Source organism: Arachis hypogaea, chromosome 18, assembly GCF_003086295.3.
Source record: "Arachis hypogaea cultivar Tifrunner chromosome 18, arahy.Tifrunner.gnm2.J5K5, whole genome shotgun sequence".
NCBI lineage: Eukaryota > Viridiplantae > Streptophyta > Magnoliopsida > Fabales > Fabaceae > Arachis > Arachis hypogaea.
The window spans coordinates 14,584,778-14,656,866 of NC_092053.1; the positions used below are offsets into that span (position 1 = coordinate 14,584,778).

At 33.3% G+C, this 72,089-nt stretch overlaps 5 protein-coding genes and 1 long non-coding RNA gene across 8 annotated transcripts in view; 3 read left to right on the forward strand and 3 right to left on the reverse strand.

The window, feature by feature from the left end:
- Window positions 1-809: 809 nt before the first annotated feature.
- LOC140181251 (uncharacterized) lies at window positions 810-1,829 on the reverse strand. The gene has a single exon (XM_072224777.1). It carries the CDS (start codon window positions 1,827-1,829, stop codon window positions 810-812), a length of 1,020 nt encoding a protein of 339 aa, XP_072080878.1.
- A 9,525-nt stretch (window positions 1,830-11,354) lies between these two features.
- On the forward strand, window positions 11,355-19,428 carry LOC112769617 (disease resistance protein RPV1). Its single transcript, XM_072224778.1, is given in 10 exon segments — window positions 11,355-11,387; window positions 11,483-11,699; window positions 11,702-12,095; window positions 12,414-13,518; window positions 14,554-14,835; window positions 15,360-16,241; window positions 16,335-17,232; window positions 17,322-17,817; window positions 18,410-18,676; window positions 18,857-19,428. Coding segments are annotated over 7 exon segments (3,174 nt in total). The 3' UTR covers window positions 16,596-17,232; window positions 17,322-17,817; window positions 18,410-18,676; window positions 18,857-19,428.
- Window positions 19,429-30,700: 11,272 nt separating this feature from the next.
- Window positions 30,701-31,923, reverse strand: LOC140181634 (uncharacterized). Its single transcript, XR_011876618.1, has 2 exons — window positions 31,711-31,923; window positions 30,701-31,087 (listed from the first exon to the last, which is right to left on the reverse strand). It is a non-coding gene; the product is annotated as an uncharacterized lncRNA (long non-coding RNA).
- Window positions 31,924-43,900: 11,977 nt separating this feature from the next.
- On the reverse strand, window positions 43,901-49,678 carry LOC112770957 (disease resistance protein Roq1). Of its 2 annotated transcripts, XM_025815471.3 has the most exons (6): window positions 49,343-49,638; window positions 48,321-49,168; window positions 47,646-48,224; window positions 46,359-47,448; window positions 45,945-46,226; window positions 43,901-44,784 (listed from the first exon to the last, which is right to left on the reverse strand). In XM_025815471.3, the coding sequence occupies exons 2-6, from the start codon at window positions 49,136-49,138 to the stop codon at window positions 44,290-44,292; spliced, it is 3,264 nt and encodes a 1,087-aa protein (XP_025671256.1). In that variant the 5' UTR covers window positions 49,139-49,168; window positions 49,343-49,638; the 3' UTR covers window positions 43,901-44,289. The 2 variants fall into 2 exon arrangements, with proteins under 2 accessions (XP_025671256.1, XP_025671255.1); XM_025815470.3 differs by having other exon boundaries at window positions 48,321-49,678.
- Window positions 49,679-53,295: 3,617 nt separating this feature from the next.
- LOC112769620 (uncharacterized) lies at window positions 53,296-54,838 on the forward strand. Its single transcript, XM_025814111.1, has 5 exons — window positions 53,296-53,595; window positions 53,709-53,893; window positions 53,969-54,282; window positions 54,420-54,577; window positions 54,686-54,838. The coding sequence occupies exons 1-5, from the start codon at window positions 53,296-53,298 to the stop codon at window positions 54,836-54,838; spliced, it is 1,110 nt and encodes a 369-aa protein (XP_025669896.1).
- Window positions 54,839-72,026: 17,188 nt separating this feature from the next.
- Window positions 72,027-72,089, forward strand: part of LOC112771514 (disease resistance protein Roq1) — a 4,995-nt gene continuing 4,932 nt past the window's right edge. For both annotated transcript variants that reach the window (XM_025816281.3, XM_025816280.3), the window contains exon 1: window positions 72,027-72,089. This exon is cut by the window's right edge and continues 1,142 nt beyond it. The gene's annotated coding sequence lies outside the window, so the exon portion shown is untranslated.

Consider the following 72,089-nt stretch of genomic DNA (forward strand, 5'->3'; position numbering starts at 1 on the left):
AAACTTGGAGAGAATGAAAGTTTCTTTTGCTTGGAAAAATGACAAACATCACAAGGCTCACCATGAGGCATAGAAATAAAGGGAAATTGTCTATGTAAAAATTTTAATCTTTGTCCAGAAAGATGTCCTAAACGAAAATGCCATAAATTGAAAGGTGTAATGGGTGTTGAATGAGTGGTGTTTATTGTATGAGTAGGAAATGGATTATTTGTTGTGATGGAGGTTTCAAGAACATACAACCCTTCTCTCATGCTATCCAAACCAATCATCTTCAAATTGTTGTCCTGTAAGAAACAAGAGGAGTGTGAAAAAGTAAGTTGACAATTGATCATTGAAGTTATTTTTGAAATAGAAATAATATTAAAATTGAAGTGAGGTAGATAGAAAACATCATGAAGAGCTAATGAAGTTGAAAATTTAACAACACCTTTATAAAAAGATGTAACTTTAGAACCATTAGGCATATGAACAGTAACTGGATTAATTTTAGAAAAAAGATATGAACCAAGATAAATTGGAAGCAATATGATCCGTGGCACCAGAATCAATGATCCAAGTGCCTGTAAATTTATTTTGTGCAGAAAAATTATTTAAAATAGAATAAGTGTGAAATGAACACAAATAATGAGTACCCAAAGTTGGGTCAGGAAGAAACCCAATTTGGTTGGAGGATGAGAGGCTTTTATCTTTGCTGTCTGAAGATTGAGATTCAGCCTTTTTCAGAAATGCTAGAAGGATGTTGTGTTGGGCTGGAGTGAGACCCAAAACCTGCTCTGTGTGTGTTCTCTGAGGAGTCATTTCTTCATGAACTAGGGCATGAGAGGAAACTGGCGGCGTGGGAGAGTCAGGAGGCGGTGTCCGCACAACGCTGGCATTAACTGAGGCAGAGGCACGATCAAGGAATCGTGGTCTCCTTGGATGACGCGGGTGGCCAGGAGGGTAGCCATGTTTGTTGTAACAAACATCCACGGTGTGCCCCCTTTACCACAGTAAGAGCAAATCTTCGAGGAACCGCTGTTGCCGCGTCTTGGGTTTGAAGAGGCATACCCACGACCACAGCCAAGAGGAGGACGACGAGTTTCTACGGCAGCAGCAATGGTTCGTTGATCGTCCAAAATTCCAGATGCGTTATGAAGTTGACGTTCGTGTTGAACGACAAGAGCGAAGACCCTGGTGACAGGCGGAAGAGGATCAAGAAGAAGAACTTGTGATCGAACTACAGAAAAACGCTCATCAAGACCTTTAAGGAATCGAATGATAAAATCTTGTGAGCGATGTGTTTTGGCTGGGCAATTACAGACGGAAAGAAGACGTGAGTTATCAAGCTCTTCCCACAATGTCTTCAAAGAGGTATAAAATTCTGTTACTGACTGATTTCCTTGTCTAAGAGCATAAATTTCTTCTTGTAATTCTGCAATACGAAGAATATCACTTTGGAAAAAACGCTCTTTAAGGTCAGTCCATACAGAAGAGGCAGTAGAAAAATAAACAACACTTTGGGTAATAGAGGGAGAGAGAGAATGAAATAGCCAAGACAACAGATTATTGCAATGCTCCCATATTGGAAACAGAGGATCATCAGTTAGAGGAGAAGGAATAGAGAGAAAGCCATATTTGTTTTTGGAGATGATGGCCATAGAAAAAGATCGACACCAAGAATGATAGTTATTGCCAGTAAGGACAGGAGTAACAAGGACAGAGGTTAGATTTTCACTAGGATGAATATAGAAAGGGTTAATGGGATCTTGTGCTACGTTAGAAGATGATTCTGCCATTAGAGGAGAAGAAGACAATGGAGACTGATTATTTGGGTTTGAAGTTTTCACCATGGATACCAACAGAGCTCTTTCTCTTTTTGAGCTCTGATACCATAACAAGAAAATAAAGATAAGAAAATAAAAGATATGTATTAAAGTTGTTGTTTACATTATAAAGAGTCGTGCTATTTATAAGCATTTTTCAAACTAACCTCATAAATATTTAGCTACCAACTACTAACTCTCAATTATTTATTATTACTCTAACACAACTATTTATTATTGTTCTAATACAAGGGTTAGGACTATATATGTTTTGTTGTCGCATATTTGACAATTGTCGCTGTCTAAATTGGGTATTTGTCTGGCTAACAAGATTGATTGAGGTGCGAAATTATCTTCTATGCCTAAATTTCTCGTCTTTCACACAATTTCTGTCTGATTGATACTTTCTTTTTTGAAGAAGAGAAAAGAAAAAATCCTTTGCTGAGAGATCTTACTGATATATCTTTGTGTGTTTCCTCTTGTACCAGCAACCTTGTCATTTCAGGTGTGGCTTTGACATTGTTATCCCCGGGAATGAAATTCCATCGTGGTATTTCAATCATCAATTTAAGGGCGGATCAGCAATAAGGATAGTGGACGCAGATGTGGATGACAATTGCATTGGCTTTACCTTTTGTGTAGCATTTTGTGTAACCAATCCTTCGGCAGTTTCTAGTTCTTCACATAATCGGCTGTCCACATCGTTGCCAAGTCCATTATATCTTTCCTTTGAAAGTGAACAAGCAGTAGAAATCTTCTGTATGCCATGCCATTTAGACTGCAACCCTCAGTTTAAAACTGCGAGGAAGCAAAATTTTGACCATGTCTGGATTATCTATATTTCTAGGCCACACTGCCATTTTGTCAGGAGCCAATATCACATTTAAAGCCTGCCCAGGGATTGAAATGAAGAACTGGGGGCTGCGAATGGTATTCAAGCAACATATAGAGGCAATTAAAAGAAACTTGAAACGCCAAAGTAAGATTGACCCTTTTTATTATCTTATGGATGACCCTGAAATCCAACTTCATGATCATGGGTTGGTTATTGAGGATGTGCGTGAAAGCTACAACAGTAGCATCGGGCCAAAAATCCAGCTTCCCTACAATTGGTATGTAACTGATGAAGAGGAAAAGGAAAATATGGAAGTCAAAAGCAAAGAAATTAATCTCGCAAATATTGGCCTTTAAGTGAGGCCAATCTTCCTTGAGTTAATTATCCTTCTTTTACTCATTTTTCATATGTTTGTTATTTTTTATTCTTTAATAGAAAGAGGATTCTTTAACAATCACTTATTCTTTTGCTTTGCCACTCTCCAAGCACACATGAAGATTGAAGAAGCAAAACATAGCGGGAACAATGGAAATTCTGTTGTTTTATTGTAGATTTGGTGAGTCATATATTGTGTTACTGTTAGGTTTGTGGCACCTAGCTAGCTCATTCATGTGAAAAAAGCTGTAATGAGAACTTGAGTGTTCTTTTTTTTTTTTTTATCGTGAAATTATCCGTTTGTTATTGAATTGTATCCCAGTGCACCACGACTCTCGTCATATTCATCCTGCTCTCTATATAATGATGGTTGGATCAAACATCGAGCAACATTAATCTCATTTATCCGTTTGATCTTAATGCTCTGTTTTCGTTATTTCATAGCTACTGGAAGATTCCACATTTCAAGAGAAGTTGCAAAAGTGATTTCTTTGGTGTCATTTTTGTATCAAATATTTGCTCCCCTCAGTTTTTTACACAAAGTTTGTACTCTCTAATTTATAAAAATGTTAAAAAAAAAAATTGTAAATCCCTTTTAATTAAGTAATATCGTTTTTAAATTCATTTTAATTTTAATTTTTAAATAATTTTATATTTAGCTAAAGTGAGACTTCTATTGTATATTAATTACTATCTCAGAATAAAAATCATACTAATAAATTAATAATAGCAAATTACAAAAATTAGATATAATTATAATTATTTTCATACGGCTAATGCTGTTAAAATTATTACTATTAATACAATTAATACTATTATTGTTATGTTTCCTTAAATTTAGAGACAAAAATTAAAAGAAAGTAATACAGTAATACTACTTGAATAGGATCCATCTAGTGTGCAGGTGTGTTTTCGTACAGATTTACAGGTGTGTTTTCGTACAGATTTACAGATTTTTGTTTTTGTGGTTGAAAAAGCGTATCACTAAAAGTGTTGCTTAAAGAGAAAGTGTTACCCTTAATCGTTAACTTGGCTCTGATACCAATTTTTTTAATCGTTATTTCTTTTAATTTTTTTTTCGAAATTTCTATTAAATAATTTGCCAATTCAAAAGTATTGACCATATTACTAGTATTTATAATTCTGATTTTTATAGTTTTTCAATCTTGTTTTAGTTTATAATATTCTTTTTTGTATATAAAATATTTTATCTGTTTGTCTTTTTCTTTAATATAATTTCTTAAATCCTCAAAAACCTCTTCTATTTCTACAATTTCTATTGTTTCTAAATATTTTTTTAATTTTTCAATTTCATTCTCCATTTTTTCTTTTAACAGCTTTAACTCTTTTAAGTCATAATATGGTTTTCCAGATATTTATAAATTTTTTAAGTTTAACTCTAACTTGTTTATATTTATTCTTATTTCTATCCTCTTTATTATAAGGTCATTAATTTCGATCTGAAGATTATTTAATTTCCTTTTATACTCCTTTATTTTACTTTTTAATTTTTTCGCCCTTTTTCTTTTTATTTTATTTTCTGGTCTTTCAATCTTTGTATGCTTCATTGTTTAGAATTTCTGCAAATTCTATCATCAATTCATCACTATTTTCTAGAGATTCTATCATTTTTTCTAGCTCTTCAACTTCTTTTTTCAACTTGTCATAGATTATTTTTAGAGCTTCAAATGCTCTTTGATTTATTTCAGAAAACTGTAAATAATTCAACCGATTTTCTCTTTCAAAAAGCTCTTGTTTCTTATCTTGATAAGTTACATATATTTTTTCTTTATTTATTGTCATAATTTAGTGTTTAGGGTTTCATTTAATTTTTCGACCTTTTTTGTTAATTCTTTTATTTCAGAATTTTCTTCTTTAATCTTTAATTTAGATAAACTTAAAGGGCTATTAATTTTAGATTCTCTTATTTGAAAATTCGATGAAACTAATTTTCCTAATGGTTCTTTTAATAATAGAACTGGGTTTTCAATAGCTTTATATTTTGGTATTTCTGTTTTTACAATTTTCTGAAATAATTCATCGACATAAATTCTTTCTCTGTTTTTAAATATTATACTATGATGGCTATTTGTTAAAGCATAATTTATTGCATATGTAATTGAAAATGGTTCATCGTCTTGTTCCATTAGATTCTTTCTATGAAATTTATAAGCCAAACTTATAGATCTTCCAAGATTTTCAGTTGATAAAGGTATAGCATATCCAAGATGGGCATTGAATTTAACATTTACGTTTGCCAAGTTTCCATGAACAATTCCAATTATTTGATCTATTGGGTCATCAATAATTCTTTTGTCACAGATTGCTAAGCTTATTGGTGAATTAATTTCTTTCATATATGTAGATTTTATTAAGACTTGTATAGTACTAATATGAATCCATCCAATTTTAGATCTTTTTTGTTGATCCTTAATTTTTTCAATCTGTTTACTCAATTCTTCATCATTTATCAAAGCTATTTCAAGTTCTCCATTGGCGGATTTTATCTTTATAGGGGCTTCAAGTTGAATTTTTCCATAGTATATTATATTTTTTCTATTAAAAACTTCTTTTAAAAGATTTTGTTTATTAAAATTTTCATTGGATTTGAGATTTAATTCTGTTTTTAGAACAACCTGTTTTTCATTATCTAATAAAGCAGCTAATCTATAATAATCAGATTCTTCTGTTAATTCTAAACTTTCTAAATAATTCATAATTGAAAGACTAGGATGAAGATGTACCTTTCTGGAGAAAAACTTCCTTTATTTAGTATATTTTACATAAGGTGTTTTTATCTCCAGAGGGGAGATTGTAGATACTAACTCCAGAAGGGAGTTTAGAATTATTTTTTCCTAAGGGAATTCTTCCTCAGACTATAGAATCGCCTTGGCAGCTTCCTCCTTGCTCTCCTAGCATATGAGTACTCTTAGCCTCCTGCTTTCTATTGTCTGATGCCCTTACAATTGCCTAAGGCAACCTATTTATAATAGTTGGGTTTGATGGACAATTTCCATCCTTACCCTTCTTATGACGTCATTGCTTACGTCATTGTTTGTTCTCTTGCACCAGCTACATTGTTGGTGCTCTATGACCTAAGTGCTTACGTCACTACGCAATAATGTTAAGAGATGCTTCTGATGCACTGTCCTCCTCTTTTATCATGTGACCCTCAGATGCATTGTCCTTTTCTTTCATCATGTGAGTTGATTCCGTTTCATTATTGCTTTCTTCAGATATTTCTGAGGCACATAGCTGGCACTTGTGGTCTTCTCTGTTTTTTATCAAGTAGCAGAGATTCCTCTTTATCCCTTCGGGGAGCTTTTCTAAAAGTCCAGATAAGTTGTAGAATGCTGATTCAAATTCCACCAAGAGTCTCATCTCTCTTTCTTCAATTTCATTTCTTTTACTGGACACAAGCAAAGTATTTCTACTTTTATAATTAATCTTTGTGTGAGATTCCTTCGTTATTTTTTGAGTTCTTTCAAAGACCCTTGCTAGTGTGCTAGCTAGCCTTCCTACATGACTGTAAATCGTTAAATCTTGAATCTGATCAATTGGTTGAAAATTTTCTGGGAAGACAGACATGAATATTACTTGGTGTGCTGGAACCAAGCATTCTTCTTCTTCATTAAAAATAGGTTGACTGTTTGTAAATTTTAGGGATATATCCCTTGGATTTACATTGTCAATCATATTTTTAAATCTTTTTACTGCATCAATGAATCCTGCAGGAAACTCACTAATAATTTTTAGATCATTAAAAATTAAAATTGTATCAATTAATCCATACTGGAAATATAACCAGCTTTGTTAGCTGTTCTTTGGCAATAGGATAATATCCCAAAATTGCCCTTTTTTCTTCAGTCCAATTCAGGACTATGTTAAGAGTTTCTCTGAAATTTGATCTACAGACCTTTTCTTTTCCTTGATTTCAGCCCTTGTAGGAATGTTTCTTATTATCCCTGTTCTCTAGGTTTGAATTGGAGCTTTATCTGCTTTTTTTAGGGTTTGCTCCGGATGGAGAGCTTCATATTCCCTGAAGGATTTCTTTGCCTCTTCCAGTGTTAGAAACCCTCCTTTATGAATTATCCTTGATTGATGTGTGAATGGTGCTGCTTTTTCCCAAGCATTATATACTCCTTTCATGGGGCCATTATAAATTACATAATATTTTTTATCTTGGGTGGATTTTTTAATGATTTCAGCAATTGTTTTATTTTCTGAAATTTTTTCTTCACCTGATTTGTCCACCACACTTAGCTGGCTGAACTCTGATGGTTTTGCTTGTTGTGTTGATTTCATTGCTTCAATGGCCTTCTTGAGAGATTGGATCTGTGTTCTTATTTGCTGACAATGCTTGCATTTTTCGAGTTCTTGCTCATATTTTTGAATTTCTTGATCTAATGCGTTGTAGACGAACTCCATTCTCTTGTTAATGTATCTGCAATAACATTTTTGTCACCCTTAATATATTCAATTTTTATTGGATATTGTAACAAAAATAATTGCCATCTTACCAATCGTCCATGATTATAATCAACTTTTAAATTATATCGTATGAAACCTGTTAGGTAACTTGAATCTGTCCTTAATGTAAATTCTCTGGGTAGTAAATCAATTTTCCATTTCTTAAGAGATTTAATTGCTGCTAGAGTTTCCTTTTCATGGGTGGTATATCTCTGTTCTGTTGGAGTAAAAGTCCCTGAAATATACCTGCAAAGTAATTCCTTTGGGGAATATTTAGAATCTAGTGATTCTTTTTCTTGTTTCAAACTTTTTATACCTTTCTTAGCTTTTAGACATCCTGACCAGGTTATGTCTGAAGCATCTGTTTCTACTATTAGGTAGTCATTTTCTTCTGGAATATAAAGTTCTGAAAATTTTTCACATAATTTTTTAATTCTTTGAATTTGTATACTGTCTTTTTCATTCCATTTCCATTCTTTTTTAGTACTTATTTTTGGAAATAAGCTTTTAGTGTATTCTGTTATATTCTTTAAAAATCCTTGATCAGAAATATAATTTATACACCCTAAAAATCTTTGTAATTGTTTTCTATCTTCTATTTTATTAGGAAATAAGTTTACCTTTTCTAAGACATTTGGCTGAAGTTTTAGCTTTCCTTGAGTGGATAGAATTAATCCAAGAAACTCTATTTCTTGTTTTGCTATTCTTGCTTTCTTTTTGCTAAGAACTAATCCCTTTTTTTTACATCTTTCTAAAACTATTAGTAATTTTTGAAGATGATCTTCTTTATCCTGTTTCGTAAAAATTAGTATATCATCAATGTATACTAAAACAAATTCATTTAACTCTTTTAGATTTTCTTCCATAAATCTTTGATAAATACCTGGGGCTTGTTTTAATCCGAATGGTAATACATTCTATTCATAGAGCAACACACTTGTTGATTCTTTTGTTGGGCAAGTAAAAGCAGTTAATTTCTTTGTTTCTTCGTCTAAACGAAGTTGCCAATATCCTGATTTCGCATCAAGAGATGAAAACCAGGTTGCTCCTTTGATTTTTTCTAAAATAGAATCTTTTCTTGGAAGTTTATGAGCATCACCAATAGTTGCTTCATTCATCTTCTTATAGTTAATTACCATTCTTCGTTTTCCCCTTTTAATTTCATTATTGTTTTCGACATAAAAGGCTGGAGCCGCATGAGGACTTTTACTTAATCTTATAATTCCTTTTTCTAAAAGATCTCTACATTCTAATGAGAACTCTTCTCTATCTCTTGCGGAATAAGGAATTTTATTTGGAACATTTATTTCTTTTGTAGGATCTTTTAGTTTAATGCTTACTAACTCATTATTTGTATTTTTAATATCTAAAGGATTTTCAGCACAAATTTCATCCAAAAGTTCTTCTATCTTTATTTCAAGATTATTTTTTGGAATATTTATCTGAAAGTATAAATTTAAATAACATGTCTCTAATATAGAAAATATTTTAAATTTTAAGATCTTATCTACAGTAGTAGTTGGTATTTTTTTATACGTTTTGATTTTTGATTTATTGAAGAATCGTGTAGAGCTTTTAAAACTATATATGTTAATTCTTGAATGAATGGATGATATAGCTTTAAAAAGTTATTTCCTATGATAAAATCCATTCCAGAATCTAACATATATATAGATGGAACAATGAACCTATAATTTTGAATAAAAATTTCAGTCATCTCTGCTTTTTGGTCAATTTTATGTATTGATTTGTCAGCTATTCTAACTCTTAATGGTTTCTTTAATTTTTTCCAATCAAGTTTTATATTTGAACTAGCAAAGCATTGTGTTGCTCCGAAATCTATAAAAGCATTTATAAACTTTTCTGCTATTTTTATAGTAATAAATGTGGCATTATTACTCAGTCTCTGAGTCTGTTTTTGAGACATATTCAAAAATATAGTCTAAGTTATCATCAGATTCCTCTAAAGGTTCCATAAAACAAGACTTAGCAATTTCTATTTGTTTAGTAAGATCCTTTTTATCCTTCTTTTTCAGACACTCATTTGCATAGTGTCCTTCTTCTTGGCAATACCAACACTTACAGTTTTCTTTTTTATTCGGGCAATAGTCACTTTTTTGTCTTTTGTTTTTATTGTTATTTCTTTTTCTAAAATACCTCTTTTTTCTCCAGTTTGGATAGTATTTTCTTTTTCTTTGAAAATTTTTATTAAGCCCATATTTTTGGGGTATCTCTTCATTATCCTGACAGCAAATTCTAATTATATTTGCAAATCTTTTTTGAGTTGCTTCTTACATACAACGTTCTTTTATTTCCTCTCTTATTGCAGAGGTTGCACCACCAAAATTATTTTCAATTGTCCCTCTATTTATTTCTCTTATAAATCTTCCCATTATAAATTCATTAGCAGGATATGGAAGTTTTGTTATATACATACTAAGATAATGATTTTTATCTTCTTCTTTTAATTTGTAATAATGTATTCTATATTCACATATATAAGACTCCACATTACATAGATCATATATCTGAATATTAGCTAAATGATTTGTTGCTTCTTGATATTCTTTATTATAGACTTCTTGTCTATGATCTATAATATTTTTTCCAAAAAATTCTTTATATAGAATCATCATTATATATAATATCTTATCATAAGCTGTTGTTTTTGTTGCTAAATCTTCTATTATTTGGTTTTCTATTGATGTCATATAATCTCTTATAGTTCCTTTAGTATGAAACCCTATGTAATTCCAAATATCTCTTCCAGACAATTCACTAAGCTTTGGATTAGTAAAAGCTTCTAATAAAAAGGAATTCAACCAATTTTCGAAAATTTCCTTTTCATTCTTTTTACAGTCTAAGTCAAGCATTCTTTCTCCTTCCATTTCCTGGATTTTAGGAATGTATTTTGATGGTATTTTTGTATATTTTGAATCTTTATTTATAAACCCTTTTTTAAAAGCATAATTATCAAAACCTGTTTCCCATTTAAATTGAGATTGATTATCCTTAGATGTTCCAGCTTCATTTTTTACTTGTATTGGAATTGCTGGTTCTTCGTCACTTGAATAATCTAGGATGTGTTCTTCATTTTCTATATTTTCAGAATTTACTAATTCTTCTTCTATTTGAAATCCATGTTCCATAATATTATTTTCTTGAGCCATTTTTAATTGTTTAAAAAGCATTGTAACTTCTTCTAATTTTTCTTCAATATTCATAATTTTAGTGGTGGTTTTACTTTTAAATCTGTTATGTTGATTATATTTTGAAATTTTTCTTCCTTGGGATTCTCTTTTTCCTTATTTCTTTGAAATTTTATGGATGTTAATATTTCTTCAAGCATATCTACTATAGAATTTAATTGTGGGTTAAAAGTATGATATAGATGTGGGGAATCATTTCCATGGTAACATTTTTTAGAAATTCCGTGTGAAAAATAAGTTTTTTCAGGTTTTTGAAGTCCTTCAATAAAACTTATAGTAAAATAAAGATTTTGAGAAAAGTCATTTTGTATTGATTTTAAGAATTTGGTGTCATTACAGTTAACATTAGTTAAAATCATTAATTTTTGATCTATTAATTTTGATAACTTAATTATTTCTTCTCTTAAATCTTCTAATTTACTTTTTTTCCATTAGGTGACGCTTTTCCTCATGAAGAGTTATGGTTTTAAATGAAAAGTGTAACTTTAGAATGTGTAGTTCAGATTTTGCCACGTAATCATATCTTTAAATCTGTACAGATTTAGATCCGTACCATATAATTTTCCTAAGTTTATAAAGTAAGAAAGAGACAAATATCCTGTCAGAATTCTTTGCGGTTGTATTTATCCCTACGAAAATATTAGAAGATATAAAGAAGACACGATGACAGTTATTGCGCCTACCAAGTTCGTTGACGTATGAGTCAATTAGTGTGGGTTTCAATTTCGATCGTTCTTCCCCTATGCTCTGAACTATTTTCTCTGGAGCAGTGGAGCTGAGCAAGAGAGTAAAGAATAGGATCAAAAGATCCAAGCGAGAAGGCGCGGGTTTGGAGATCCAAGTTTAAGTTTAAGGCCCTACTCTGTTGCCCAAGAAGTTCATCAGCTACAGCAACACCTCCTCCTCCTCCGCAAGATTCAGCTTGCAGTTCCACTCATCAGTCAAACAGGCGAGTATACAAGCATGATGTGTTTCTGAGTTTCAGGGGCACCGACACCGGCAACAATTTCACCATCATCTCTATCATAATCTCATCAGGAAAGGAGTTTTCGCCTTCAAGGACAACGAGAGGCTTCAGAAAGGGGAACCTATCTCTGCTCAGCTTCTGCAAGCCATCAGAGATTCCCGTGTTTCTATCATTGTCTTCTCACGTGATTATGCTGCCTCCACATGGTGCCTCGATGAAATGGCTACCATAGCTCAATGCAAGAAAGAGTTCGGACAGACGGTTTTCTCCGTTTTCTATGACGTGGATCCTTCCGATGTTCGAAAGCAGCGCGGGGTGTATGAGGATGCTTTTGCTTTGCATACGGAGCGGTTTCAACAAGATCTTGGCAAGGTTGAACGCTGGAAGAGAGCTATGACGGATTTGGCCAATTCTGCTGGATGGGATGTTAGAGATAAGTATGTGTTATGCTTTAATTCATTATAGATGTTTTAGATACTAAATTGGTAAATTTGACTGCATGCCGAGAACAAGTAATTTGACCAAATCATGAATTGAAAATTAATTGGGAATCTTTTTGGTAGTGGTTCAGAATTGATTTGAGTGAGCGTTTTTTATATTTTATTTTTTAAGTTGAATTAGTTTGAAAATCATACATATTTTGTTCTGATTTCTCATAAAAGAATTGAAGTCCTGATTCTTGAATGAATTACATACCATAGTACATGTGATGATTTAGGGGTTTTTTTTTTTTTTTCTTTTTTCCCCTTTTTCAGGCCAGAATTCACAGAGATTGATAAAATCATTCAAAAAGTAATAAAAAAATTGGATCATAGATTTTCCGGGTCTGCTGATGATCTTGTAGGGATACAACCATGTGTAAAAGAATTAGAACAAGTTCTAAAGATAAACCCAAAGGATGAAGATGTTAGAGTTCTTGGAATCTGGGGAATGGGCGGAATAGGAAAGACAAGTCTTGCCAGTGTCTTGTATGACAAAATCTCTTATATGTTTGACGCACATTGCTTTATCGAGGATGTGCACAGAAGTTATAGAGATGGCAGTGCTATTGCCGTTCAAAGACAGATTCTTCGTCGAACTCTAGATGAACAAGATCTGGAAAAATATAGTCCTTCTGAAATAGCTGGCATAATCAGAAATAGGCTATCTTCCAAAGAGGTCCTTATAGTTCTTGATAATGTTGATGAAATGGAACAATTAGAACAATTGGCTATTAATCCTAAATTACTTGGAAGAGGAAGCAGAATGATCATAACCACTAGGGATGAACATATTCTTAAAAGTTATGGAGTAGATGCAATTCACGAGGTTTCGTTATTGAATTCCCGTGATGCGTCGGATCTTTTTTTAAGAAAGACCTTCAAAAGTGACCGTCCTAGTAGCAGCACTTGCATGGAGTTGACTCCTAGTATATTGGAATATGCTCAAGGTCTTCCATTAGCAATCAAAGTAGTGGGTTCTTTCTTGTACAATCGGAATGCTTCCCAATGGAGAGATTATTTTGAAAGACTGAAGAAACATCCAAACAAAAAAGTTACTGATGTGCTTCAAATAAGTTTTGACACACTGCAAAAAGAAGACAAAGAAATATTTTTGCACATTGCTTGCTTTTTCATAGGGCAGAGGGAAGAGTATGTAAAGCGAATTCTAGATGTTAGTGGACTACACCCTCACATTGGAATTCAAGTTCTAAAGGAGAGATCACTCATAACTATTAAGAACCAAGAGTTTCATATGCATGACATGTTTCAAGAATTGGGGAAGAAACTTGTTCGAGAAAGATATCCTGAAGAGCCAGCATTATGGAGCAGAGTATGGCTCTATAGCGATTTTGAAAGTGCTTTGATGTCAGCTGAGACGGTAATCTTCTCAAACTAAATATTCTGATTTTTCTTATTTTCAATTAGAGCATTTTATAATAAATCATTAAATCCTTTCTTTATTCATCTCCATCCTTAATTCCTTCTTTATTCATCTCCGTCCTGAAGCTGATGTTTTAGGATGGGTCAATTGCTATGCAAACCACAAAAAACAGCGTTATTTCCTCCTCCTATTACACCCCCATAAGTGTTTAGGGAGGAGGTCTAGGACACTAGCGGAGGATAACTGTCATATTATCAACTTAATAGTCCATGGATTGTTTTCATCTCACCTTTGAGGACTAAAACGTTAAATAAAAATTATTTTGGGACCAGCTTGAAATATTACTCAAAATTTTAGTATTTTAAATATTAAATATTTAACTACCAAGTCTAGCAATTCAAACACTTACATTGGATATGTTTATTTGTGCTTCTTAGGAAAAAAAAAAATAAAAAAAGAAGTAAAAAACAGCAGCAGTTTTTCAACTTTTTTTAAGATACAAATTTAGTCATTAATATATAAAATCATAAGTTCATAACCACTATACAAATCCTTATGAGATTTTTTATTCCACTATCCTAAAAATGAGATTAAATTATATTGTGGACTTGTGGTTATTATTTTTTAGATCTAAAAATTTAATTGCTTTTTAAAATAAAAAAATGTACTAGTATGTAAACACTATATGTGTATATATAAAACATTTGTATTATATATATTATTAAAATGAAAAATTTTTAATGAAAATATCATTAAAAAGATATCATAAGTAGTATATTCTTTTCAAAATTTATGTAGTTATCTCATTTTATACCAATAAATAAATATATAATAAAGCAATTATATCTTCTAATGTTTCAAAAAATACTGTTATTTAAATGGTTTTTTTTCTTCATTTATAAAAAAGTATTTATATACTTGTAGTTGTCATATCTAAATAACTAAGTACTTCTAAAAATATATCTAAAACACACAATATTTTTCTTATGCTTTTGCTTTTTCTTCATAATACTTTCCTTCATATCTTTTCAGGGAACAAACAATGTTAAAGCCATAGTCTTGGATCAGAAAAAGGAGATGCCCGAGTCCAGGCAGTTGAGGATAGAAGGATTGTCAAAATTGAGGGATCTTAAATTGCTTATATTATACCAAAAGAACTTTTTAGGAAGCCTCGATTCTCTTTCCCCTAATCTACAGTATCTTGCTTGGCATGGCTATCCTTTCGCTTCTTTGCCATCGTTTCAACCTTATAGTAGGCTTGTTGAACTGAACCTACCTTATAGCAACGTCAAACGACTCTGGAAAGGCAACAGGGTAGTTATGACTTTTTCATCTGATTTAGTGTTTGGTTTAAGTAAACAATTTGATTATTAATGATCCCAATTCTTTCTCCTAAAATATTGTCCTGCAAAAAATCAAACCTCCATTTATAAGTTTTATTTTGTTTTTTTTTTAAAAAAAAAAAAGAAAAGGTAGTAAAGTACCTTATTGAATATGTTTAAAAAATGTGGGTCTGCTTTTGAAGTTTTTGGAATTTAGAAGAATCTTTTTTTAGTCTTATGATATTATTGTAGGAAACATAAATATTAAAATCAAATCAATCTATACTAGAAAAGATCTTATTATGCTTAAAATGTTTTAAAAAGTCAAAAAATTTAATACAAATATTTGTTCTTTTAAATAATCATTTGCATGGTAGGTGTGGAAAATAATTAATTTTACTTATATATGTTTATGTAAAATATGTTTACAATGATCACGTGTGAAAATTATATGCAAAACTTTTTTGTTATAGCAAGCTAACATGTATTGATATTGATATATATTATCCTTCTCAGAATATCCCACACTTGGAAAAGATGGACTTGAGCTACTCAAAGGATCTCATAGAGACACCAAATTTTGAATGGAACCCAAACCTTAAGCGACTAGATTTTACAGGATGCACAAACTTGACGCATGTCCATCCCTCAATTGGACTTCTTAAGCAGCTTGGATACTTGAGTTTGCAAAACTGTAGCAGTTTGTTGAACCTCAATCTTGGCGATGATTGTAATTTAAGTTCTCTGAGAGTTCTACGCCTTTCTGGCTGCACGAACCTTGGGAAGACCCCAGATTTCACAGGGCTTTCAAATCTTGAGTACCTTGATTTTGGACATTGTACAAATTTAACTACAGTTCATGAATCTATTGGTGCTCTTGCAATGTTGAAGTTCTTGAGTTTGAGGAGCTGCAGAAATATTGTTGATATCCCCAATGAAGTGAACAATATGATATCTCTTCAGACTCTAGATTTAAGAGAGTGTAAACTACTGATGTCTCCCCTTGGACAGATTTCTATGTCTTCCTCTTATCTAGGATGTTTGATATCTCTGGACCTTGGCTCATGCAATTTAATAGAAACTATTCCTGATTCTATTGGTGATTTGAGTTGCTTAGAAAGATTAAACTTGGAGGGAACTGTCCTAAGACGTCTACCTGGTACCATCAAGAAGCTTTCGAGGCTGGCATACTTGAATTTGGCATGTTGCGATTATCTTCAAGGATTACATGAGCTCCCATTTGATAGTGCACCATCAGGGGGAAGGTATTTTCAAACGGTATCTGCATCTCGTAACCATAGGTCAGGATTGTATGTTGTAAACAAATACAATATGCTTAGGATGAAATTATTTGATTGCATGCTGGCTGCTCTCTCATGGTTTGCAAGACTTGTTGAGGTGCGTACTCTACATGCATGCTTTCCATATCACTCTCCCTGTTCGCATTTTCTCTTACACATCTAAGTTTCCTTCTGTTTTATTTGGAAGCAGCAACCTTGTCATTTCCGATGTGGGTTTGACATCATTATTCCTGGAAATAAGAGTGGTGGAATTCCAGGATGGTATTTCAATCATCAGTTTAAAGCTGGGTCAGCTGTAAGGGTAGTGGATTACGATGATCCAGATGACAACTGGCTTGGCGTTTCATTTTATGTTACATCTCAGCGTGTTCTAGATAATTGTACTCCACCTGGACAGCTATGGCGTCATTTTTATCTTTCTTTTGAAAGTGAGCACAGAAGAATATTTTGATATGCCTTCTATAGTCGAATACCATCTGGATTCTGTACCTGGGGTAACACATCCTTGGATAATCTATGTCTCTCGGGTGCATTGCCATTTTGTGAAAACTGGAGCCCGTATAAGATGTAAAGCCTGCAAGGGATTGAAGTTGCAGAAATGGGGGTTTCGCATGGTGTTCAAACAAGATATAGAGGAACTGAAGAGGAGGTTAAAAAGTAAGGATATTAAAAAGCACAGTCCTATCTTTGATTCTTCCAGATTGGTCATTGAGACTGAGTATGTTGATGAAGACCCAAGTAGCAGTTCAGAGTCGAAGATCATGCTTCCTTATAATTGGTTGGTTACCGACGAAGAAGAAAATGAGAAGATGGAGGCAAAGGTCAAAGAAGATGATCTCTCTAATTTGGGCCTTATATAGATACTACACAGAAGCACTCTTAAAAGAGCAATACTAGGGGGCCAGCAATATTTGTGATTGGTAGCCATCAACTAGCCATTAATGATGATTTGATGGTGTGAGATTGGTGTGAGATATCATCCAATGACTCACATTTCTCTGCTGGTTACATGCTGGCCAAAATGCAATAAAATTGCTGGCCCCCTAGACTTTTCCCTCTTGAAAATATACATCATCTTGTTCCCCAAGGTAATTATTCCTTCAACTATTCAAATTTTGTTCTTTTCCTACCAAAGCTTTGCTCAGATGGAGAGATAAAATAGGATCTGCCATTGCAGATTGCTTAGCTTGCTGCGTCCGTCTTCTGATCTGCCTAATTATCACGAGGAGTTGAGTGCAACCAATGTCCTCATTAAGTTCAATCCTCTAACTACAAATAATGATACAGTAGTTAATAACTGGGAAGGTTACTTGGAGAGATGGAGAAAATATCCAAATGAAGGATATATGAACTCGCTGCAGGAAACAAGTTATACAGATCTGAAGGGAGATGAGAAGATAATATTTCTAGATATAGCTTGTTTCTTTGGGGGGAAAAGGAACAAGTATGTCGAGCACATTCTAGAGAGTAGAATATCATCAGATCCTCATCTTGCAATTCAAGAGATCTGGAGGAATTCACTCATAAAGATTAGGAACGACGAAATTCATATGCATCAAATATTACGAGATTTGGGCAAGAAAATTGTTCGGGGCAATAATACAGAAGAGCCAAAATGCTGGTCTAGATTGTGGGATGCCAAGGATTTCCAGAAAGCCTTGAACACAGACATGGTAATAACTAATAATTCGGGTCTAGTTAACTAAAAAAACGGTTAGAACTTGCTTTATACCATTCATTAATTGTCGTAACAATTAATAAATGTTAAATAAGATAAATTATGGTTGTTTTTAGTTAATTTTTTTTTGTTATTAAATATTTTCGAATTTTTTTCTTGTGTCTAATTATTTTGTGTCTCCAAAATGCTTTTTTTATTATTATTAAGAAAAAAAATAAACATCTAAATTAGTTCATAAAGAATTTCAAAATGGAGCATTTTGCTTTCAAGAGGAATTTTTATTTTTTAAAAATTCAAATTATTCTTGTTAGATAGATTGATTTTATGTCGTTTTAAAAAAAGATTAATTTATCTTAAAATATTCTTTTTAGAATCTAATTATCTTATTATAAAATTTATTAAAAATTTATTTGTTTAATATGCATGTTATAATTGAAAACTATGAAGGAATCAATTTAAAAAACATTAGTTTTTGAAGATTTCGTAATAATGAAAATTTATTAAGAATCGAAATATTCAATCATGCCGATTTAAGTATTTATTATGAAAAATAAAAATATTGTAACATGTTTCTTGATATTTTTCAGAAAGGAAACGCAGTCCAGGCCATAGTTTTGGATGAAGATGTCTCAAGGTTTTTCAAGATTGAGAGAGTGTCGCAAATGAGGCATCTTAGACTGCTGATATTACATCAGGAGAGCCCCTCAGGAAACCACATTTTTTATTTCAACGAGTTATCCTATCTTTCCTGGGATGGTTACGCTTACGCTTCTCTGTCACTATCCATATGGTTTAATCTTGTTGAATTGAATTTACTAAACAGCAGCATCGAACGACTATGGGATGAAGAAGAGGTAATGTACTGTATTCTTATTCAATTATTCTTTCTGCATTTCCAAACTTTAAAATGGAAACCATACCACCATGGTGTTGGCCCGATCCGAGGGGGCACGAGTGTGTTATGCATACATCTGAGTTCTAGCTGGAATTCACAACTCAGTCTGATATGCTTGTAGTGAATTCTTTCTTCACAGGAAATTCCAAATCTAAAAAGAATGGATCTGAGCAACTCAAGAAATCTTACAACCACTCCAAACTTTGTACGCTGCCAAGGACTTGTGCGGCTGGATCTTAGTGGATGCACAAACCTAACTGAAGTCCACGACTCAATTCAACTTCTCAGCAAACTTGATTACTTGAGTTTGCGAAATTGTAGCAGTCTACCCATTCCTGATTTTGGCTCTAATTGTCAGTTAGTTTCTCTAAGAACTCTGCTGCTCTCTGGCTGCAACTTCAGGCACAGGAGGCCAGATCTGACAAGGCTTTCAAAACTTAGCTACATTGATTTTTAACCGTGTATAAAAGTTTGTCCGAAGCATGAGCCTTAAGTGAGATCTCTTATCTCTTGGTTGAAAATCATACTTTACCTTCTAAAGTGAATTTTAAAATTTAGAGAATCCAAATCCGTTAGTATGTTTATGTACTATATTTCAAATCTCTACTCATGTATTTACATTGTTTATTTTTTATTTGGTTTAGTTGTTTCTTTTTGTAATTAATTTTTACATCTATTATCATATAAAAAGTAATTTAATATTTATAATAACATTGTTTTTTATTTTATTTGGTTGTCTTTCTCTTTTTTTACTATTTTTTCTCTTAATTTTTTTACTTATTAGTTATTATCATATAAAAGTATCTTAATGTTTATAGTAACATTAACATTGGATATATATATATATATAATAGTACATGAAAATAAATTATCTTAAATTTTATTTATTTTTCCTCATGTTATTAAATTATAACACATTAAATAAATTATCAAAATAAATATATTTTACATATTTTATTCACTAATATACTTTATATATAACATAATTATTAAAATAACTTATTTATATGATTTTATCCTATATTTCTTTTATAATATAAAACATAAAAAAAACTTACTATCACATCAATACTTAACAAAACAAATTAATTAACAAAAAATCTTATAAAAATTAAGATAACTTTCTTGACAAACATTTATTTAAATTTTTCTTAATAAAAAAAACACACACACACTCTCTCTATATACATATATATCACTAAACAGTGACGGATCCAAAAAATTTTGATAGTGGGGCGAAATATATATAACATGATAATAATTTTTATAATAAAAATATTACGTTTATATAAAAAATTAGCTATCAAATTATCTATTATAAATTTATGTATAAATACATATATTATTTAACTTATTTTTAATATGTATTTTATATTTTAAAATTTGTATTTTAAGATTTATTCTGTACAAGTGATTATTTTATATATATGTAGCATAATTGTTATTATAATTATATTTTGTTATTGTAAAATATGATTAGATTTCAAAATATCTAATTACAAATTAAAATACTAAAATAGTAATTTAAATAATAACATATAATTTAAAATTTAATTTTTTTAAATTTCATATTTTTAACCTTGACAATATAATCAAAATGTCCTTTTTTGTATATGTTATTTAAAACTCAACTTTCATAGAATTAGCTCTTGCTGATATTCATAATTAAAAAAGTTCATTCAATTAGTGTAGTTATTATGAAATAACTAAAACTAATTTTAAAAGAAGAAACACAAATGAATAGACAATATTCTTTCGAGTCGATATCTAAGAAAGAACACTAATCTTATTTAAATTTGAAAATTGATCATTATAATGGACATCTAATATGAAGTTTTCAAATTGACTATCAAGTGTCGAAAGTTGAATAAAAATTTATTGTGGGGTCAAATTTAATAATTTAATGAGGATAAATAAATATTATTATTATATACTACTCAATAAAATTCCAAATTGTAGTGGGGGCGCTTACCTTCACAACCATAGAAGTAGATCCGTGACACTAAATATAGTCACAAAAAAAATATATCACTAAATATACGATATTTATTGATTTAATATTATTTAATTATACAAAATTTTAATTTTTGATCCCTTATTTATCAAAGACAAAGAGACATAGACAGAGGCTGATGTTTAAAAAAACTTTAAATAAAGACATTAATCTCGTCCATTAAATAGATTGTCATGTATTAAATTTTTGATATGTGACATAAATTAAAAGTGTTATCATTATTAAACACTATTGCTATATTATTAAAATTGTTACTTTGACTCTAATACCAATTTTCAAATTTGTTTAAAATTTAAATTTTCAACAAAATTTTATTAAAATATTATTTTACTTTTTATAAATTTTATGATATTATTTTTTTGCTTTCATTTATTATCATTTTAATACTTTTTCTCATTTTGCAATTTTAATCATTTTTTTACAGTTGAGTTTTTATTTACAATTTTTATAATTCTGTTAATATTTTTTCTCTGATTTTTTAAGATTTGTATTTTAATCTACTAAATTTTATTGCTAATTGTTTCATTTTTAGTCTAGTAATTCTTATTATTTTTGAATTCTTTGAATAACATTTGTTGTGAAATTAAAATTTTGAAAAAAATATTTTATATAAATATAAAAAATTCAATACCGTTTGAATTAATATTAGTTAAATCATTAATATAATTATTTTTTTCTTAGATCTTCAGTTTTATTAATAATTTATATTTTTATTATTAATCTATATTTTTTAGAATATATTTTTTAACTGTGGTCAAATAAATAATTTAAAAAAAAAGAAGTATATTTTTGCCATCTGGTGTGCTTAACCAACTCCTTGGATCCGGCCCATGCACATAAGAAATAAGAACTTGAGATTGAGAGGCTGCAAACATTTTGTTCATGCACCTTACATTGTCAACGGCAACTCATCCATCCTAATTCTTGATTTGAGCGGTTGCATGATGATAACCAACCTTTCCCACAGCAGAAGAAAGTTCGTACATTCCTCCTGTCTACACTCTTTGATATTTGAGTCCTGACTTAATTCCTTGAGCCAAGAAGACCTCTTGATTTTGCCACTTGATGGAAGAGGTAAAACACAATACGAAGGGGGCTAATAATGCAGAAGAAAATAATATCTGGTCTGTGGACTCACACCTCTCAGGTAATGATCCTTTTTTAATAACTACTCTTAATGATTATTGCTATCTCTCCAACAAGAGAATTCCTCGTGAAGCAAGCCGAAATTCATAATCTTTACTGGCATGGTTATCGTTTCTCTTCTTTGCCATTGAACTTTGAACATTATGACAATCTTGTTGAATTGAATTTGCCTGGTAGCAGCATCAAAAGGCTATGGGAAGGCCGCAAGGTACTTTACTGAATTTTATTTTGGGCGGGGCTGGGCGCTAAAGAAAAATGAGAGGAACAAAATGACATGTTGGCAGGTGAATTCTATATTCACAGAATTTACTTTGCCTGATAAGAATGGATCTGAGCAACTCGAAAGAGCTTATGGAGACACCAATTTTGAATGCTGCCCAAGTCTTAAGTAATTAGATCTCACAGGATGCACAAAGCTATTGCATGTCCACCCATCAATTGGACTTCTTAAACAACTTGCTTACTTGAGTTTGCAAAATGGTAGCAGCTTGTGATGATTGTAAGTTGAGTTGCTTGAAAATTTTACACCTCTCTGGTTGCACAAAACTTACAGACACCCCAGACTTTAATTTACAGGAATGTCAAATCTTGTGTATCTTGATATTGACCACTGTACAAGTTTGATCAAGGTTCATGAATCCAGTGAGGCTCTAGCGAGGCTCAAAGTTTTGAGTTTGAGAGGCTGTTAAAATCTTGTCAAGTCACCTAGGACTCTAGGAGCTAGGAACATCAATTTAATGACATCTCTTCAAATACTTGATTTACAGGGGTGCTCAAAACTTCAGAATAAGTTTGTTAGTGAAAGGACAAATGATACATCTATGCAACCTTCTGAATCCTTGATATTTCTAGACCTTAGCCTTTGCAATCCAAGTAAAATACCTGATGCTATTGCGGATATAAAGTGTTTAGAAAGAATAAATCTACAGGAATTATTTATATGGAATTAGTAGACTCTCCAACCTGGCATATTTGAACTTGAGTAATTCCCTAGAACTTTCTTTGTTGGGTGAGGTCCCATTTGACAGTGGTTCATATCAGGAGAAAGATATTTGGATGATATAAAGTAGTTTCCAATAAAATATATATATATATATATATATATATATAAATTGTTAAAAAAAATGATATAGAGATAATATAACTAACTACTGAATACAATTAGTCAATTAGACTAAATAAAAAATTATAAATGACATAATATATATACAGTGAAAATTAACATTCAATTTTTTAATTTTATTTTTTATAATATGCGATAATACTATATATTTTCAATATATTACAACTAAATGATATTAAAAATATAAATTATTGAAAAAAATAATATATGAATGATATAACTAAAGAATATAACTAGACAAAAAATAAAATAAAAAACTAAAATAAATTTATAAAGTACATGATATATAGGTAAAATTAACATTCAGTTTTTTTATTTTATTTTTCATAACTCACGATAATATCATGTATTTTCAATAATATTACAACTAAATGATATTAAAAAATATATAAATTGTTGAAAGAAAAAAAATTATACATGAATGATATAACTAATGAATACAATTAGACTAAAAATTAAAAAAAATAAAAAATTGTAAAAGTCTAGTATTATAGGAATTTATCACCTAATACACATGTTTAGCAAACTAAAAAAAGAGTTGTGATTATCAACTAAATTCTTTAAATATTTGTGCAAAATATTAATAAGAATGGAGAAAAAAAAGAATAAGAGACATGAGATTATGTGAAAAAAGGAGATAAAGAAGAGGAGTGAAGTGAATATTGATTTATATAGTAAACATAAGAAGAATTGAGTAGTAAAAAAGAAGATGAATTATGTTTTATTACTCAATTTATACCTATTAAAGAGAAATAATATTAATATTGAAACCATATAGTATTCTATATAAAAGTAAAGAGTGTAAACCTCGTTAAATTAGTAGATAATTAGTCAATAAATTAGTTTTTAATAAGAAAGATTAGAAATGTGAATATTATATCAAATTAGGATAGAGCTCATCGAAACAAAAATTTTAAAACTAATTTCCAAAAAAACAGTCCAAGATTGGACCGAGCGGGTCGAATCGGTTGAACTGGGCCCAAACCGGACCGTGGGCCCAACCGGCCCAACCTTTTAAAATAAACCCCACGTCCTTCTCTTCTTCGTTTTCAGCAGAACGCTGAAGGCTTGCGTGCAGGGAGAAGAAAAAAAGGGTCTGAACCCTCGCTCCCAAGTTCAAAGCGCCGTAACTTCCTGATCCGAGTTCTGATCGGCGCACCGTTTGCGGCCACGCATTCACCGCGTCGATCTCTACATTTCTACCGGAATAATTTCATTGGTAACTTGTTTAATCACTCTCAGACTCCTCTACCACCAAATTTTTAAAAACTGAATAGGAATGTTGAATTTCTTTGATTTCTGATGTTTTAGGATCCAATTAGCTTTGAGGAAAACGTTCACTCTTGCTTATGTGAAACTTGGGTAAGGTGAGGATACTATAATTCTATTTTAATTTCATTGAATTTGAGTTTTGAGTATTAAATTGGATACATATGTGTTATGAATATGCATTAGGTTGTGAATAAATAATTGGAGTTTGAAATTGTGGATGTTGGAATTTTTTATGGAGGCTGGGCATTAGTATTTTGTTAGGCTTTAGAGCTATGTTTGTTGTGAGTGAATTTTTTTATTGCTACGTGAGAATCGGTCAAGGTATGGTTTAGGTTTCTTGCATTTAATATATAATATTCTGTGAAAACTTAGGTTAGATGACCTTAGAATAAGTTGAAACGCGTGAAAATGTATAATGTTTAGTATTCTTAACATTCTGGTGGAAGATAGATAGGAGATGGTAATTGTGAAAGTATGGACAATAATATGATAATTATTGAGTTGATGATGATGTGTATATGTTTACATTGATTAAATGTATAAAGAGATTGTTAAGATGTGGAATTGAGCTATGTTGTTGTGTGATGGATGATAAGAAATGGTAAGAGATTATGTGGCTGGGGTGTAGCATGTAATAGGGTTGATTCCAAGTGTAAAATGGTTGATTTGTGATTGAAAGAAAACAATGAAATGGAGGTTAAGGAGTTTTGCAAAATTTGGTTTTTGGTTGAACTTCGGTGAGGTATAATTTAGTTTTTGGACCCTCAATTTGCTTCCAACTTGTTTTAAAATGAAAATTGAAATTATGAAGTTTATGCTGTTCAAAAAACGGGTGAAAAATATTTTAAATCGAAAAAGTTATGGGTGTTGGAAGATTGGAACTCAAAACTGATTTTTGTTTCAATACTGCAGCTTTGCTACTAAATCTCTTTGTTTTAAAGAACGTACGCCCACGCGTACGCGTGGCATGGAATTTTGGCAATGCGTACGCGACTGGTCCCATGCGCACGCGTAAGGGTTAGCAAGCATGTCCACGCGTACGCGTGACCCACGCGCACGCGTGACCCACGCGCACACGAGCTGCAGTTTCATACTTCCACGCGCACGCGTGAGCCACGCGTACACGTGGTTCTTGTTCCAACAAACATGATTTTAAAGTTTTAAAACCTCATTTCAAACCTCTAAATCTCTGTTTCCTTTCCTTTAGTCATAAATAGTGGTATTAAACCTGACAATCAGATGAAGCTAGGAAATGGGGATAACTTGGCGGTGAAGTAAAGCTAAAAAGGAAAGTGATGAATTGATTACGAAATGTTACGGATGATTATGTATGATACTTGACTTGAATGATTAAATGATCTAAGATACGAGATTCCCTGGATAAAGTACCGTGGCTTGCCACTACGTGTACCAGGTTGAAAACTCAATACTCTGTTGACCCTACGACATAAGGGTGACCGGACACTTATAAATTCCCGGGAATGTTAACCCCCATTGAGAAATATTGATTATTTGAGAAAAAGCTATGCATAGACTCTTGGGGATGCACGTCGAGGGACAGTCTAAGGTTTTCAGACTTGTCGGGTTGGCTGGATAACCGACAGATGAGTCTCATTAGTCATAGGACAGGCATGCATCATGTGCATACTACTTGAATTACTTGTTTGTGCATTAACTGGGTGTGCCTAAGTGTACTTGTCATGCTAAATGTATATTTGTTACCTGCAGTATTTGTAACCTTCTTTTGCTTGTCTTTATCTGTTTATTTGTCTGTGAAATGCTGACAGAGATGGAGGTATGGAGGAATGACAGTACGGGACTTAGGTTTTAAGGTTAAGTTAAGTTTAGATACTCTTAGAAAATCATCTTTTATGCCTTTTCTTTAATACTTTAAGCTCTATAATCTGAGTGTCGGCGTTCTAGGATTGCCTCTGACATTTCCAGGACCTTATATATTATGTGTGTGGCACCTTTACCATACTGAGAACCTCTGGTTCTCATCCCATACTATGTTGTTATTTTTCAGATGCAGGTCGAGAGGCATTTCGTTAGACGTCGGACTCCTGAAGCGAAGTGGTTATTGGGTTATTTTGTTGTACAGTGATATATATATATATATATATATATATATATATATATATAACTTTCTCTCCGCATAACTTGCTCTTTTGATCCTCTTAGAGGTTTATGAAGAGACAAAATTTTGTTTATGTACATTTGGGTTTTGAATATATATATATATATGTAAATATTCTCCGGTCAGCCTTGACTTCGCGGGTTGAGTTAAGAGCTTGTTATTTTGTATCTTTGGCTCTCTACTCCTACTTTTATTATCTTATGTTTAATAATTATAGTTTTCTTCATACGCAAGTTATTCCGTTTCCGTAGCGTTGCGCTTTTCGTTTCATGATTTTGTTTTACCCATTTTCCAATACTCCTAGTTTATTATATTCTTTCTAATTTTATATGTATGTATTTTAATTTTAGAAGTCGTAGCACCTCGTCATCTCTGTTTTACATCCTAGGTGTAAAACTCTGTGGTAAGGTGTTACAAAGAGTAAAATAATATGAAAAGTATAAAATAACTTAAAAATATAAATGTCATAATAAATGAGAAGGAAAATGAAGAAGAATTTAAGTTATAATTCTATATAGTAAACATAAGAAGGAGAGAGTATAAAAGAAAATGATGAATTATGTTTATACCTATTAAAAAGAAATAATATTAACATTGAAGGCACATAGTATTTTATATACAAATAAAGAGTAAGAAAATATAAAAATTATAAAATAACTTAAAAAAAATAAAATATTACAAGAGTAAGGGAAAAAAAATTTAGTTATAATAATGAGACATATGAAAAGTAATAAAAACAAAAGAATTAAAAAATGATTCAATTAAAAACAAAAAATTAAAAAATAATTTAATTAAATAGCAAAATATTTAATGAAACTTTTAAAGAGAGTTCCATCTCATGAAGCTGCCTAAATTATTTACAACATGGTCCCAACTTACTATGGTATATTTGCGTATAAGTAAGAAGGTGATTTATATTTGTAAAACAAACTCACACCATCTAAGTACATATTCACTAATGATTTGGTTCCGTACTAGTAGCATTAGTAAGTATAATTGCTTCCACAAAATATTCAATATTCACTATCAATATGAAATAATATAGACAAATGCCAAAGTTTTCACAAACTATAGAATACTAAGAATTAAGTTTTACCAAAAAATTTAGTGAACAATCTAAACAAATAATAATTTATAATTTTTTAAAATTTTTAGTGATCACATCTAAATAAATAATTAATTTAATAATATTAAAAATTAAATACTTAACAACTTAAAAAAAACGTATTAAAATTTAAAAGTAATAACTTAATTAAATAATAAATTATAATTTATAAATAAAATTTTAAAAAATAAATAATTAGTTTAATAATATTAAAAATTAAATACCTAAATAAATTCTCAAACTTAATGTATGAATGGCACGTTAACATAAGAATTCTCTATTTATATTATTATTATTATTACTACTATTACTAATTTACTATTATTACTATTACTATTATTATAAAAATAAAGATAATAATAAATATATAGATAATTGTAATAACAAAGTTTGAACAGAATTTTGTCAAGCATAATAAAATTAATGATGCAATTTTTTATGTGCAAAATACAGAGGACTTGTTTCATTCACATTTTATCATCAGATTGCCTACCAGTATGCAGAATTATTCTTCAAAAATTTAATATCGCTGTTGTTTGGTTATGTTATTTCATAAAATACTTTATTGGGTAGATTGTATGCTACATGACTTTTCTTATTAGTTAACTCGTCTTTCAAAGTCAGGACTTTGAATTTCATATTTGAGTAATTTGACCATAAGAAATTAACTCACCTTATCCTATTTGCAAAATAAGATGACAGACAACAATGGTATTGAGGCAATAAAAATATTCACTAGTATTCAGTCATCTTTTTACAATTAAATGTTGGTAAAAATCGATCAATGGTTTCGAATTATTTTAAAATAGAAAATACTATTTAAAAAAAAGTTAAATCCAAATATTGTTATAGTATAATACAATAGAAAAATAGAATTAGTTCAATAAGTAGTCATTTGAAAAAAATGTAAGTAAATTTTTTTTTTTAATTCAAGCAAAAGAAGAAAAATAATAATCACATCAGAGGATAGATAAATGTGGTATTTCAAATTCAGCTAATGCTGTCAAATTTGTCCGAGAGAAAGCTCGAAAGCCATTTGTGAAAATGTTGTTGGGAAGAGTTATTATATTTAGCTTTATTGAAAGTCCAAAATTTTGATTATGCATGCCAAAGCAAGATCCAAAATTGTTTCATACACTACATTACCACCTGTCCATGAAGCTCTTTATGCTGAAAAAAAAAAGTTGAAGTTACAATGCAAGATTTTCTCTCAGACAAATTATGATAGAACATGTTTAATAATAGACACTTATATTTCAATTTAAAATTTTACCTGTGAGTTTAACAACACATTTTATAAATTTGGATTGAAAATTACGTAAAAAAATATTTAATTTTTGTCAAGTGACAAACCATTTAAGAAAAATCATGGGAGTGACAATTAAATCTTATTTAAATAATTAAAATTTGATTCGAGTATTTAGTGTGACAGTTGATAATGCATCATCTAATGATATTGATGATGTTGCAATTAAGTTTTTGGAATAACATTATTTTAAATGGTGAATTTATTCACATGAAGTTCTGTGCACATATTCTAAACTTAATTGTAAAAGAAAAGGTCGAAAGAGGTTGATAAATTATTTTTGAAGATTTGTAGTGCCGTAAAATATGTTAGATCTTTTCCATCTAGAACCATTAGATTTCAAGAATGTGTTGAATTGAAAAAAATCCAGTATAAAGACTTGCCTTGCATGGATATTGAGACTAGGTAAAATTCTACCTTTCAAATGTTAGAGATAACTTTGAAGCATCACAAAGCATTTCAATTACTTGCATTGAAATACAACACATATATATATATATATATGAGAGTTGAGTGGAGAAAAAGCTAGAGGTGTGCATTCTGATTTAGATTTGGATTATGCTGAATCCATTGTATCATTTTTGCGAGTGTTTAGTGATGTCATTTTACGTATTTTGATACCTTATAGGTTGGCAGTGATATATATATGGAAGAAGTGTTTACAATTGGACGATATATTCATTATTCTTGTGATCATTCTATTGATTTGAATACTTTATCAATGACAAAAAAAATAAGGGTTAAGTATGAAAAGTATTCGGATAATCCTGATCTGGTGAATATGTTGTTATTGGTTTCTGTCATACTTAACTCAATGCAGAAGATTGAGTATGTCAATTATTTTTTGAATTATTTATTTGGAGAAGAAAGAGAGGTTGAATTGAGGTCAAAGTTGTCCAAGTGTTTAAAGTTACTCTATCAGCACTACCAAAAATCTGAGGAAGCAAGTGAAGCTGATAGACAAGATGTTCAAGCCAATAATATTAATACCAATGTTTATGGTATGGATTTTTTTTTTTTCTGCAAGCAACTATAATAAAACAAAAACTTGATAGATATTTACAAAAATATACTGAGCCGTACTCCCACAAGTTCGATATCTTAAATTGGTGTAAGGTCAACCTAATTTCTAATTCTTGAAAATATGACTCATAAGGTATTGGTTATACATGTTTTTATAGTGGCTTCAGAGTTTGTATTTAGTACTGAAGTAAGAGTCCTTGATCCATATTGTAGTTTCTTAACACCGAAAATGATAGAGCCTTAGTGTGTAGGAGATGAGATTTAGGGTTTAGAGTTAAGGAATATCTTTTCTTGACTTTAGATACACAACTAGAAAATGGCTTAATATAGACAGATTTACAGACAGATTTGGTCTATATTACAGATGAATTCTTGGTTACCGACGAAATTACCGACGGATTTTGTCCCTCTGTAAAAGTTTCGTCAGAAATTATTTACCGACGAATTTTTATCAGTTACCGACAGATTTTCCCTCTGTAAATTCTCCATCCATTTCTCGAAGCCGACGAACTTTTCGACGGATTTCCCGTCTGTAATCGGATTTTCTGACAGATTTTTGTCTGTAAATTACAGACGGATTTTTTGACAGATTTTCCGTCTGTAATTTGAACCTTGGAAAATCATCTCACACTCTGATTACAGACAGAAAATCCGTCTGTAAATCCGTCAGTAAGCTAAAATAGAATTTTTTTTATTTTTCCAATTACAAAATAAACTTGTTTTCATACAAAATAAATATAAATTTAATACAAATTTTTACCTAATTTGTATTCGAATATTTATAATATTACAAAAAATAAATAAATTCATCGTATTATAAAACTAAAAGAAAATTATTATAAACAAGCAAGTAAATATAATTCAAAACATAAACAAAGTGTATTATCAACTATAATCCTTAGTGTATTGTTCAATCGTACTAAATTTTACACAATTTTACATATATTACAGAAAGATTAACTGAATTTTTTCTCAAAAAATGGACATGAATCAACATCCATCAGCCATATGTGCATGAATTCTTCTGAACCTGATAGGTTTGATTCAGAAGAGTTGATCACCAAAGGGAAAATAATTTCCTTATGGTGCTTTGTTCTTACTAGTTTCCCCACCACATTCCCTCTTGAACGAATCTCAATGTCCATAGCATCCTTATTCCCATTAGATTCCTCAACAGCAATCAACGGCCGATATAGTTGGTGAATGAGACTCTCATCATATTGGGAATGCTCAACCCAAGTAATCTACAACAGTGAAAAAAAAGGGTTTATGTTGCAATCACACTTCATTGGCACATTGGTTTAGGACAAGCGAAAATATTAGTTATCATAGATTCATACTCCAACTTAATGATAAAGAAAATGTTAACACAAAAACCAAAGATAATCATAATTCAATAACCAACCTAGTGTTAGCAAATTAAGAATTGTTATCAATATGATGGTAACAAAAAGCATGTAGACTTTCAAAACTACAGTTAAAAATTGGGTAATAAAGAAAATAAGGAAATTAAAGCGGCAAAAATTTCATTGACTATAACTGAAATTGATAATATGAAAATGATAATATATGATTATGATTGTTCTACTGAATAGTTAAATGGCTTAAATGTACTCCAAATTGATGTGGTCTTTTGATTCAGCAGTGATACAGAAGTAGAACTTGAAAATTGAACATAGAAAATCTTGATTCTGGGATGTGAATATCTTCTTCTCTAATAGAATATCGTTATAGTGTCATCAAATTGCAAAACAAAGAAATAAGCAAGTTCCTTTGAATTTAATTACTTCAACATATGATGGATACTATTTGCAAATAAAAATAAAGAAAGCATATAAAGGCAAAGAAGGGGAAAAGGTTGACTTACCAACCAGTGATCCAAGAAGCAAAGGGTGCCCATGATGGACCAGCAACTTGAGGAAGCTCAATTGACGAACAGGAACGAGTGGCGAAAGCAATTGAATCTCCGCTTGCATCTGAAAAGCATTATTATTTGACCCTCCTATCAGTCATCAGTTCCAGCCAAACAGGAAAGAAACAAACATTCAGAATAGAGACATACCACTTGCAAAATATCATAAAAAATTGCACCATAAAACAAAATAGATTCAATTACTCCTCTATGCAAATTGCACCATAAAATAAAATACCGTAATATTTTCTTGAACGGCATTGATGAAGTCGTGTCAGTGAGAGAGCGAGTGTGTAAGAGAGAAGTGAATTTTGAGAGCACCATACAAAAGTTCCATATTGCGAAAGATAGAAAATTCGAGGCTTTGATAACATTAACTGCTAAGACTAAGAAATTTGGACATCATTTATCTTGTTCATTCATCTCAAGCAAGAAGTAATAAATAATACGAATAAGCTCTACCATCGGAATCTACAAATAAACAAGCTTTACAATTAGCATACATTGAACATTAGACATGCACACAAATCAGCATTATTGTTCATGCTATATAATGAAGAGTAAACTTTAGTTCAACACTTACATGCAAGGCTTTTATATATTCCAATATAAGCTTAAAACTTCTCAAATCCTGTTTCGTTTCAGCATTTACTTTGACAGGTTTCTGAAACAATAATGAATATAAAATGAGCAATGGTTAAAAATATTGCCTACTTTGAAACAACAAAAATTAACATGGAAAAAAGACAGACCCGGAATAAAATAGAATTAAAAAAGAAAGGAGGGAAAGGTAGAAGCAATGGTACTCTAACCTGCCACATAAATAAATATAGTAAACAAAAGCTATAACTTTACCTATCATGACTTAGAATTCAAAGCAGGTTAATAAAAAAATGTAGAATCAATGGACCATAACTTCATTAGAAGGAAATGATTGTTACCCTACAAAATCCCACTTTTGTACTAATTCTTGCAAAATATAACTTGCTCTGACTTGGATCCGCCAATGGACCAGCCTCGAGAATTAATACATAGGATCTTCCATTTCTACCAACAGAAAGAACCAGACCCTCATATCTAACATCATGACAGATTTTGACTCATTATACATAAATCAAGATATAAGTTTATATCTTTAGAAATACAAAACAAAGTAATTATTTATTCGGTATCCAGTACCTGTCAAGAGTGGAACCTAGAGGTAGAGAAAGCTTTTTGGACAGTTCCACAAACCCTCCTCTAGTGAAGACATACCCTAAAAGTAACAACAAAAGAATATATATGGTCAAAACTTGAAGGAGAATTTTTGGAATCCCTATTTACACTAAAAGTAGTAGCATATGAATCTTCTCTTGTAAGCAATGCAGCCAACCAGGGATTTCCTCATACTTTCTCTTGGACCTTCAAATTGTATTACCTCACCACCTTCCCCTGAATTTGATTTTCCACCTAATCTGTTCATTGCAATTGCAATTGCTTCATGAGTTTCTCTTGAAATAGCTCCAAGAGACATCCCACCAGTGCAGAACCGTTGCACAATAGCTGAAGCAGGTTCAACCTTCCCTGCAGGTATTGGAGCACGATCACTTTTGAACTCAAGAAGATCACGAAGAACCTGCAATAAAAAATAGAGATCGCAAATAACATTTTGGGTAATAAAATGCAAGATAAAGGCAGAAACTAGGATCTTTAAGACTCACATTCACAGGTTAGAATTTAGAAACTCTGTTCTCTACAGCAGCAACAGGGAAGGGATAGGGCTAGGGCTAGGATAATGAAATCAGAATAAAATCACAATGGAATGGGTAGGGATATGGACGAGAAGGAGGCGGAGGCCTACCTGAACTAACGGCGACGAGAAGAGATGATGACAAACCTCCAGCGAGGAGAGAAGAAGCAACGACGAGAGCGGCGCTGGAAGGAGCTCGTAAGACAAGAGCACGGCGGAGAGAGCTCGTACGACGACGGCAACGAAGGGAGCAAACGCGATGAGGGCGATGGAGGGAGCTCGTGCGACGCGAGCCGCGGGGGCGACGACAGCGGCGACGGCGACAATGGAAGACGTCACATCTTCAAGGGAGAGAGAAGGCAGGGAGTAATTCAAGGAAAACGTGAAGAAGTGAAATGAACCACTCGTAGTTTCGGGAACCTAACTCCTTATTCTAATATTTTTGATGGAAAATTTTAAATTACAGACGAATTTTCTGTTTGTAATAATTTAATAAAATACAGCATTTTGTCTATTTAATTACAGACGGATTTTTTGTCTGTAATTATTTCCCACGAAAAAAAATTAATTTTACCGACAGAATTATCGACGGATTCTGTTTTTCGTCTGTAATTTATGCTAATTCATTTTTTTATTTTTCGACAAAAAATCTCTCTAAAATTCCGTCTGTATTTCCGTGGGATAAAATCCGTCAGAAATATTCGTTTGTAATAACTAATTTTCTAGTAGTGATAATGATAGTAAAATTTTTTAACAAGTTGATCAATATATAAAATTTTATTCATATTTCTTCTATTTTATTTTATTTTTATATTTTTGTTGTCTTGCTATTTTAGAAGTTAGGGATTAGTTACCAATTAAAAGTTATTGAATATAAATTTGCACAAAATTTGAGATCATACTCTCTAATAGGAGACTTAAAAAATATTATCCCTTGAAAAATAAAGTTTGAAGTAAGAAAAAATTACTATGATTGTCTTATCGTAAGTTGGTATTTTTTTTTTCTTTGTTTTGATAATTATTTTGTTTTCTTAGGTAGATGTATTTTTTTTAATGACTAGGTATATTTAGTATTTATATTTGATTGTTCAAAAATTTGTCTCAAAATAATAAAGATATATTTTATTATTTTGTAGATATATTTTTTTTAAAGATAGTGGTTGTTTAATAATTTTATTGGCACCTTTTGATATTTTGTTGTGGTTGTTTTAACTTTTGAGAAGTTTTTGTGGCATTTTCTTATATTTTAATGATGATAAAATGTTATATGAATTAGTTATTATTATTAGATTTATAAAAAATTAAATCTTAATTGTAATGAACTTATATAATTTAAAAAAACTAATTTTATCTTTAAAAAAATATTAAATTTTAAAATTTGTAGCAAAAAATCAATTTTAAAATTAGATTCTTAGTAAAAAAGAATTGTGATTTGGAAACTAAATTTCTACAAACTAATTTTAAAATTAGAGTTTTAGTTAAAATATCTGGTTTTGAAATCGAAGTTTTTAAAAAAAATTGAATTTAAAACCGAATTTTTAATTAAAAAGCTGATTTAAAAATTGAATTTTAAAAAACCAAATTTAAAATCAATTAATAAATAAAACTGATTTTGAATTTTTAAATCGGTTTAAAACTGATTTTTATATTTTCAAATTGGTTTAGAATCGTTTCCCTCGTATATTTAGTTTTAGTTTGATTTCATGAACAGCAAAACTTGTTTTAAAGTGGATATAGACATACAGTTTAGATTTTTAAACTATGTCCACCCCTAATTTCACTTCACTAGGAGCGAAATTTCATTAAAATCACTTGTAATTTTTTTTGAAATAAAAGAGCTCAACACAATAGAGTGGAGCAAACAGAAAACGGTAAACAAACAAGCAATCACCTAGACTTTAACACAAAATAAAGAGACTCCCCATGTCATCTCCAGCATAGCCATCAACAACACGAAGAGAGTGCGCCTTCCCACTCCTTATAGCTGAGCACAGGCAAATTGATGATTTTTTCTACACCTTTGCTTTTATTCTGAAATATCCTCTTATTCATTTCCATCCAAATGTTCCAGATGACCGCACAGAAGCACCTCAACCGCTGCTTTCGATCCTCATTCCTACGGGCTCTTCTATCCAACTTAGAAAGTGTTCCTTCATCAATCCCGGAATGGACCATAGACGGCCAAACACAGATATCCAAGCATTCCACACCTGCCAAGCAAAATCACAGCCAAGAAATAAGTGATGGACCTGCTCAACATCTCTGTTGCATAAAACACACCTCTTATCATCCTGGTTGACTATCCCAAACCGACTCAGCCTTTCCTTAGTATTCACCCTGCCTATCAAAATAAACCAAACAAACAACTCCACTATTGGTGGGACTAAACCTTTCCAAATGGTCTTGGTGAAACTGTAACTGGTTATATCCTCTGAGAGCATGCCTTCTTGTAACACCTGCACAAAAGAGTTAGTCGAAAAAATACCAAGTCTATCATATTTATTTCCACACCACTTTATCCTCCATATTATTTACTAGCCTCACCGGCCTCAAAGTCTCATGCAACTGACCCAGAAGATCCAACTCCCACTGAAAGAGCTCTCGCCTCCAAAAGAAGTTCCAAACCCACTCTAACCCATCCCAAAACCCACAATCCCCAATAGTCGAACCACACAGGTTTGAAACAGAGAAGAGTCGGGGGAATCGATCCTTCAAGGATCCACAATGTAACCATATATCCTCCCAAAAACGCGTCCGACGACCATCACCAATCTCCATGGACAGACCTGTAATCATCTTATCCCTTATATGTTGATCTTTCAGCTGTAACTGGCATATATCCTTCCAAGGGCCTCCTCTGGTAGGTAACACTTGAGTAGACAGTAACTCAGTCGGCTTCAGATTATTACAAGAACAGACCACTTTTTTCCACAATAGGCACTCTTCCTTCGCAAAACGCCACCACCACTTAAACAAAAGTGCAAAGTTCCGAACCATAGCATCATCAACTCCCAACCCACCTAACTTCTTTGGGGCCTGCACCAGCTCCCATCTTACTAACGCCATACCATTCCTCCCATCCTCCTTGTTCCATAGAAACTTTCTCTGCAAGGATATCAATTTCTCAGCAACTGCCTTTGGCATCTTATACAAGCTCAAGTAATACACCGGCAAGCTATTTAACACTGATTTGATAAGCACCAACTTTCCAGCTTTGTTAAGCACCTTCGCTTTCCAGAGGCTTAGTTTCTCTTCCACTTTGTCAATTATAGGCTTCCAGGTCTTTACCAACTTTGGGTTAGCTCCTAGGGGCACTCCAAGGTATTTAACTGGGAGGGTACCTTCCTTACAACCCCACAAGCTGCACATACGTTGGGTCCATTGCTCTTCACAGTTGATAGGAATCAGACTAGACTTCTCAAAATTAAATACTGAGCCCGGACATCAACTCAAACCACCTCAGCAACCGCTTGTAGTTCTTCATGGTCTCATCTTCTGGTGGGCAAAATAGAATAGTGTCATCAGCAAACTGAAGATGGGATAACTTCACCCCGTCTCTACCAACCACTAAGGGAGAAATACACTCGTTCCTAACTGCCTGACCAACCATCCTATGCAGAACATCCACAACCAGCACAAACAAGAAGGGAGAGAGCGGGTCACCTTGTCTTAAGCCCCTTTCCATCTTGAACGATTTAGAAGGCGAGCCATTAATCAATACCGAAATAGAGGTCGTGGTCACACACTCCATAACCCAAGCCCTCCACCTGCACCCAAACCCCATCTTCTGCAACACCATATCCTCCTTATTTCTCCTCTTAAGCCAGTGGACTGTTTCATACACTATTAGGGCCCCATCATGAATCTTCCTCCCCTTCACAAAAGCACTCTGCGTCTCTCCTACTAATCCCGACATACTGATCTCATCCTCCTGACTAACACCTTCGAGATAACCTTGTACACACACCCAACCATACTAATGGGCCTCAGGTCTTTAATCTCCTTCGCACCAATAAACTTAGGTGCCAGCGCCACCCAAGTTATATTTGACTCCGCCGGTAACCTAGATGTCTGAAAGAACCCCATCACTGCTGCCGTGAATTCAGATCTAATCTCATCCCAGCACCTTTTTATGAAATTCATGTTATATCCACCACAGCCTGGCGCCTTAGATGACTCGCAGTCCCAAACTGCCTCTCTAATCTCTTCAGACTAAGGCATCGCCTCCAAGGTTCCAGAGTCTTCCTCATCTATCCTCTCCACAAGATCATCTCGGAACCCCCACACGAGAGTCTTCTTGATGGTACAGATCTTTATAGAACTCTCTGATAGCTATTTTTATTCTAGCATGATTCCTCACCAGCCTGCCATTAACGACCAGGGAATCAATCCTATTATTCCTTCTTCTTGCGGACGCTAAATTGTGGAAATATCTTGTGTTGTTGTCCATATCCTTCGCTTGCCGAGACCAAGACATCTGCTTCCAGTGAACTTCTTTCCTCACATACCACCTCTCACAGCATGTAACTAACGCCTTTTTTCTAGCCTCCATGGTTCCATCATATACTCCATTACCGACCAACTCATCAACCTTCCTGATCTCTTCTTCTAGCCTCAGAATCTTGTTGTCCATCTCCCCAAAGGAACCGTCAATGCCCTCAATTTATCTGCGAACTGCATCTCCCCTAAGCATCTCCATTCCTCCTTAACCATGCTAAGGAAACCTTCATGTGTAAACCATGAATCAAGACTACGAAACGGCCTGGGACCTCCTCTCCTCATTGTATCTTCCACTATTATAGGGCAGTGATCTGACAGACCCCACAGTCCGCCCCTTAACCGAATCGCAGGGAACTCTTCTAGCCATTCCACACTAACCATAGCTCTATCAATATGACTGCACGAACGGCCATGAAACCATGTAAACTTGCGATCAGTGAATGGCATATCCACTAATTGCATATCTTGTATCCAAAATTTAAACTCCTCTGCAGACATGGACAAACTACCAGTACCTTTTCGTTCCTCCACATTCACTATCTCATTAAAATCTCCTATAAAACAACAAGGAACCTGATACAACCCAGTTATATAGCTCAGCTCTTCCCACACACGAATCTTCTCTTCTCTGCTTTGTGCCCCATAGACCGAGGAAAACGCACGGTTGAAGTTATTCTTTAACATGACCCCTTCAACTCCCAACCATCTTTTCCCCTTATAGCAATTATTCATTTTAAAAGATAATTCATCCCACATCATCAAAAGACCCCCAGATCCACCATCCGAGCCTACATATTCCCATCCCGCCCCATTATCCTCAAATCCGAGCAACATCAAATCTCGTTACTACCCGTCTTTTAGTCTCAATCAAACCTACCAAGCTCAAGTTATTTTTATTTTTTAACTCCTTCACGATTCTCATCTTTCTATCACCTCGTAACCCCCTAACATTCCAATAATTGAAATTCATTTATAACTATTATGACACACCTGCTTTTTATGCTTGGGTCTGCATCTTCTCATTTTCGCCTTCTGTTTTGCGATTTTTCTCTTTTGTGCAAGTTCCTCATTCTGAGCTTGAAGAATGGCCATGATGTCATCTTCCACATTATACAATATAGCCCCTGATTCCATCGCCAGCTCCAAGGTCAATCTATTTTTCTTCATCTGTTCCTCTATTCCCTGATTGTCACTCTCCCTGTCCTCCTTTCCACAGTCCTCCTGCCTAGATCCAGCACCTCCGGAGTCTACCCCAGCAAGTCCATCCGCCCTACTACCGCCATTCTGTTCACAAAGGCTTGTTTGAGTTGTTCCCGGTTGACCATTGTTAGCAGCTGGCTCCCTGTACGTTCCAGCAGCAACAATCTCCTGAGGAAGCCCTTCTAACATAGTCAGCTCGTCCCTCACCATCGCATTGTGACTGCCCGGATTTTCCCTTGGTCCCATCACCATCCGTGTCGCAACTCGATGCTCCTCACTGTCATCGGCCCGACCGAACAAGAACGCAGCGCCAGCGACAAGACCTACCCCACCATCCTCGACATCCCCGGCGCCTCCAACAGTTCGATCGCGGCCTTCCTCTCTGCGCACCAGGCGATTTCCTCGAGATCCTGGCCGCCGACTCCCGCTGGTGCCGTCTCCTAGTCGGGTGCGACCATCCTCTTCGCTGCCGCTCTCTCCATAGGAAGCATTGCGTTGCTGCGCAGGAGGAACGAAGATGAGAGCCAGCTCCGATTCCCCCTTCCAATCTGGGTCGGGTCCAGTAGCCAAAGTGGAGAGGGCCAGCCCATTGGATTTAGTTCCCAACCCCTTGCCTTTGGTCCTGGCCCAATCCTTAGAACCTCTTTGGTTTTTTGGTTTTTCCTTTTTTGCAACTCTACCCGGTCCATGATGCAGTGTGTTGTATATGCATGTAACCGTCCTATCCGAATCAGCATCATAAGTAGTTCGGTTATCACCCCCACAATCCGAAATTCCTTGATTCACGGCAGTAACAAGTTAATCCGTTACTACTTTGCCTCGCTTGTGATTGGCCCTGCATTCCACCAATTCATTCCAAAAATCATCTGAATTGACCAATCTGTCCTTGTCATCTTCCTCCCTCCTTGCCACCATCATCGACAATCCTTCATCATGATCATCCTCCTTAGATGGACCCGGTTGCCGTATATCCCTTTCCGCGCTCATTATTGCTGTATCATGATTCAAGAACCCACAATTGCTGACACCATCACCAAAGGAATCCCCTTTGAGCTGCATGTCCCCTGCTTGATGCGCACCCTCTTTCACCAAAACGTCATAGCCCCTGGATCCAACAAAAATTTGAATCTTCTCCTGTATCACATCCATAGCACACGTATCAATCTGCACTCGACCTACCGTGAGCGTGTTGCACATTTCTGTGTTTTTCGCACATCCCACCACTGCTCCCCACTGTCCTCCTATCCTATTGAAGGTGTCCACAGACCATGCGCACAGCGGTACCCCAAGACATTCGAGCCATACCCTCCGGGATTCACATCGCTCCGACTCCTTACACCTCTATACCCGATGAAAAACTTGTAGCAGGCAATTCAACTTAAAAGTGTACGTCTCATCCGCATTGCGAATACTATCAAAGGTTAATAGAGCTTTACAAGCTCCCATTTCCCAAATTCGGATTACAGAGGGCAAGTTCCTCATTACCATGTCCCTCAAAGAGGCAAAATCAATAGGCTTCGTTGTAACTCCTACCAGACTTCTCTGCACCCATTCCAAATTTTCTGCCACCACTGCAACTTCCATCTTCTTTATCTCGTGATTTCCCAACATGTTCTGTACGTTTTCCTTCGTTTGTACCCCATGCATAGTCGACAGAGATCTATCCTCACCTACTCCTTTGAGTGGATCCTGAGATGAGGGGTTTTGCTTATGATCGCCTTGGCGCCCGTTACCCACGTCTGTCTGTACTTTGCCTCTCTCACAGAGACGACCTTACCTCTTAGTCTTATTTGGTTCATCTCCGCTATCGCCTTCAATGTTCCCCCTTTCGTCGTGTATCGGATAAAAGCAAATATGTACACGTTACCATTTTTGTGTTTCCAGAATAGGTAGATATCATTGATACGTCCAGTCCAGTTGAAAAGCTGAAACAACTCTCGCTTTGAGATGTCTTCTGGGAGCTGATCTACAAAAATGGAGAAGACTCTTGTTTCAACCTTCGATACTCTTCTCTATTCCAAATCCTAGGATCCTTGCCATTTTCGTTAACCCTACCCCTCCCCGTATTCCCCCCTCCCCACTCTCTCGCTCTCTCTCGCTCTCTCACCATACCGTGATAAAATCACTTGTAACTAACCACGGGTAGTCCACATTATCCGCCAGTAGTCTCGGATGATTCCAAAGCTCCTGCCATCCGGTAAGAATTCGGATGTCCATATTAAGAAGTAAGAATGTTTAATAAGGATACATAGAGTGATATTAAAAAATAGGAAAATTTTCACATATACCAGCCACTTTATTGGTACAACAGTATAACATGTACGGATCGGTGGCCAGTAAAATTTTTGTCCTCTTGCATGGTGTGTATTGACAAAAAAGTCCATAAAAGGGCAAGAAAAAGACAGCTAAGTGTAATAAATCTGTGACTAAAGAATGATTTATATTAGTAAGCCAGCCACATTAGAGTAAATTTTGGATGGCTTGGAGCTGATGGACTTTGTAAATCAAGTGTGTATGTACATGGGATTATTCATTGGTTTGTAAATGAAAAAATAATTAAATAATGAAGTAGGCTGAATTATTTTTTACTAACATTAATGTATGCCCAAAAAGAATAGATAATTTTTTAATTAGTGTTCTAATAATACGTTATAATGACCCAAAAAAATACATAGGTTATATAATTAATTATTTACCTATTATGCATAAAACAATAAAAAAATCGTTTTCTAAATTTTTTGGTCGAAAAGTTTAATTTTTAACAAATTTTAATTATTAAATCAGTTACTAAATTTATTACACAAATTAATTTTCATGTTAAATTCTGTAAAAAATAGACAAATTAACTTTCATTATTATTTAAAAAAATATTAGAAAGTCATTAAAATTTATTATTTTTTATTATCACTTATTTATAAACTCAATTTTTTTAGTTTAATTTTTTTAATCTAGTAATCTAATAACATAATTTTAGACATTAATAACTAAGTAATGATAAAAAATAATAAATTCTGATAATCTTTTAATATTTTTTATTATTTAATAAAAATATAAATATCTATCTAGACAAATAATTTAATATAAAAACTAATTTTTCTAATAAAATAGAACTTTAAAGAATGATTTGATAATTAAAATTTATTAGAAAACTAAAATAATGTTTCATAAAAATTTTCTTAAATATCGATCCAATCATAAATTAATTAATACTAACTTACGATGACTAAGACTAGTAACTTTGTTCAATCTAAGGCATGATGACAAATAATTTTGCATCCCAAATAAAACTAATTTAATAAAATTTTGTTGAATCAAAGGTTATGTGTGAACTTGCTCTATCTATAATCATGAACATGAACAATGTTTACTTGTTTTCGTCAAAGACAAGTTTTTAATTTTTTGTTATTAGGATTTCTTCCACCGCTAAGTGGAATAGATATATTGGTAATGAATTAGTCATGATATTAATGATAATAAAAATTTCATGATAGTAATTACTAACATTATAATAATTAAACTAAAATTTTTCTGATTTTTTTTTGTAGTGTCTTGATTAATATACGATTTTTGTCAAAAAATATTAGTATTTGTGTTAGTTTTTATACTTTTTTAAAGAAATAGAAACTTTATTTAAATAAACACTATAAATGATATTTTTTTTCTTTCATTTAAATCAACACTAGCCAATAATTCATCATGTATATATTACATAATTAAAGAATTATGCATAAAATTTATTTTAAATATAAATAATTTTAATTTTTATATATTAAAAATATAAAATTATATAGCAAAAATAAGAGAATTGAAATCATAGACTAGTTAATTTTATGTAGTTACTAATAAAAATATATATGATACTACTTAGCAATGATGTCAAAATAAAACTCGTTTTTTTATTAATGAAAAAATTTTCATTATATTAATTATTTATCTTCTTTGCTTTAACTTGTGTATATATAAGAAATCAAATAATATTAAATAGGATGTCATCTTTAAAAAATCTTTTGCACTTAATTTTTTATTCCAAATAAATAGGATGATAAAAAATAACTTTATTATTATTATTATTATTATTATTATTATTATTATTATTATTATTATTATTATTATTATTATTATTATTATTATTATTATTATTACATTTTTAACAACATTTAATAAACTATACTTGTTAATTAAATTGAAATATTATAACATTTGTTCTCTTTGGTCTATACATATATATATAATTGATAGTTATTTTAAAGATATCCATACTTGATAATTATTTTGAGACTTACAGTATATTTTTTAATATGACTAAAAATGAATAAATAATTTGTCAAAATTGAATATTAATTAATTGTTCAAATTATCAAATATATATATATATATATATATAGATATATATATATATATATATATAGATATATATATATATATATATATATATATATATATACTAGTTACATATTTATTTTTATTTGGTTCTAACTTCTAACATATGAAAGGGTTATTAAAAAAAAAGTGACTTTAAACGTAGTAGTTAGTATGACTTAATTTATTCTGTAACATATGGCTTGGGAAAAAAAGGCTAAAAATTTTGCAATGCACATACAAGCTGCACAAACATAAAATTTTGAACCAATTTAAACTGGAGAAAGAAAAGACCAGTTGTAAATATTTTATGAACTTTTTAAATTGCATGCTCACAATAATGTTACCAACCCAATCTGAACCGTATAAATTATTTAATATAAATCTTAATGGTTATGAGATTTAAAATATCAATATGTCAGGAAAGGACAATGACATACTTGAAAATCTTTCTAAAAAATACTGCAATTCAATATTTTTTAAATATTATCTTTTATTCAATTAAAAAAAAAATCAAGTAAAGCACCACACTTGACTGTTGACTCCTTCCTCCCAAAAGCACCCGTCGTTCTTTCCATTCATTTCCCTCTTTTCCTTTTTGCATTGGTTTTCACATCTCAAAGACGTTGGTAAATGATAAAGTAATACTTTAATCACCCTTGATTCAAGGTAATAGAACTCATACATGATTAAAATTATAAATTCAGGGGTGATTAAAGTACTACTTTATCATTTTACCAATTTTCTCACTTTGAACTATCTTTCTTTTCTTTTCTATCCGTGACATGAACCTTCGGAGTTTGAAGAGATGTGACATCAATGCTATCAGGCAACTTAAGCTTGATGCAGCCTTGCACATTTAAGTACGTAAGATTTACAAGAGTCCCAATAGAATCATGAACAGTGGATAAACGTGTACATTCTCCAAGATCAATGTGCTCAAGATTGGGTAGTCCTGTAAAATCTGGTGTGTTCTTAAGATTTTTGCAACTATAGAGGTCAAGAACCTTCAAAGAACTTAATTTGCATTTATGATCAAGATTGAGGGTGACCAACTTATCACAGTCACGGAAACTCAAGTAAGCAAGTTCTTTAAGATCTCTGATAGATGGATGGACTTGCACTAGGTTTGTGCATCCTGTGAGATCTAGCCGCTTAAGACTTGGGCACCCTTCAAAATTTGGCGTCTCCTTGAGCTCTTTTGAGTAACTCAAATCCACCCTTTCTAAACTTCGAAATACCTGGAAATAGAATCATTAGCTACCAACATGTCATTTTGTTATATTAAAATGTAAGACATTAAATGTTGGTGTAGAATCCTGAAGAGAAATACTAGGAAGACAATAACATAAAGTTAACTATATTTAGGCTTGGTTTGGTAAAGCTTTTACTTTTTAAAAGTAGCTTATGAAAGATGTCTTTTAAAAGATAGCTTTTTAAAAACTGCAGCACTTGCGTTTGGTAAAATCAAATTAAAAATGACTTTTAATAAGTACAAGCATCACAATTATGTTTGGTAAAACAGCTTTTAAAAGTTGAAAAAATTATAATAAACATGTTTATAACAAAAAATAATTTTTTTTTCAAATTTTTTAAAAATTTATATAATATTTTAAAATAAAATAATGTTAAAATAAAAAATTCATAATAAACATAAATATAATAAATAAATTCTTTTATTTTTTAACTTTAAAATTTTATATAAGTATTATAAAAATTTATTTTATCCTAAATATCATCACTAAAAATAAAAAATAAAAAGTATATGAAGATTAGGTTGAAAAATAAAAAATATGTGAAGATTGTGTTAGAATTTGTGAAGGTTAGGATGAGAAGTTAGAAGTCACCAAAAAAAAAAGGATGAGAAGTTAGAAATATATGAGGATTTCAATGGCAATATAATAGCGAGAAATATGTGCGGAAAAATGAAAAAAATTTAGTAAGCATAAGCCAGCTTTGAAAAGCTCCTTCCTAGGTGCTTTCAAAAGCACCCCTAACTTTTAAAAGCCGTAAGCACAAGCATTTGGGCTTTTTAATTTACCAAACGCAAAATGACGTGCTTGTGAGCACCTCTTGAAAAAGCTTTACCAAACTCAGCCTTAATTTAACATCTACAATTTTTTATATGTAATATCTATAATTATATATTTATTACACCTAAAAATGATCATTATTTCAGCAATAATTAACGAATACAAAATAAAGAAAGTTTGCACTATTTTGGACAAATTTGTATTGTTTCTGAAATATTTTTTTTTTATCTTAGAAGATGTAAAAACATTTTCCCATTATACCATTTTAAAACAAAATTGTGACAATTGCTTACTTCTTTCCATTGTTTCTTTAATAAAGGAAAAAAGATAAAAATAAAAATAAAAGGATGAGGAAGATATTAAACTACCTGACTGCCATTCCATAGCCGTTTGATGCGGCTGTTAGGCAAATTCAATTGAACAAGACGGTTATACGGTTCAAATGAAGGCAAAGAAGAGGAAGGATATCCATCCCACAAAAGATACCGTAATTTGTTGGGAAGAGAAGTAGGCTTTCCCGAAAAATGTTGATGATATACTATGAGCAGTTCAAGATTTGTCATTTTTGACAACCCTTCGATGTTCAGATCTTCATGTTTGGAGATGGAGGCATCCTCATATAGAACTATGGCTTTAACTTTGCTTGCTTCCTGAAAAACGAGCATGAACATATTACCAAAAAAAAAAAGCATATTTTTGACAGACTCAAAAAATGATCGCAAATACGAAAGAGATGTAATTTTCTAATGATACAATTAAATTTGCCAGAGTGGAATTGTTACATTCTTTGACTTCAAGGTAAAGCTAAAGTCCTCGTAACGCCACAATCTACTCCGCGATGCTGGATTTTCTGGACATTCTTGACGAACAATTTCCTTTCCCATTTCTTGCAATAGATCATGCATATGAATTTCCTCCTCATTTTTTATAATGAGTGATTTGTCCATCAAAGCTTGAATCCCAATTCGAGCGAAAAATCCACAACAATTTAGAACTTCTATTACAAAATCTAGTTTCTTCCCATGAAAGAAACAAGCAATGTGCAAAAATATTTCTTTCTCTTCTTGGTCTAACCCATCAAAACTTATTTGAAGAATCTTTATAACTTCAAAAGATGGCACTTTTCTCAATCTATTCAAGGTATCTTTCCAGACAGTTATATCACAGGATCCCAAAAAAGAAGCCAGTACTCTGATCGCCAATGGAAGACCACCAGCATATTCCAGTACTCTGGGAATCAACTCAGTATAGCCCTCATAATTGGTAGCATCAGGACAAGCACTCAAGAACAGTTCACGAGCATCATCTTCATTCAATAATGGAATCTCGTAAATTACATCTGCTTCGTATGCAGTCAAAATATGTCTATCCCTGGTGGTTATGATAATCCTACTTCCGTTCCCAAGCATGTTACGATTTATAGCCAATAACTCCAACTGCCTTGGCACATCAACATTGTCAAGGACTATAAGGATCTTTTTCCCATAAAGCCTTCTTCTTAAGAAGCCAGACATTTCAAAAGGACTGTACATATCTGAAAGTTCTTCATCTAAAAATTGACAGAGGATTTGTTTCTGCAAAGCAGTAGCACCACCAACTCTGTAAACCTGGCTTACGTCCTGAATAAAACAAGCACCCTCAAATTCCTGAACTATTCTGTCATACAAAGCTAAAGCATGGGTTGTCTTTCCAGATCCACCCATGCCCCAAACTCCGAGAACTAAAACACAATCATCCTCTAATTTCAAAAGCTTTTCTAGCATGGCTAAACTGGATTGTATACCAACTGGACCGTGGCTACTAAGCCTGGAGAATTTAGGGCATAATCGTTCCACTATCTGAATGATATTTCCAATCGCTTCAATCTCTGATCTAAAAGGGAAAGATTAAAAAATAAGAAACCAAACATACATCGTTTCAAGATGCTTTGTAATAGCTTAACTTACTATGATAAACTAAGATGCAGATTCAGCCTGATTAAGCATGGAATGCTTAGTGGTTTGCACAAGATAAGTTATGACTTGCCTAGAAATGATCAAGTTCCTGTAAAGTATGGTTTAGATACTTACCCATCTTTTAGACTCACACCTTGTAGATTAGTCAAGTAATTCAAAGCTTCCCTCCACTTTTGAACCTTGAGGGGATCTTGTTTGAATTCCTTCGTATATGAAACAAACGCTCTCTCATAAGGGCCGGTTTGTCTTCGAACATCCCTAGGATGCACATCACAGAAAACTGGGATGACAGTTTGATTTAGTTCCCGGTGACAATCAACTATGGTAGCCACTTCCTCCAAAGAGCAAGTTGAGTCAGCATAATCTCTTGTGAAGACAACTATAAGAATCCTGGAATCTTTAATTACCTGGAGGTCCTGTGAAGGAATGGAGTCTCCTCTCTCAGTCTCCTCTTCACTCTTGAAGGTGGAAAATCCTTTCTTGGTGAGATAATGGTAAAGGTAGTCAATAAATATGTAGGGAGTGTGAGTGCGTCTGAGACTGAGAAACACGTCATATTTGTTGAATTCCTGCAACGATGGTCTTCTTTCAGTGGATTCTGGATTTTTATGAGTAAATCTTGAACTTTGGAATTTATAAACCAGTGTGTCCAGCACGGCCTCAACTATTCTTTCAATCCCTTCGGCTTCAGCGCTGAAAGAGGAACAGAAATAATCTGTCATACCAAAACAACAATAAGATCACTAATCCCTTGCAAAGGGAAAAACAATGGTTAGTTTATATACATACGGATCTCTTAAAGCAAAACCACTTAAATTGGCCAAATACGTCATAGCACTCTTCCATTTGTAGATCTTGTCAGGCTCTTCTTTGAATCTCTCCCTATGCGAATCAAACGCATCCTCGTAAGCCCCACTTTGATATCGAACATCACGTGGATCTACATCATAGAAAACTGGGAAAAGTTCCTGCTTCATCTCTTTGTAACAATCAACTATAGCAACCAGTTCGTCCAAACACCAAGTTGAGCTAGCATAACCTCTTGAGAACACAACGATAGAAATCCGTGAATCTTTAATTGCTTGCAGGAGCTCTGATGAAATGCTTTCTCCTCTGTTTAAATTCACATCGTCTTTGAAGGCCAAGATACCTTCTTCCATGAGCCGGTGGTAAAGATAATCAATGAAAGTTCCGCGGGTATCAGCACCTCTGAAACTCAGATACACATCATATTTATAACCTCGCGGAGAAGACGAACTCCCCTCGGTCATAGTTGACTTTGACTCCGGAGGAGGATGATCGCAAGTTGAATCTTCCTGCTGGCTCAGGGAGCTGCCTTGGCTGACATTTGAATCCAGAGAATGAAGAGAAGCTGAATCTTCCTGGCTCAACCTGCTGCCTTCCTCGCCCAACGGTTCATCGTTGATGTTGTTGGAATCTGAATCTTGGTAACCCAGCAGAGCCCGGAACTTGCTGCTGAGTAAGGGTCTCAAATTGAGAAAGATGCCTGATATGAATGAACCAAAAACTATACCTGATATGAAAAGGCACACCGTCCATGACCAACTAGCATTAGTAGAAACTGATGGCGTCTCGCCTGGCTCCATTCTTTCTCTTCAAACACACTTTGCAGCTATCTTCACCTCAAAATTCACATAAATCTACTCAATTGATTATCTCACGCAGCAAACACAGATATCGAGATTGACTACTTTCAAGACTGAAATTTTTGGCGACAAAAATTGAAACTAATAATATTTATTTTCAAAAATATTCTCCTCTAACTTTTTAAATTCTAAGTCTAACTCCACCTTTTCTTTTACTCCCAAATCATGACTCCCTCTCGCGCAACTTCTATCTCCACCGCCACCACCAGCACCGTCGTCGTGGCAAGACGATTTTGCCGATGATTTCCAGTCACTCAGCTTCGCCTCCACGACCACCACCACAAACCATCGCCGACATCAAGCGCAGCACAAGCTTCGGACAGAGAGAGGCAGCGTCGCAGACTTACATTGGAGCAGCGAGTAGAGAGATTAAAGAAGAGGGTGGGAGAGGACTGAAGAGGTGAGACAGTGTTGACCGAAGAAGAAATTTGAGAAGAAACAGAGAAACGGGAAAAGAAATACTGGATTTGTTTGGATCCTATTTCTAAAAAAAAAATTTATTTTTTTAAAAAGATTTTTTATAAAAATAAAAATAATTTTATATTAAAATATTTTATATAAATTTTTTTTATTTATTAATTATATTTAGATAAAATAAGATAAAATATTTTTTATATTTATTATATAAAAAATATCTTTTAAAAAAAGATATAAATTGTATTTTTTTTAAAAAATATGTTTTTTTATTTTTTTAATATTTTATTTTTATTATTAAAATTTTTTTAAATACACTAAAAATAAAAAAAATTATTTTTTATCGATTTAACGGTGCACAAACAAGCATACTAAGATTGTTTCTAAACCGACAAATCTCAATTCACTTAAAAGAATTAAATTTTTTTATTAAAACAAATAAAAAACAATTTGAATTATTTTGAGAATTTTGAGTTTTTGATTCTCATTTCTCTTTTATTTACAAATCAAATAAACAAAATAATTTTAAAATTAATTCTCATATTAAATAAATTCAATATATCAAATATAAAAAATATTTATATTTATAATTGATGATTTTATTTAATAGTTATTTAGTCATCTTTTTTCTTCTTATTACAAAGAAATTATAAAAAAAAATTAATTTATATAAGAATTATTTCAAATTAAAAAATTAAATTTTATTCTATTAATATATTAAAATCATTCAAAATTATAAAATTGAGTCTTAAACAGAAATAAATTTTACAAAAAAATAAAAAAAATTTATATTCAAATAATTTTCAAACAAATTCTAAGAAAAATTCTTGGGCCAACAGAAATTTTTATATTTTTAAATTTAATCATTATTTAATTAATATAAATATTAAATTATTTTTAATAAATAAATTTTATTAATTTATATTGATAAATTAAAAAAAATATAAATTATATTGATTTATGTATATAAAATTTTAATAAATATAAATATAAATTATATAATTTTGTATATAAAATTCATCTAAATATAAGTAGAAATTATTACTGCTAAACATAATAATATTTATTAGTCATATAAATTTATTTAATAAATAATTTTATTTATTTTATTTATTTTATTATTTTTATTTATCTTAAATAAAAATTAAACATAATTAATTTTATATATTTTATATTTAACATGATATAAAAAATTAATTTAGTCTAGCCTTTTTTTTCTTTTCTAAACACAATTAAACGTAATTTTTTTTGTGACTTAAAATAAAAATTAAACGCAATTTAAAACTTCAATAAAAACAAGCTAGCTCATAAAGTGAGTTGTTCATATCCTGATCCAATACATAGGCTAGGTCCACATCTAGCTAAAAGGCCCAATTCAGGAGATTGGTCTTCACTGCCTATCCGACTTTCTCAAAGAGGTCGGAGTCAATGTAAGCAGGTACTTAACATTTATTCAAGTAAATAACTGCTTCTGTAAATCTCGTTCCTACTTCCAGAAGGGAGATCTCAATAATCTTAAGATAAAGGGACGGTTATCCACCATTAGAAATGGAACTACTTCGGCGGTGGTTGTTGGCTCGTCTCCTATAAATATCCTGACACACTCAGGTAAACTTAAGTTCCAATACTTTAAACCTGCTTAGTGCTTACCCCTTGCTAACTTAGGCATCGGAGTGTCTTTGCAGGTACCACTCCCCATTCTTCAAAACACACAACTCGGACGGCGGCTCCCAGGCAGGAATAAGTCGGAGGTCACCTTCCTTCAACGTTTGGGCTTTCCATTCGAGTCCAATCATCTGGTTCTAGATAATCCCTGGAATATGAGTCAAACTTAACTTTAGATATACTAGTTTCATTGCCTCCTGAAATAATTGATTGATATATTTAATTTATTGAAAATATTATTATTTAAATAATTTTTAATAAAATATTTTTAATAATAATTTTAAAATATATCTTTTAGAAAATATCAAAGAATTAATACTTTTAATATAAAATAAAAGAAAAGTTAGTATTGATTCAAATACACAACAAAATAAAAAAAAAACATTGATCATCTAGAATTATTTTATCTTTAAAAATATATATTAATCTATTAGAAAGATCTTATATTTTGACAAATATTAATGTGTTCTAAAGAAATATGGAGATTAAAACTCGTTAAATATTAACTTGTTATTAAAGATAAAAGAAGAAGAAAAAAAGTTTTCTTAATTCTAAATTTTAAATTTAAACTATTGATATAAAATATAATAAATTAAAATTAAAATTTATTTAACTAACAAAGTTCAACATTTCTTACTTGATAAAGAGTTTTTAAGAATAAACTATAACAAAAAAAAAATGCATGCTAACAAATGAAATATCTCATTTATAATTTTCTTTTATGTATATATTATTATTCACATAAATTATTATGAAAAAATATAATATCACTCTTAATTTTTTTAATACTACTCACATAATTTTTTTATTATATTCTATATAAATTTGTTAAAGAAAAAATATTATTAAAATAAGAATAATATTATTATCTCTTATTATTTTTTTGGGTAAAGTACTAATTTGGTTCCCTACGTTTGGGGTGAATTCTGTTTTAGTCCCCAACGTTTAAAATGTTCTATTTAAATCCAAAAAACTTTTGATTCGCATCAATCAGGTCCTGCCGTTAAGTGGGTGTGAAATTCTTAACGTCGTATCCGACATGGCAACGGAGAGGGGACAGTAGTTAATAGACGTGTAATCCTTCCCGCCTTTGGACACCTCCCATTTATCCTGACTCTTCTTCTTCTTCTTATGAAGCACGAAACGATAATGAAAAGCAATAAACCCTACCGATCGTCACTGAAGGGTTGCGATTCGCAGCCAGAGAAGTGACATTGTCCTTAAGTAACGTTAGAGGTCCACAGCAGCAGTTAGTTTGAAACCCTTGCTTTCCGAAAGAAGATCGTATCAGGTATTCCGTTATCAAATCTTCTCAACCCATTTGGTTTTCATCTTAATGCATGTTGATATGTAATAATGCATGTTGATGTGTGATTATTTTGTTTTATAGTTTCATATTCGTTTCTTGTTTTGTTTTGGAAGTTTTTATTTTGCCCTAGTGATTGCATTTATGCATTTCTGTTGTTGTTGATCAATGTGAGAATTTTATGAAGTCTATTGTGTTTGTCTAACAGATTGTTCGAAAAATGAGTTATTTTAGTGTCAAGATACACCATAGGAGAAAGTTTGGGTTTGATGGTGAACCTTTACACTATGTGGGGGGTGAGACTTCGATAGTGGACTACTGTGATGAAGATAGGTGGAGTAGGTTTGAGGCCATGGAGATAGTGGTCGAACAGGAATATGTGGCAGAGAACATCGCTGCAATGTAGTATAAGTCTCTGAAAGATGAAACAGATGTAGGACTGAGGATGCTTCACACAGACAATGATGCAATGGACATGGCCAGAATTGGAATGAGGGACAACATGGTGGAGCTTTTTGTTGTTCACAAAGATGGTGCTACTACTAGGAAAGGCTGCACTATTGAGGAAGTTGAAGACATAGATGGTGGTGAGGCTGCTACACCCACTGCAGACACTATTGGGCCTGGTCTAATTGTGCTGCACAGGGCCCAATTATTTGCTCAGGCCAAGGTGGGTAAGAAGCCCAAGGTGGTGACAGAAGCCTAGAATGATATGTTGGAGGATAATGATGAAGAGAGGTTAGAGAGGTCAGATTTTTCAGGTGATGATGAATCTGAGGATGATGACTACCAGCCAGAAAATGATGATGAGGGAGACATTGATGAACAGTGGAGTGAAAACAGCTCTGGAGATAGTGATATGGAGGTTGCATTTGATGACAGCGATGATGATTGGAATGGTGATGGGGGTTTGTATGATGTTGAAGTCACAACTACGAAAGATTCCCAAAAGATAAAACAGAGTGTTCCAACTGAGAGAGTACAAGGAGAATTTAGTGGCAGTGTTAATAAGGTAAGGAAAAAGTGGTGGCTGCTGGACTAAGGGATAAAGATGATGGGTATGAGAGGGAGGAGTTGTGCGATGTCCTTGTAAGTGATAATGAAAGGGATCCCTTGTTGAGAAAGTACCCGTTGTATAAGAGTTTGAAGAATATGAAGGATTATAAATGGGAGGTTGGGACAATATACGTAGATAGGAATGCTTTTAAGGAATGTGTAACTAGCTATGCTGTGCACAGTGGCAGAGGAATATGGTTCTCAAAGTGTGATAGCCATAGGTGCAAAGTTGTTTGCAAAGAAGGTTGTAAGTGGTTTGCTTACTGCCATAAGATGAAGAGAGAGGATACATGACAATTGACCAGCTGTTACAAAAAACACACATGCAGTAAGGCAACCAAGATTGGTATCATGAGTTCTCAGTGGCTGAGTAAGGCTTTTATGAAGAAGATTTGTGAGAACCCCAAAATTAAGTTGAGAACTTTGATAAAGAAGGCTCATAGCAAGTGGAATGTTGATCTCACAAAGACCAAAGCTGTCAGAGTGAAGCAGCAAGCCTTGGATGAGATTAATGGTACTTATGGAGAGCAATATAGGAGGATTCATGACTATGCTGTCAAGTTACTGAGGTCAAATCCGGGTTCCACTGTTCAGATACAAGTGGAGAGACCTCCTGAATTTCAATTAGAGACACCAATTCCTGGTAAGGACATGAGACCACTATTTGAGAGGCTCTATATTTGCTTAGATGTTTGCAAATAGAGTTTCATGGTATGCAGACCCATGATCGACCTTGATGGATGCTTTATCAAGACTCTATATGGGGTCAACTTCTAACAGCCATTGGATGGGACCCCAATGATCAGATTTTGCCAATTGCCTATGCTGTTGTTGAAGCAGAGACAAAAGACTCGTGGAGATGGTTTTTGTTGAATCTGTGTGACGATTTGGGAGTTGATAAGATCAGATGGTGTACATTCATGAGCGACCAACAAAAGGTAACTCTCAATCTAAGCAGTGCTCACCTAAACTTGTCTAATTAATTCTGTCTTTAATTCATGTTGTGCTGTTATTGACTGGTGCTATTTTTAAATTCTGCTTCCAAGGGATTGATCCCTACCTTCGATGAGTTGCTGCCTGGCATAGACCACAGGTTTTGTGTCAAGCACTTATATAGCAATTTCAGAAAAAGGTTCCCATGTGTTCAGCTAAAGATGATGATGTGGAAGGCTGCAAAGGCAACATATGTCCAGGAGTGAGAGAGAAGGATGAAGAAGATTCAGCTGATTGATCAAGGAGCTTATAATCATCTCATGGAGATCCCTACCAAGTATTGGAGCAAGTCTAGGTTTAATTATTTTCCTATAGTTGATACACTTGTAAACAACATGTGTGAGTATTTTAACTCTGTTATTGTAGAGGCTAGAGAGAAACCCATTGTGTCTATGTTAGAAGATATTAGGGTTTATCTAATGAATAGGTGGGCTGACAACAGACAAAGTATAGTTACATATGCTGGAGAAATTTTGCCAAAAATAAACAAGAAAATTGAAAGAGAGATTGATAAGGGTAGGGAGTGGTTGGCCATATATGCGGGTAGGGACAAGTATGAGGTGTCTAGCAGTTAGGGTAATAGAGACAAATTTGTTGTGGACTTAAACTTACATGAGTGCTCCTGTAGAAAGTTTTAACTAACAGGTTACCCTTGTGAGCATGCCATGAGTTGCATTAGAAAAATGTGTTTGGATGTTAAGAACTATGTGAACAAGTGCTATAGAAAAGAGACCTACGTGGACTGCTATCAACATGTAATCTACCCAGTGAATGGACCAAATCTCTGGGCCCGGACTGAGATTGATGATGTGCTACCACTAGTGTTTAGGAAACCAATAGGGCGCCCAAAACTAAGCAGGAACAAGACTGGTGATGAGCCACGCAACAATGGACCACTGGCTAAATTATCCAGGACTGGACAACAACAAAACTGTTCCTATTGTTTTGCACTTGGTCACAACAAAAGAACCTGCCCTAGAAAACGTAAGGTGGAGGCCTCAGCAAAAAAGGTAAAGTTGTTGTTGTCAATTTGAATACAATTCCTTATATGTGATTGTTACTGTCTGATGAACCCAATTTGTTGAACCCAATCCCCTGATGTCACTGTTTGTTGTTACTGTTTATAGAATAATGCAGCTCCACAAGTCAAGAAAGGTACTGGCACAACTAGGACTCCAAACCCCAGCAAGATCCCAGCCAAGACAATAACACAACCAGCTACAAAACTTCAACCAAAGAGAAAGAGCAATACACAAGTTGGAGGGAGCCAAGAGTCACAAACATCCTCCAAGAGAGCTAGATGCAGCAGCAACGCCAGTCAACCCCAGCCATCGACAGCAACAGTCACTAGCCCATCAAGGAGGACCCTGAAGTTCATGGCAAAACACCACCTAGGGCCTAGAAAGCATTGGGATGAAGAACATAGTAGATTTTAGTGTTTACCTTCTGTTTGTAATGAAAGTGGCAATGACCAAGGGCTAATATCCCTGTGATACTTTAGACAGCCTACTTTAAGACTACTAGTTTCATGTTGATCTCTATTGTGTTGTTATCTTTTCATGGTTATATTTAAGGCTTGTTTGGATATTGTAATGGTTAAGAGAAGCTACTTTAAGACTTCTCCATTATCTAATGATTTAAATGAATTTTCAGCAGCATAGTTATGTGAATTGGCAAATTAAGCCTTCTATTTATTGGTAGATCAAACTGAAATAAACTTTTACAGAGCCAAATAATGCATGTCAAAATACAGGAACTCATAGCTTTTCATTTCACTCAAAAACTTGATAATGTTTACAGCAAAATCCTTCACACATACAACTTTCAAAAAGTTTCAACTAACACATCACTGTTATCACCCTAACTGCATGTAAATTTTTTCAATCCCCTAAACAATTGACATTCCCTCCAAACTAGGGACAACAACAGCAAAGCAAACAAGCATAACTGCTAACCCCCTAAACCTCAATTAAGTCGATCATATAGCAGAAGCCCAGCTGTTTGTCCATCCAAGAATTTCAACAGCAAGTGCCAATGCAAATTTCCTTTCAGCTTTCTGCAGTTCTTGTTTCAATGAACTTGCTTTGTTCTTCAGTCTTTGAATTTGTGGATCTTGCCCTTCAGGCTCTGCCCAAGCAAAATAATTGCATCCTTCTCCTATCTGTTCTCAACCAAACCAAAATAAAGACACCAAACAGTTTAGATCCTCCAAACACTAACACCCAACGCTATTTTGAAACAAGAGACAGAAAAGAGGAGACTCACCTGATAGTTGACGCAGCACCAGAATCTTCTTCCTGGGTTCTCCGCTATAGATGATGTCCGCAATACTGGTCTCTCTCCACAGAAGCGCGTCCTCCTTCTCCCACGACTCTTGCTGCTGCTACGTGAACCTTGGGAAGACGATTGAGGAGCCATTCTCAGCAGACGAAGAACATCAATTTTGGGGATTAGGGTTTACTTATGGGACTGGATTTTATTTCTCTTTATTTTCGTGCTTTCAACTATTAATTGTAGCCAAACTACCAATTTTGCCACGTCGGACACGATGTTAAGAAATTTACACCCACTTAATGGCAAGACCTGATTGATGCAAATCAAAATTTTTTTGGATTTAAACAGAACACTTTAAACATTGGAGACTAAAACAGAATTCATCCCAAACGTAGGGGACCAAATTAGTATTTTACCCTTTTTTTTTCATTAGTCAATTGATGAATTGAATTTAAATTTTAAAATTAAATTGATTTTATTGAATTCAGCCGTGAGCCAAATTTAAAATTAGCAAGACCGATCTCTTTTATTTTTTCTTGGTGAATCAGTGAAAATTTAACTCATTTTATTATTTTGTAGATGTCATTTTTTTATTACAAAATATATTATTTTATTGTTTATTCTTGTGCGTCACACTTTAAGGAGTAAGAATTGATTTGTAATTTTATTGTGTTAGACTGCTTAATAGCATTATTCTATCTTCTTTGGCGCAAATACCGAATATGTAATAATGAGAACACAGCACTCATGAGAAGTTAGCATATTCATTATCCAACAATCTATATGTTGGAGTTTTTTATTTTGTTGATAGATCTGTGTGTGAGGAGAGTTCTTCAAGTTTTGGTAAAGGTTGATGATTGATTTAAATATGTCATCTTAAGATGTAATTGAGGGTTTAAATTTAAATAAATCATATCAAATTAATTTTGTATCCAATGGTGAGGAGGTAGAGATTGAACCCATGGATATACCTGATTGAAGAGGATAAAGAGATAAATTACTTTACAGACTCACAACTCATGCTGACTCAACCCGTTATTTTTTAATGATACGATTATTTCACTCATTTTTTCATGTTGAATCTTGAAGCAATGAATCAAGAGTGTTCTTTTGATTAGAGAAGTCCCGATGATGATTCACCAATGAATTCGAGATTGGACAACAATTTGAAAATAAAAAAGTTCGTTTGGCTTTTAAGACGTATAATATTAGGAGAAATAGGCAGTGACAAGATACAACGATAGTCATTTTTGTATGCAAACATCAATGTGAAAAGACCATTAAAAATTAGACTCGAAAGTGATGATTTAAATGATCTTCACAATGATAAAAATAGATCCAACCATTAGCATAAGAGTTCTTTAAGGATCTGTTGAGAACTACTTTAATTACAAAAAATCCTATAAAAATGTTTGACTTACAAAGTAGAGAGTAATCGCTAGAAGATACGAAGATTGGGAGGTAATCATACAACGAGATTTTCATGTGGCTGTTTGTAATGTAGATGCACTTACCCGATATGTATCATTACATTGATTTTAGTTACATATGGAATTTTAAATATATTATGCTCTACTAGTTATCATGAATTAGGTACTTAAGTTTAACTTGTAACTCAATCTTACTATAGTAATTAAGACAGTGTTAGGTTTCATTAAATGTTTTGGATATTTTCACTTTGTGTTGAGACTTTTAAGCACTACAAATCACTCATCTACATTAATGAAACTCACTTGTATGATCAATATGGAGGCACTTATTTATGGCTATCGTTCAAGATGGCAATTTAAATATATTGCCTATTGTATTTGCGGTAGTTGAGAGATAGATGAAGAAGATTTGGTCATTTTTTCTGTCTTACCTTAGGCAGCAAGTCACACCTCATCCTAGCATATTAGTGATTTCTAACAAGTACAAGTGAATTGATTTTGTGTTGAACGCTGATGGAAGTGGCTGGCAAGAACCCCATGCCTTCGAGACCTTTTATACGTGATATATTGCGGCTAACTTCATAAAATACTTTAAGAACAAATACTTGAAGAAAGTTACTTATTATTGTAGCATATATGAAAGTGCGTAAGGAGTTCGTTCACTATTTTGTCCTCTTTCAATTCCCGACATATAGCAACTCTAAATCATTATAAATTGACACTCCACTTATTCTGACTATGTTTGTTAGTGAGTCTTGATATAACTTTAAGCAACTACTGACATATGTCCATCATGGTCTATTCCTAATAAAAAAAACCTCCCTACTTGTCTACAGTTATTAATAGGATGCCCATCAATTGAATATTCCAACAGATAAACTATATCCTAGAGAGTAAGGGTAATACTATGGTGTTGAAGGAGAAAATTTTCAGCAGATGCTGAAATTAGGTGGCGCAATGGAGGAGCGTACGCATGTGTCTATTGCCTCCAAGGTTGCTGACAAATTCTATAGTGTGTCCAGAGATTGATAGAAGAGGACAATTAATTAGATGTCATTTGACTTTGTTAATGATGATGATTAAGTTATTGGGCTTTTTTGGGAGTCCAAAAAATATTTGGTATGTAATGTATTGCAGGTCCAAGAAAGATTGGGTGTTGTGATAAAAAAAATTATACAGCCCGATAAAATGAATAATAATAAAAATAGTCAGGTTATAAATAATTTATTAGTACCCAAAAAAGAAATCATGTCCCAAATGAATTGAATTTCTGTCTTCTATTTTTTTGTTGTATTTTATTTTTGCTGTGTACAAATTTTTTTTAATATTTGTTTACCTCTATTAAAATTTATAATTGTGATAGTTATATATTATGTTTATCATTGTAATTTTTTTAAAATATAAATTATTCATCCTACTAAAATGGACAAAATAAATAAAAAACTAACTATAACTAACAATAGAGTCATATCAAAATAACATTTATAATCTAAAATAGTATTAAAAAAATCGATACTAAATAAATTATGAATAATTTAATTTCATAAAGTATATTTTTATATATTATTCATATATTATTCATACCTAAAATAAACAACAACTAACATACATGAGGTAGTGATGTTTGTGAACTTAGCTATATTACATGTTTTTTTATATCATTTGTCAAAGTGGCATATTTAAGAAAGATTAAAAAAAATTTATGCATAATTTACACACTTATTTTAATTAAAATAAACATTTTAAAAAATTAATTAAAAGGTCTAGCTATTTCCACATTTAAAATAAAAAAAATTCGCATATTTTTTAAAATCTAAAGGCTACATACATAATCTAAAATATTTAACCTGTATAACATGCAATTAACCTTAAATATCGTATAAATAACGAAGATGCATTATTATTGTTATTTGTAGGGTGGTGGGCTATTACATTTTGAGATAGCTGTGGATGATCAAACCCAAAAATAAGAGTAAGCATAGCCTCATAAGAACGTATACGCCACCACCACCAACACCTCCTACACTTTTATTTGGGAGTTAATTTTTTTTGGGTACCAATAAATTATTTATAACTACTGTGCTATTATTATTATTATTATTATTCATTTTATTGGGCTGTACAATTTTTTTTTATCACAGCACCCAATCTTTTTTGGACTCGCAATACATTACATATCAAATATTTATTGGACTCCCAAAAAAAGTCCAACAACCTAATCATCATCATTAACAAAATCAAATAACATCTAATTAACGGTAATTTTTCATCAATTTTTGGACACACTGCATGACTTCTCGGGACCTTGGAGACAATAGATGCATGCATAAGCTTCTCAACTAATTTTCTCCTTCAGCACCATAACATTACCCAAAAAATAATACTCATATTTCCAAATGACAGGTGAATAGTGTGTGACTCCAGCCGTCAACTCTTGACCAAGCAAACATCGATTTTTTTATTTTTATAAATAAAATAAATATAAAATTTACCGAAATAAATATTTTTACGAGTATTTACCGTTTTAAATAACCCTATCATATCTCGTTTACACTAGGAACGAGATTATTTTTCACGTATCTCGTTTACAGTGTAAACGAGATATGGCAAGTATGGTTGAGATGTGTATATCTCGTTTACAGTGTAAACGAGATATCTCGTTTACACTGTAAACGATATATATATATATATATATATATATATATATATATATATATATATATATATATATATATATATATATATATATATATATAAGACTTTATTCAGCTCTATATAAGGATGTGTAACCATTGGTATTCTTCACATACATTTCATATCCTTTCTCTATCTCGTTTCTCTAAAAAACAAAGTTGAATGGCCAGTAACAATTCAAGCATAGTTGTGGAGCTTTATTCAAATTGTCGTATGAGAAATGGTGATAACGGGTGACATTTGAGTGTCAGGATCCGATATTGTTTCGCATTCAGCGTGAGGAGACATTGTCGGATTAGAAGAGTTTGATATTGAGCAAGCTTAGGGGGACACAAGCGAGGGAAATCGGAAGGGTGGCGTATAGGTTGCTGGCACCCATGGGAAATGGAGTCTTCCGGTTTCGGCTATTTCGACTTCACAGGGATGAGCATGTGCGACTGATGTTCGACATTCACGAGAGGATCATGTGTGAACAGGTAATGGAGCTGTCCACTGAGGTGGGTCACGGTGGTAGTAGGAGTTCCGCACAGGACATGTATGTGCAGGATGACCGACCTCTCGCACCACTGCGTATTCATGTTGCGATTCCGGAGAATGAGGCAGAGGAGGCTGAGGAGGAGTCAGACGAGGACTACGTGGCGGACAGTGGAGACAGTGAGTCTTCCGATGGCGGCAAAAATGATGAGTTTGTGCCAGAGACACCTGCAGGGGCTGTGCTGCACCATGTGCTGCCTCCACCTCACCCAATTCCGGTACTATCAGCTGTGCCAAGTCACTATCACAGTCTAGATCAGGAAGCCATGTTAGAGGTGTACGAGATGGAGTTCCCACCCATTCCCAACGAGTCGCTGTGGTCGGAGTGGCATGGGACGATGATGCGTCCTAATCCAGCCATGCGGCGAAAGGCCACTGGAAGACCAGTGTCCACTAGATTCCGAAATGACATGGATGACGTCGAGTGTCAAGAGAAGTGGTGTGCCTTGTGTAGGCAAGTCGGCCACACTAGACGGGGTTGTCCTAACCAACCCACCGGAGATGCTAGGCCATTTTAGTTTGGATGTACTTTACTGCTTTTTCAGTTTCGTTTTGAAAATGTTACATTCCATGTTGTAGTTGTTATTGTTATGTTACGATTTAGTTCTTTATTGTTAAATAGTTTCTTCATCATATATCTGAGTTATCCATTACTATGAAAATAAAGATAACATGACATCAATCCAATAAAGCTGAAGATAACATCAATCCAACCAATACATAAATACATATGTCATACTAAAGATAACATCAATCCAAGATATAAATACATAACTCATAACTACATACACAAATACAAAACAACTAAAGTACAGAAAAAACACACGAAATGGCAACTGGTAACCATCATCTATGGTGGGGATCCTGATAGTGGCACCGGTCATGGTAGAGGCTGAGTCTGGCACTGAGGTCGAGATGGCCTAGGGTCGACGGCTGGCGGCACCGGTGCAGCCAACTGCTGGGGCGGTGGGGCATGGTATGGCTGGGCCCCCCTGATGGTAGACCTGTGGCGTACTGATAGAAGTGTAGGTGAGGATGCGAAGGTGGCCCTGATGGAGGCGTGACTAGCGACTGGGATGAGGTCAGGTACATATCATAGTCATGCGAGGGCGGCGTCGCATACTGGCTACCAGGCCGCACACCCGCCCCGAATGACGACACAGAAGCCGGTGATATCTGAGGAATCCAGGTGGACGTCTGTGCGGTACCTGATGTATGCTGGTCATCCCCGATCCCGACCTCCCGAACTATGGGGAAATGCTCGGTTAAACGATCCATAGCCGGTGGGGTGGCGGTGTGAAGATGGAAGGTGTCGTCAAGGAGGATCTCATCAAGCATCTCGTCCTCCTCCTGATCGGTACCGGAAGGCCCACCCTCATGCCAACCAGGAGGTGGTATATCCTAATCTCCCAGAGGTTGCGTACTGTCGCTTCCAGATGAATGCCAAGCTCCATGTGACGGGGGAGGGGGAGGTGGTGGAGGTGAGGCCTCTCTGTCCTGTGGGATGTCTCCATGCTCCTCCTGGTGGGCGTACTCAGCCTCTTCATCAGACTCAACTCCGACCCCCACCTGTCTTGGGTGGGCCCTCTCCCTCCTAACCGGCTCGCCAGGCTGACGCTCTCTATGGCCCCTCTCTCTCCGAGCAGGTCGTCGAGTATCATCCCTACCATCTCTCGCACGTCGACGTCGATCCGACACGCCACAAGGAAGGGCGAGATTATCCCTGGGCTGGCTGGCGGTGGGCTATATGTTAGTGGGCAACTCCGCCAGCCTCGGGTCCTCCAGTACCTCCTGCCCCGATAGATGTTTAACTTGGCAAGCCCCACGCCACTAGTCATAGTACTCCAGGGTCGGCCCTGTGTCGAACGTGTGCTGCACAGTGATTCGGCGACCGGGCTCAAACCTCTGGTGCCACATATCGTACCACTCCTTCAGCTTGAGCGCCCACCATACATCCTCACCTCGACCAGTACTAATCAGGTACCTGTCAATGAAGATGGTGTGTTAGATACTTCCTTAAGTCATAATAACTGAAATTTTTTAACGGATAAGTAAATAGAAATATAGCATCAATCTCACCTATCAAGATTTATCGGGGTGCCTGGTACCTGCTGCTCTCCATTGAACTACTGTTTCACCCGATCAACGTGGTGAAAACGGACAATATTGAAGCACAATAGGGGGACGGCTGACAACCATGTCCCCCACTCCTCCTCCTCCTGAAACCATGGCAGACACAAAGCCTGCAGGGCCGGGTCATCGTAGACTCTCCATGCAAACTGAAGAAAGAAAGTTTTCAGTGTAACACAAATACAATTATTAGACAAAAAGTTTCGAATTATCCATATAACAATCATACTAAAGCATACGATTTCTATCTAATTATCCAAAATAAAAAACGTGTGTATTTTACAACTAACCTCGTCGAAATGTAGCCGATCAAGAGAAACCCTCCAACGCAGGACCCTAGCCTCATGTTGATCCATGCTCTGCTGCGGCAATCCAACCAACCTAACACATCGAATGAGAGCATATACGGTTCATTAAGCAACATACCAAAAGTTTTGACAAAATTATTTAACTCAAATACATAAAAAGACATTTCTCACCTTGCAGCCAGTGGATACTGGTAGACGCGTCTATCTGGTGGACACCACTGTGGGAATCTCTGATAGATCCAGGACATCAACAACGGAGTGTAGCCAGCGATGTCCGTGACGCCTCGCTGAGCCGCCAAAGATAGGGACTGATACGTCCAGGCCAGCACAGCCGAGCCCCACAAAAACGCTATACACTCCATAAAGTCCCGGATCAGCGGTAGCCAATGAAGGTGCACCAGATTGTTGGACTTGTCGGTCATCAGATACTCTCCGATCAGTAACATGATATAACACCTGGGGTACTGTCGGAGGGTCTCGGGATCGTCTGTTTGGGGCATCTGGCGAACATGATCCCATAGCCACACAAGCTTCAGCGTGAACGACTCCTTCCTCTAAGCCGCCGCTGTGCTGCAACGGGAGGCCTGGCACCGAAGAGCTACTCAACCAACGCCCACGTCTCCGTATGGTACCACCTACCAAAGTCACGGAGGCACCCCATGGGGTTTTCGTGTGCGCGTAGACCCAGGTGGTACGCCACGTCTTGCAAGGTGATAGTGACCCCACCCCACGGGAGATGAAACGTGTGCGTCTCTGGACGCCATCGCTCCACTAGTGTCGAAATCAGGGAGTTGTCAAAAGTAAAATCCCTGAGTGGCACGGTGTCGCCGAATCCGGCCTCGGCCAAATACGGGACGATGGCGTCCGGTGGAGGTAAAGTATGGATCACTCGCTGTGGCAGTAGGAAGCGAAGCCTCTGATTAATGACAAACAAAAATAATATTTAAATTATATACAATCAATTATAACTTATAAATTTTTTTTAACATTTTAAAAATTTAATTTTACCTTTGATAATATTTATCTCCCAAAAGTCTCAAGATTAACTACTTTTATTATTACTTTTATTACAAATTAAATAACATAATACAATCAAATAAAGTCCTAAATTTCTTATAAAATAAAAATAGAAAACCTTAATAACATAAACAGTGCTATACTATAATGGCATTACATTTATAAACACTAACAACATAGTACGGGAATAATAGAGTTCCAAATTGATAACATTTATATCATACGAACCTAGCACAAGCGGATAGAACTCTAAATTAAGCCTACCGACCTAACTCCTAACTCATATATCAACGTTCCAGATCAACATGACTACCCTAACAATGCCAAAATCATTAAATTTAACAACCATAATGAAACTAACCTCGAAGTCAGCCGCCCCAGTGTAATGTGTCGTCTCATTCAGCCTGTTTATGTCCCAGTCATTTCCCACTTGGCGCGCCATCACCGCTTGGGTCAAAGGTAGTCAGAAAGGGTTAAAAGAGAGGAGAAAGATGTCGAGAAAGTGAAACAAGAAACGACTTCTATATGTAAGGGCGTACGGGCCATATCTCGTTTACAGTGTAAACGAGATGGCATTGCATGTATCTCGTTTACACTATAAACGAGATATGACAGGAGAATTTATTTCGATAATTTCTCTAAAAATTATTTATTTTGGTAAATATTACATTTATTTTATTTATAAAAATAAAAAATCCAGCAAACATCAACGCTCAATCATCATCCCACTCAAACAGATAAACTACATGTTCGAAGCCTGCTTGTTTGAGTAATAGACTGACAAAGTTGCTAGGTCGCATCGGCATTCTATCAAGTTTGTAAAACTTTGGTAGGCTAAAAAAATGTTAAATATTATAAACTTGAGTAAACTACCATTTCTACCCATAAAAGTTGAAGATGCTGCCATATCTACCCATCGAAGACGAAAATTACCATTTGTACCCATAAAAAATGGCTTTTGCAAGCAAAATTATCCAAACCCTAAAAAATTAAATAAAATTCTTAAACTACCCTTCTCTCCAGTCTCCACCACTATTACCATCGTCTTCTCCCCTCTTCCTTTTCACCCCTTTCCAAACCAAAATCTGTTCCAGAGAGCCAGCCTCCCCCTTTTCTCTTCTCTCTCTCTCTCTCTCTCTCTCTCTCTCTCTCTCTCTCTCTCTCTCTCTCTATATATATATATATATATATATATATATATATATATATATATATATATATATATATATGTGCTATTGTTCTCTCTAGTGGCGTCGTCGTCATCCGTGGCCTCGCGTCTCTTCTTTCCGGCCCCAAGGAAAGACCGCCGTTGAGTGTGTTAGCATAGCCACGATCAGAAGTTCACGTTGAAACCACGGATTCTAGATGTTTGCTCTTTCCCATTACTGCTCCATCAAGGCAAATAGAACTTGTTTTCGCCTTATTTGCTCCGCTTCTCCTTCACGACGGCATTGTTGCTGGACGTTCGTCGCACGACACTGGTGTTCAAAGGAGTTCTATCATCGGCTTCTTCAGTTGAGTCTATTTCGTGCCACCCACAACTGCCTTCGTCCAGAGAGCTTGATTCTGCATCCAGGGAGGTTGGTACCAGATCCAGAAGCTTTGATTGTAAATCTGGAGTTTTTGTTTCTGAATATTTTGAATGGATGTTGAGTAGTAAAAATTCTGAATTAGAAAATGTCTTGAGTTTATGGCGAGAAGGAGTAGATCTGGCAAGGACTAAACTGGCGGCGACGATCTGAGGGAGTTGGAGATCACTGGAGGTGGCTGAGCCAGCTGAGGGTGGCATGCGAGGGAGGATGGGGGAAGTGATTATGGTGAGTGAGGCTGCCTCTGTGACTGAGAGAAGGGAGGGCCAAGAGAGAGAGATTGCGTGGAGCGAGGTCGTCTGGGAAGCTTGTGGATTTTGGATGGCGGCAGTGATTGTGGTAGTTGGGGATGAGAGTGGTGGTGAAGAAGAGTTTGGGTGGTGGTGGGATTTGAGATTAGAAAAGTGGTGGTGAAGATAAGGGTAATTTATGGATTTTAGGTGATTTTTTAGTGTTTGGATAATTTTGTTGTGCAGAACCCATATCTCATGGATACATATGGTAATTTCCTTCTTTTATGAGTAGATATGTCAGCATTTTCAACTTTCGTGGGTAGAAATAGTAGTTTACTCTTATAAACTTATATAAAATTGAGGCTCCCAAAAATATAAAACTTATACTAATTAAAAGAATAATTTAAATTTTATACATCTAATATAACATCTTTAAAATAAATGAGACACATATACATAGAAATTATTTTTATATTGGATTGATAACAATATTTTTTATGATTATGAACTAATGAAACTTTTTTTTAAGTGTAACAATTTAATTTAAGATAAAGAAATTAGATCTTATGATTTTTAATAGTAACAAAATCAAATCCTCTAATTTATATTTTTTTTAAAAAAATTAAAGAAAAATCTTTTTCTCGAATTTTTTTTAATTAAAATCAAATTCCTACTTTCTTATTTTTTTTATTGATTAATAAATTGCTACATACACAATGCAGAATTTGAACCTTAACATTTATTTAAGTGGACAAATAAACTGACTATTCCGCTAAATCAAGTTAATTCTATTTCACCATTTTAAAAAACACAAAAACAAACAAAAATTACAAATTTACAACAATGTATATTACTCATCCCACCCCCATTAAAAAAAAATAATCCACATATACACGGTAAAGAGCACGACAAAAATAGCACCTTATTGAGTTACTCCGACAAATCACTAAAATAAAATATTTGAGTTTTAAATTTACCGGAATATAATTTTTGCATATTGGATATGGAAATGCACTTTTTTTCATAAAACTATCTAAACCGCAAGAGGGGTCTAGCGTAAATGGCCAATATCTATAAACCGCGTCAGGAGTCTAGCAGTTTATGCTTTAGTACAAAAGATTTATACTAAAGTATAAATCGTTGGACCCTGTCACGATTTATACATATTGGTTATTTACACAGAAACTACGAGATTCCTACCGTGATTTTTGGTCATTTTGCGTTTCAACTTTTAACATAAATTGTTAAAGAGATGTAGCGGTTTATGTTCATTTAGAATTCGTGAGACTCTTCTCACGGTTTACATAATTTATAATAAAATTGTATTTCGGTATTCAATATACAAAAGTTATATTTTGATAAATTCAAAGCCTGAATATTTTATGTTGGTGATTTGCCCTTGCTATTTGTTCTTGGTAGACCGTTAAGGTTGACCTGAAAAAGGAAGAACAATAAAAAAGAGTTGTCGAAGGGAGTAATATTTATAATAATAAAATAAAATATGCCCTCCCTCCCGCCAATCCATACAATAAAAATAACAATGTTTATATTATTATTTATTTCGTCCCCAACTTTTTTTTCGCTACAAAATGATTTCAAAGATTTTAATTTATTTTAAAATCGTTCTTTTGACCAAAATTTTTTAATTACTAAATTACCCCTTCTTAAAAAAATTATAAAATATAATAAATAAAAAAAAGAAAGAAAGGGAACGACGAAAGGGGAAAAGAGAATTGGGGGAAGAAAGAGAACGCAGGGGGAGGGAAGAAAGAGAATCCGAAAGGGAAGGTAGTGCCGCTGCTCCCCGCGCCTGCGCCCTGTGTCCCGCGCCCCGCTCTCCGCCGTTGCCTGTGATGGAGAAGGGGAAACCGTGTTCAGTGTCGCCGCTCGCTGTTTTGCCTCTGTTTCTATTTTTGATTTTGCTTCTTCTTGTTTTGCTTTTGTTGTTGCTTCATTATCCATTGTTGTTGGTGGTATTGTTCTTCTAGTTGTTGTTGTTTCATTGTTGTTGTTTTACTGCTTTTACTTTCTGTTTCTGCATTCTGCTTCTGCCTGCTTCTGTTTTTGCATTCTGCTTCTGTTCCTGCATTTGGTTGATTTTGAGAAAGAATGGGGAATGGTATTTTCGTCCGAATAACAATTTTAAAATAAACTGAAACTTTTAGGACCATTTTGTAGCGAAAAAAAGGGTTGGAGACGAAATAAATTTTCAACCTCTATGTTAGGAACCAAAATCGTACTTAATCCTTAATTTAAAATAGAGATCTAATTATCAGATTTTTTATTTTTATAAATTAAATAAATATAATAATTACCAAAATAAATAATTTTAAAAATATTTACCAAAATAAATACCTCTTTCTTAAAATAAATACACTGTAAACGAGATATATGTATTTTTAAAAAAAAAAATTAAAAATAATAAAAAAATATTAATAATATCAATAATCCAAACTTTTGGCATGCAATTAGTACATAAAAAGGTTGGTAGAAGAGATTAATATGAATATGTTTGATCAATTTTAGTCTATTTTAAATGATAGGGATTAACATGTTTACTTGGAAACCATTAAACTGCCACTGTTAATATGGTTACCTTTTTTCTAACTATCCACTATCTAAAAATTTAAAATATAATTTAAATACACGTGATTTTATTTAATGACACATTTAATACATGTCACTACTCTATTGGTATATAATATGAATTTTTTTTACTTAAATTATATTTCAAATTTTTATGTACTCCTAACTAACAAATAAAATTTTTATGTACTCCCATGCAACAAACAAAAGAATAGATGAATATGAAAGAAACAAATATATTAATAATATATAATTAAAAGTATATTTGTAACTGTCCATTATTAATAGTGTACTAGAAACACAAACAACTCAACAACCTTTATTTATTATTATTTTTTTAAATCGTGTAGTCAATTCTCATCCTAACTCAACTTTGATTCTCAATTCCATAATCTCCTTTTGGGAAAAAAATGAAAACAAGTTCATAGTTCACAGTTCACAATTCATAGTTCACCCATTTTAAAATCACTCACCTCAGTTTATTAACAAGAGAATTAAAAAGGGTGATGCAAACAAACAAAAAAAACTCAAAGAGGAACAGAAAACGAAGAAACCTATCTCTGATTTTGCGTGAGGGAGGAGAAGCAGCCACTGATTTCGCAGGTAGAACGCATATCCTTTTTACCGTTTCAACGCAGAAGTAGTTTTCGGATTAGGGTCTGAGGGAGGAAAAGATTAGATTTGAGACTTGTAGGGCTTATAGAGCCAGCCCTATTTTGATTTTTATTGGGAGGGCTTAATTAAGGCGGGACTTACAAAATATGATTTTGTAATTTTTAGGATTATGGGCTAGAATTATTTTGGAGGGTTGAAGGCTAGCCCTAAAGTTTGGGCTAAATTGACACTTCTAGGTAAAGTGGAGTACAAAGAGTATTCAACGATTACGATAAGAGTAAAGGATCGTTTTTGTCCCTAACGTTTCAATCGTCCCATTTAAGTCCCTAACATTTCAAAATTGACTCAATGTTGTCCTGCCGTTAGGGATTCGTTAACAGATGACGGCAGGACAAAATTGAGACGATTTTGAAACGTTAGGGACTCCAATTGGACGAAAACATTAGGGATAAAAACGATACATAAAAATAAATTTTAATTTAATTTTATCTTTCAATAATATTAATTTTTTACTATACATAGTATTCAATTATTTTTCAATTACATCTAAATAAATTACACTTAATCACATTACTTTCATTTTAAATAAATTTATTTTTTTATAATTTTAAAGAATTTTGATACATTAGAGACAAAAGGTATAATTTATATTTATTGTATATATATTATTTTTTTCTTTTCTGCAAGTTTATATACTAGTCATTTTATAAACATTTTATGAGAACTAAAAATCTTTAAGAGTAAAATTATAAAAAAAAATTAATTTATTTAAAATGAAAGTAATATGATTAAGTGTAATTTACCTTAGATGTGATTAAAAAATAATTGAATACTATGTATAGTAAAAAATTGATATTATTGAAGGATAAAATTAAAATTTATTTCTATTTATCATTTTTGTCCCCAACGTTTTTGTCCTATTTAAGTCCTAACGTTTTAAAATTGTCTCAATTTTGTCCCGCCATCAATTCTGTTAACGGATCCCTAACGGTAGGACAACATTGAGTTTTGAAACGTTAGTGACTTAAATAGGAGGATTGAACGTTAGGAATAACTTTAAGATTTACTCCAAACATTGGGAATAAAAACGATACTTTACTCTTACGATAAATACTAACTATTGTTGTAACTAATTTCCAAAAATGTGAAACGTTTTAAGAAATGTGAAACTACAAAAAAAAACATATTTAAGTTTCTTTCAAGCGCATCCAAAACAAAGATGCAAAGGTTCGATGATAAAACATATATACCCATTATCAATTGTGGTTAGCATATTTGTTTTTTTTTTTTTAAAATTCATTTATTCCTTTTATTTTTTATATGGGAGTACATATAAATTTTATTTGTTTATGGGAATACATACAAATTTAAAATATAATTTAAGTAAAAAAAATTTCATATTATATATCAATAGAGCAGTGACATGCGTTAACTAGATCATTAAATAAATTACGTGTATTTAAATTATATTTTAAGTTTTTAAACAGTGGATAGTTAAAAAAGAGGTAACCATGTTAACAGTGAATAGTTTAATAGTTTTTAAGTAAACATGTTAATTTCTATCATTTAAAATGGACTAAAATTGATCAAACATATCCATTTTAATCTTTTCTACTAACTTTTTTATGTATTATTTGCAGGCAAAAAGTTTAGATTATTGATATTATTAATTTTTTTATTATTTTCAAATTTTAAAAAAAATATATATCTTGTTTACACTTTAAACGAGATAAACACGTGTCGCATACACTTCTCACTGTAAACGAAATACATGCAAAATTATTTCATTTACAGTGTAAACAAGATAAAAGAGGGGTATATATTTCAATAAATATTTTAAAAATTATTTATTTTGATAATTATTACATTTATTTAATTTATAAAAATAAAAAATCCTCTAATTATCGCTTCATTTTTTAAAAATACAAAAAATGATGACTCGTCTCCCTCCCATAAAGGAATGATTTATCCCACGCATACACACAAAAAACAACATACCCACTCCAAACGAAAAATTAGCACCCCATTGCTATTTACTCCTGCTAGA

Bases quoted from the DNA above. Each gene is read 5' to 3' on its own strand.
- LOC140181251 (XM_072224777.1), bottom strand. From the start codon at position 1,829: ATGGTGAAAACTTCAAACCCAAATAATCAGTCTCCATTGTCTTCTTCT.
- LOC112770957 (XM_025815470.3), bottom strand. From the start codon at position 49,138: ATGGAGCCAGGCGAGACGCCATCAGTTTCTACTAATGCTAGTTGGTCA. The intron at 48,225-48,320 runs GTATGTATATAA...TTCCTCTTTCAG, and splicing joins GGTTTTGCTTTAAGAGATCC to CGCTGAAGCCGAAGGGATTG. The intron at 47,449-47,645 runs GTAAGTATCTAA...TTTCCCTTTTAG, and splicing joins GGTGTGAGTCTAAAAGATGG to ATCAGAGATTGAAGCGATTG.
- LOC112769620 (XM_025814111.1), top strand. From the start codon at position 53,296: ATGTTGGAGGATAATGATGAAGAGAGGTTAGAGAGGTCAGATTTTTCA. The intron at 53,894-53,968 runs GTTTGCTTACTG...ACACACATGCAG, and splicing joins TGCAAAGAAGGTTGTAAGTG to TAAGGCAACCAAGATTGGTA. The intron at 54,578-54,685 runs GTAACTCTCAAT...TCTGCTTCCAAG, and splicing joins TCATGAGCGACCAACAAAAG to GGATTGATCCCTACCTTCGA.